This window comes from Macaca mulatta, chromosome 6 (genome assembly GCF_049350105.2).
Source record: "Macaca mulatta isolate MMU2019108-1 chromosome 6, T2T-MMU8v2.0, whole genome shotgun sequence".
Classification (NCBI taxonomy): Eukaryota; Metazoa; Chordata; class Mammalia; order Primates; family Cercopithecidae; genus Macaca; species Macaca mulatta.
In genome coordinates, this window is record NC_133411.1 from 83,156,264 (window position 1) to 83,227,982 (window position 71,719).

General features: G+C 45.4%; 1 protein-coding gene across 1 annotated transcript; it reads left to right on the forward strand.

Annotated features, from left to right (window-relative positions):
* The first annotated feature begins 28,859 nt into the window (after nucleotides 1-28,859).
* On the forward strand, nucleotides 28,860-44,972 carry F2RL1 (F2R like trypsin receptor 1). The gene is made up of 2 exons (XM_001106263.5): nucleotides 28,860-29,259; nucleotides 42,367-44,972. Exons 1-2 carry the CDS (start codon nucleotides 29,178-29,180, stop codon nucleotides 43,476-43,478), a joined length of 1,194 nt encoding a protein of 397 aa, XP_001106263.2. The 5' UTR covers nucleotides 28,860-29,177; the 3' UTR covers nucleotides 43,479-44,972.
* Nucleotides 44,973-71,719: the final 26,747 nt, after the last annotated feature.

Sequence of the window (71,719 nt, forward strand, 5' to 3'; positions counted from 1 at the left end):
ATCTGGTATCTGGTGAGCGCTCACTTTGTCATAGATAGCATCTTCTATGTGTCCTCGAATGGCAAAAGGGGCAAGCAGGCTCCCTCACACTTCTTTTTTTTTTTTTTGAGATGGAGTCTCACTCAGTTGCCCAGGATGGCCTGCAATGGCGCAATGGCACGATCTTGGCTCACTGCAACCTCCACCTCCCAGGTTCAAGCGATTCTCCCACCTCAGCCTCCTGAGTAGCTGGGATTACAGGCACCCACCATCATGCCCAACAAATTTTTGTATTTTTGTAGAGGCGGAATTTCACCATGTTGGCCAGGCTAATCTTGAACTCCTGACCTCAGGTGATCCGCCCGCCTCAGCCTTCCAAAGTGCTGGAATTACAGGCATGACTCACCATGCCCAGCCACACTTCTTTTATAAGGGCACTAATATCCATCACAAGGGCATAGTCCTCATGATCTAATCACCTCCCAAAAGACCCCACCTTCCAATAGCATTGCATTGGGGGTTTGATTTTAACAGATGAATTTTGTGGGGACATAACCATTCAGATCATAGCAATGCCCATGCTATAAAATTGGAGATCACAACACTAATAAACACCAAATTAGCCCGGCACAGAGGCTCACACCTATAGTCCCACATATAGATCACACCACTGCACTCCAGCTGGGTGACAGAGCAAGACCCCATCTCTAATAATAATAATAATAATAGTGACCTAAAGTGTAATAGGGACTCTAATGTGAGCTTGATATACATTGTTATTTATTTCTCCTAACATGCCGTATGCAGTAAATATATGTTATCCTCATTTTATAGATAAGGAAACAAAAACTCAGAGAATATTTAGTAAGTCATAGAGTAGGAATTTAAATCCACTGCCATTTTCAAAACATGCATTTTGGTGAGCAAATAATTATTCTATTTAGCTTTGTAGTCAATTAATGTCACTTGAATAGACCAAAGAATGAAGGTCCTCCAGGCATTTGGCTTGCAGAGATCACATTGCAAGTGAATTACAATCAGACAGCCCTAGATGATGGGGGCAGGACCACTTGGATGCTTGGCTATTTGGACACGGCTGCCAGCTCCATAGATAAGGATTTCTGCCCTATGGGTAGTAGTAGTATTAATACAAACAACAGTGTGATGCTATACATAAGGCAGCGCCATGGCCTCAGGATAACACACCTGACAGGTGACTTTGCTCAGGATCACACAGCCACTAATTGCCAAACTCATCTGAATGGCCTCAATGGAAGCAAACAATGCATTTTCCTCCCTGGAGCTGCCGTCTTCATCATTAAACCTGCCCAACCCTGCCCTTCTTCACTTTTTCTCACCTGACTACTTACCACATGCTTGTCACACACAATGCTAATCCAATCATTTTCCTTCCTCCCTTTCACGGTTTTATGACAAAAGGAATGCACTGATTTTATTAAAGATGCAGATTGGGCCAGGCACAGTGGCTCGTGCCTCTAATCCCAGCAATTTGGGAGGCTGAAGTGAGAGGATTGTTTGAGGCCAGGAGTTCAAGATGAGCTCAGGCAACATAGTGAGATCCCATCTCTACAAAAAAATACATAAATAAAAATTAGCCAGTGTGGTGGCATGTGCTTGTAGTCCCAGTTTTGTGGGAGGCTGAGGCAAGAGGATCACTTGAGGCTGAGAGTTTGAGGCTATGGTGAACTATAATGCCACTGCACCCCAGCCTGGGTGATAGACCCTGTCTCTAAAAGTAAAAATAAAAAATGCAAAGGATGCAAAAAGACAGAGCAAAATGTGAAAGTCCCTCTTTCCTCTTCACAACTTCCAGCCACTTCCTTCCTCAGAGGTAACCTTGGCCAGCATGTTACGGAGCATTCTTCTAGTTTCCTGTTCTGTGCATGCATCTACGAGTAGGTATATATGCATCTGTGTCTTTCATTTGTCAGAGGCCTTTAATCCAAACTTTATGACTGGTGTGTGACCTGTGTTTCCATTCAGTAAGGCATGGTCAGGCCCTGCTGTAAATTTGTGGGGTCCTCTAATGTAGTCACACGCATGCATTTACATGTCGGAGTACACATTTTTATATAAATATTATTTCCTTTAATTATGTATAGTATTATTTTATATACAAATAGTTATTTTATACAAATGTTTTCCTTTAATTTTCTCTTTATATTAGTTGACCTTTCAAAATTACATAAATAGCCAGGTGCGATGGCTCACGCCTGTAATCCCAGCACTTTGGGAGGCTGAGGCGGGTGGGTCACTTGAGGTCAGAAGACCAGCCTGGCCAATATGATGAAACTTCGTCTCCACTAAAAATACAAAAATTAGCTGGGCATGGTGGCAAGCACCTGTAATCTCAGCTACTCAGGAGGCTGAGGCAGCAGAATCGCTTACACCCAGGAGGTGGAGGCCGCAGTGAGCCAAGATCGCACCACTGCACTCCAGCCTGGGCAACAGAGCGAGACTCTGTCTCAAAAATAAATAAATAAATAAAGCCTTTCAAATAAATAAGTAAAAATAGAGCCTTTCCACTGGTAGTTTCTAAGTCAGGGGAGTTCCTGGTTACAAACACCAGGGGCCAAATTGGGGGCTAACTTAAACAGAAAAGGAATGTCCTGGCTGGGTATTCAGCAGTTCACTGAATATGCAGGAATGTGGGAGAACCAGGGTAGGGGAGTGAGCAGGAACCTGGGGAGACCAAAAAGCAGAGAAAGAACTCGGACAGACCTTGCCACTGCAACAGTCAGAGTGGGAGGCAAGTGCCACTGCCATAGCCGCCAGACACGGGCCGTTGCTGCTCCTGGACTCTTGACCCTGCCATCTTAGAAACAATCTGTCATTCTCTTGACACGCAGGTACTAAAGCCCTCAAAAGTCAAAAATCCTGGGTAGGAATGTCTGATTGGTGTAGCCAGTATCATATGCCAGTGCCCTGACTACCAAGGAGAAGGGGAAATGAATGTCTGTGCTTCCTTTGGCTGCCAGAGTAGGGTACCTCCTGCAAGCTCATATTTCCCCAGGAAGCAGGAAGCGGGAGCCCATGCCAGGAAGACCACTCTATTGCTAAAAGGAAATCACAGCCAAAAAAAAACGAACAAACAAACAAACAAAAAAACCCTCTTTTTTTCTTTGTTTTTTTGAGACGGAGTCTCTGTCCCCCAAGCTGGAGTGCAGTGGCAAGACCTCGGCTCCCTGCAAGCTCCGCCTGCCGGTTTACTCCATTCTCCTGCCTCAGCCTCCGGGGGAGCTGGGACTACAGGCGCCCGCCACCACACCCAGGTAATTTTTTTGTATTTTTAGTAGAGACGGGGTTTCACCGTGTTAGCCAGGATGGTCTCCATCTCCTGACCTCGTGTCCTGCCCGCCTCGGCCTCCCAAAGTGCTGGGATTACAGGCATGAGCCACCGCACCCGGCCTCTTTTTTTTTTTTTTTTTTTTCTGACAGAGTCTCGCTCTGTCACCCAGGCTGGTGTGTGTCACGCGCGTCCGTGTGAAGAGACCACTAAACAGGCTTTGTGTGATCAATAAACCTTTTTAATCCCCTGGGTGCAGGTGGGCTGAGTCCGAAAGAGAGTCAGCAAAGGGAGTTAGGGGTGGGGCAGTTTTATAGGATTTGGGTAGGAAGTAGAAAATTACCATCAAAGGGGGCTGTTCTCTTGCTGGCAGGGGTGGGGGTCACAAGATGCTTGGTGGGGAGCTCCAGAGACTTATTGTCCAGGAGAAGGAATGTCACAAGGTAATGGCATCAGTTAAGGCAGGAACCAGCCATTTTCACTTCTTTTGTGATTCTTCAGTTGCTTCAGGCCCCCTGGATGTATACCTGCAGGCTTGGGCTCAGAGACCTGACAGAGTGCAGTGGCACAATCTCGGCTCACTGCAACTTCTGCCTCCATTCTGCCTCAGCTTCCTGAGTAGCTGGGACTACAGACACACGCCGCCACACCCAGCTAATTTTTTGTCTTTTAGTAGAGACGAGGTTTCACCGTGTTGCCCAGGCTGGTCTCGAACTCCTGAGCTCAGGTAATCCGTCCACCTCGGCCTCCCAAAGTGCTAGGATTACAAAAAAATCCTCTTTGACTATCCTCTATTTCCTTTATTTTGTTCTTCCTTTCCTTATCTTCCTCACCAACTTTTTAAACTACATACAAAATACTGTGGGCATTGTGGAGAGCAGGGAATTGAAAGTGTGGTTGGCTGAATAATGGTCATCCAGAGATAGCAGTCCCTAATCCCTAGCACCTGTAAATGTTGCCGTATAAGGAAAAATGGGTTTTGTATATGTGACTAATTTAAGGATCTTGCCATGGGGAGATTATCACTGATTATCTGGGTGGACCATCACAAGTGTCCTTGCGCAAGCGAGGCAAACGGAGATTAGACGCACAGAAAGAGAGAAGGCAATGTGACCACCAAGGCAGAAATTAGAATAATACGGCCACATGTCAAGGAATGCCTGCAGCTGCAGGAGCTGGAAGGGACAAGAAGCAGATTTTCCCTAGAGCCTTCCAAAGGCCCACAGCCCTGCTGACAGCTCGCTTCCACCCAGTGATACAGATTTCAGACTTCTGGCTTCCAGAACAGTGAGGGAATATATTTCTGTTGTTTTAAACCATCTAGTTTATGGTAATTTGTTACTGCCGTCACAGGAAACGAATACAGAATATGAAGAAGATGTGAAAGTATTCATACCTTTAAAACAAGGCAGAAAGAAGGAAGCAAGGATGCTGAGCTCATGAATGCAATGTTAGTCACTCAGCACACAAAGGAGTGAAAGCCAAATAAACTAATCCAGAAAACCATGTGTCTTTTGAAAATAAATCTGGGATTAGAATAGGACAGATTGAGTAACACAGAGAAAAGTAATAACTCTGTTGATCCATCTAAATCAGATATATAATCTCCTGACAAATAGAGCAGGAGGTACGAATAGGACATTTTGGTTGTTTAACTGGTGAAATGTTGGTGGGTGGAAGGGGGAAAGAGTGGCACAGGCTAAATCAGCTACATGACTCAGGAAATGAATTTGTTTTCAGATAATTGCTTCCTAACCTAGCGATGATGCAGCTCTTAGTCATTGCAATAGCAAACAGCCATTCTGATAGCAATTCCACAGAGACAGCAAACCAGCTAGAACAAAAGACTGCTCCACCCACAACAAGGACTGTGGTGGGAAAAAGTTCCTAGTGAATGAATCCAACATAATTGACTCTGAGCTGCTCTTGTGTCAAAGATAGGCTATGAGACACTGGAATGGATGGCAACAGCTTCAGACATTTGCTTCCTGTTGTGTCTTTTTGCTGCTGTGAAATGAGGCTCTAAGATAAACAGGCAGAGGCACATCTGGAGAGGAAGGTTACCAGAAGGGTGATGTCACTAGCAGCAAATCAGAACCCCATCTTTCAGCCTAGCAGGGATTTGAAGGATTTGTACCATCGTATGCAAGGGGCCTCCAGCACTGCATGGCCTCTATGTTTAATCAAAGTCAGAAGCCCACAGGCAGAACTGGGCTGAGCTCTACCTGTGTGCTCACATTGTGCTGGTGAGCCACTGAAGGCTGGATAGAAGGAGAATAAGACTCAAAAACTCTGCTTAAAATCCAGATGTGTAAATGAGACATACTCTATTAAAGAGGATGAGAATCAAACACAGGAAAAGTATTATACCACTAACAAGTCACAAGGCTCAAGCCGAAGTGCTTAGACATTTCTGGATATGAATTAACATTTTTTTTTTCTTGAGTTAGTATGTGGTTCCTACTATTTGAGAAAGGCGGCTCTAGCCATGAGCTTGTACTGTTGGTGGGACTTGCTGTTTAATCAGTCAACAAATCACCTATGGGCACAGCTTTGTGCTAAACACCAATGGGAATATAAAAGCACAGGGTCCCTGATCTTAAAGGGTTTTTGCAGTTCTGCTGGGAACATTAAACGAGCAGGAAACATCAGCATGCCAATGCAGTAAAAGCATATTGTGTACTTTTGACTGTTGCTGCTACAGGAGTTTATTAATTCATCCACTCAACTAATAGTTATTGAATGTCTGCTTGGTGCCAAGCATGCTTCTGGGATACAGCAGTGAACAAACCAACACCAAATCTCTGCCTCACAGAGCTTCCATAGGGTTGGGGAAGGTCAGATGCATTGGAGATATCTACTAGACACCTAGATGGAGATCAGATTGATGAGGATGGAGCTCAGGGAAAGAGAGCTGGACCAGAGTTCAGAGCTCAGAAGAGATAAACACCAGACAGGGCTGGAGATGCTTCAGGGAGCAGGGAAGACTTGAATGGGCCCCGCTTCACAACAGCAACAAAAGCCTCTTTCACCAGTTCTCTAGACCAAGGCCCAAGCCCTCCTGGTTTATCTACTGCCTCTTTTCCCTTCTTCTCCTCATCAGTTTCCTCTTTCTGGCCCATTTTCTTCATTCCCATCTGTCTTCTTCCCCTTCCCCGTCTGCCTCCTTCATCCCTTCCTTGGATGGTTCCCTTCCTTCCTGCTTCCTTGATTTAATTCTCGCCCTACTATGTTTCATAATGAATAAGAAAAATCAATTAAGCAAAGAATTATTCTGACCAAAGATGATAGGAAAGCATTCTTAGAGGATCACCCCTTGAGAGAGACTTCTTTCACACTGAGTGAAGTCTTCCAGGCTCCTAAGCTTGCCTTTCGGTGTGATATTGTTACAGGAAAGGGGTCCCAATCCAGACCCCAAGAGAGGGTTCTTGGAGCTCATGCAAGAAAGAATTCAGAGCGAGTCCATAGAGTAAAGTGAAAGCAAGTTTATTAGGAAAGTAAAGGAATAAATAATGGCCACTCCATAGACAGAGCCGATTTTTATGGCTTTTTCTTTTTATCTTTTTTTTTTTTTTTTTTTTAAGATGGAGTTTCACTCTTGTTGCCCTGGCTAGAGTGCAATGGCCCAGTCTCGGCTCACTGCAACCTCCGCCTCCCAAGTTTAAGTGTTTCTCCTGCCTCAACCTCCGGAGTAGCTGGGATTACAGGCGCCCGTCACCATGTCCAGCTAATATTTGTATTTTTTTTAGTAGAGATGGGGTTTCACTATGTTGGCCAGGCTGGTCTTGAACTCCTGACCTCAGGTGATCTGCCCGTCTTGGCCTTCCAAAGTGCTGACATTACAGGTGTGAGCCACTGTACCCGGCCTGGTTATTTCTTGGTGATATGCTAAACAAGGGGTGGATTATTCATGTCTCCCCTTTTTAGACCATATAGGGTAACTTCCTGATGTTGGCATGGCATTTGTAAGCTGTCCTGGCACTGGTGGGAGCATAGCAGTGAGGATGACCAGAGGTCACTCTCGTGGCCATCTTGGTTTTGGGGGGTTTTGGCTTCTTTTTTTTTTTTTTTTTTTTTTGTGACGGAGTTTCGCTCTTGTTGCCCAGGCTGGAGTGCAATGGTGTGATCTCAGCTCACCACAGCCTCCGCCTCCTGGGTTCAAGCAATTCTCCTGCCTCGGCCTCCCGAGTAGCTGGGATTACAGGCATGTGCCACCACGCCCGGCTAATTTTGTATTTTCAGTAGAGACAGAGTTTCTCCATGTTGGCCAGGCTGGTCTCGAACTCCCAACCTCAAGTGATCTGCCCTCCTCGGCCTCCCAAAGTGCCGGGATTACAGTCATGCACCACTGCCCCCGGCCGGTTTCGGCTTCTTTACTGCAGCCTGTTTTATCAGCAAGGTCTTTATGACCTGTATCTTGTGCCGACCTCATATCTCATCCTGTGACTTAGAATGCCTCAACCATCTGGGAATGCAGCTCAGTTTTCAGCGTCATTTTACCCAGCCCTATTCAAGATGGAGTTGCTCTGGTTTAAACGCCTCTGACAATATATTATCAGATCCTAAAACACAATCTTGGAAATAGCTGCTCTTTCAAAACACTAGACATATATTCAAAGCCATAGAAATGTGAATGCTGACTTCATTGTTAACTGTGCAGAGAGAGGGAAACGAGAGAAAATGCATGTAAATTAGCATACTATGTCATCAAAGTTGTTTTTATTTTTATTTTTTTAATTTTTTTGAGATGGAGTCTCACTCTGTCACCCAGGCTGTAGTGAGCGCGATCTTGGCTAACTGCAACCTCTGCCTCCCGGATTCAAGTGATTCTCCTGTCTTAGCCTCCCGAGTAGCTGGGACTACAGGCACATGCCAGCATGCCTGGCTAATTTTTTGTATTTTTAGTTGAGACGGGGTTTCACCATGTTAGCCAGGATGGTCTCGATTTCCTGACCTCGTGATCCACCCGCCTTGGCCTCCCAAAGTGCTGGGATTACAAGCATGAACCACCATTCAAATTTGTTTTAACAATCTTATAAATTACATTTTTTTTTTTTTTCGAGACAGGGTCTCACTCTGTTGGCCAGGCTGGAGTGCAGTGGTACAACCATGACTCACTGCAACTTCAACTTCCTGGGTTCAAGCGATCCTCCCCCCTCAGCCTGCCAAGTAGCTGGGATTAATGTTTTCTATCTTTTGTAGAGATGGGGGTCTCAGTATGTTGATTGGGCTGGTCCCAAACTCCTGGGCTCAAGCGATCCTCCTACCTTGGTCTCCCAAAGTACTAGGATTATAACCATGAGCCATGGCACCCAGTCTTATATTCTTTTTGTAAGTTCAGGCGAGTTTAATCTTGTCTCATAATAGTGAAGGCCCTGCTTTTTTATTTATCGTTTTTCTTTTTTATTTATCTTTATTGCTCCCTTCCCCCTTCCCTTCCATCCCTTCCCCGCCCCTCCCCTCCCCCTCCCTTCCACGGAGTCTCTGTCACCCAGGTTGGAGTGCAGTGATGCAATCTCAGCTCACTGCAACCTGCACTTCCCAGGTTCAAATGATTCTCCTGCCTCAGCCTCCCAAGTAGCTGGGACTACAGGTGCCCGCCACCATGCCCGGCTAATTTTTGTATTTTTAGTAGAGACAGGGTTTCACTGTGTTAGTCAGGCTGATCTTGAACTCCCAACCACAAGCAATCTGCAGGCTTCAGCCTCCCAAAGTGCTGGGATTACAGCCATGAGCCACCACACCCGGCTTATCTTTTTTCTTTAAAATAATACAAACTCGGCGGGCGCAGTGGCTCAAGCCTGTAATCCCAGCACTTTGGGAGGCCGAGATGGGCGGATCACGAGGTCAGGAGATGGAGACCATCCTGGCTAACACAGTGAAACCCCATCTCTACTAAAAAAAAAAAAAAAAAAAAAAAAAAAAAACAAAAAAAAACTAGCTGGGCAAGGTGGCGGGCGCCTGTAGTCCCAGCTACTCGGGAGGCTGAGGCAGAAAAATGGCATAAACCCGGGAGGCGGAGCTTGCAGTGAGTAGAGATCAAGCCACTGCACTCCAGCCCGGGCGACAGAGCTAGACTGCGTCGCAAAAAGAAGGAAGGGCGGGAGGAGGAGGCAGAGGAGGCGGAGGCGGAGTCGGAGGCCCAGGCGGCGGAGGCCAAGGCGGAGGAGGAGGAGGAGGAACCACAATACCTCATAAAGTAGAATCTCATATCAAAGGATCAAAGGTCTAATCTGTGATGATAATAACAGCTAGCATTTGTTGGTCATAATTTATGTCCTTTTTTTTTTCTTCTTTTTAAACATTTTTTCATTAAAAAATTTTAACTTAAAGAGATAGGGTCTCGCTATGTTGGCCAGGTCGGTATTGTCTTCTCATGCTCCCCCACCTACCTGGCCTCCAGTGATCTTCCTACTTCGTCCTCCCAAAGTGCTGGGATTACAGGCACTGTCATAATCTATGTCCTTTGGACACATTATCTCATTTAATCTTCCCAATAACCTTATGAAGAAAGCTATTAGGAAAACTGGGTTTGAACGAGGCAGTCTGACTCCAGCCCTTACATACCACTGTCCTAACCACACACAGAGCTTTACTTCCTCTGCCTGAAACCAATCCTCCGTGCTGTGCACCCTCTGATGTGGGGAAGGTGTGCATTGTTTTGAGTTATAAAGAGAGGCCTAATGAAGAAATGGTAGCTGATGTACCTTGGACCAATAAATCAGGCACCAACTTATCTTTATCAACTGCTAGGTACAGTACCAGAACATTATAAATAGACAATAAATGCTTAGTGAGCCCAAATATCTTGTTTAATTAAGAGTTAGCTATTGAAGGTGGTCTTATGTGTGTAGAAATGAAAGGCAGGGCATGCTGGTTGGAGGCCATGTTGCAGCACATCTTTGCCAAGAATGAGCTCAGCCTGTCCTGGGGAGTCAGCTTGTCAACAATGGAGAGTTTATTCAGTCATTCAGCAAACAGGTTTTGAGCATCTACAATGTGCCAGGTACTGTATTACGGGTTAAGGATATAAAGATGAGTAAGATACAACCCCCAACTTCAAATACTTCATGGTCTGGTTTTGTTTTGTTTTGTTTTGAGACGGAGTTTCGCTCTTGTTGCCCAGGCTGGAGTGCAATGGCACGATCTCGGCTCACCACAACCTCTACCTCCCAGGTTCAAGCGATTCTCCTGCCTCAGCCTCCCTAGTAGCTGGGATTACAAGCATGTGCCACCACGCCGGGCTAATTTTGTATTTTTAGTAGCAACAAGGTTTCTCCGTGTTGGTCAGGCTGGTCTCAAACTCCTGATCTCAGGTGATCTGCCCGCCTCAGCCTCCCAAAGTGCTGGGATTATAGGCATGAGCCACCGTGCCCGGCCTGCTTCATGGTCTTAAGAGGTTTGGTGAGGAGGGGCACAAAGACATGTGGAAACAAAAACATGTGTCATGCAGGCTTATAAATGACTTTGAAAGGGTCTAGAGAAAGAGCTGAGAGTGAAGAGAGGAAAAGCTGATGGGGGAAGGGAGAGAGAAGTTGGGCACGGACCATCAGGACTCTATAAGCAGTGAGACTCAGAGGACAAGGAGGTCGGTGTGAGAGTGTTGGGGTAGGTAGGGGAGCATGAGAAAACCATGGGCAGAAGAGACCAGCTAGGGCATTGCAGACCCAGGTGAAGCGCCGCTGGACTCCTTGTACATGCACACTCAGGCCCCAAATAGATGCCTTTAGACATGATCCTGTGGTAAGATTAAAAAGGCAGCTGTTTTCTGTGTTTCAGGCAACAACTTCTAGGAAACACGCATTTGCCTTTCTTTTTTTTTTTTTTGAGATGGAATTTCATTCTTTTTGCCCAAGCTGGAGTGCAATGGTGCGATCTCGGCACACTGCAACCTCCACTTCCTGGGTTCAAGCGATTCTCCTGCCTCAGCTTCCCGAGTAGCTGGGATTAGAGGCACACCCCACAACGCCAGGCTAAATTTTTGTATTTTTAGTAGAAACGGGGTTTCACCATGTTAGCCAGGCTGGTCTCGAACTCTTGACCTCAGGTGATCCGCCTGCCTCGGCCTCCCAAAGTGCTGGGATTACAGGCGTGAGCCATCATGCCCAGCCATGTTTGCCTTTCTTTTTAACTCCTAGTGACCTAGTTATTCAAAGGAGCAGGAAAAATGGTCACACCCCTAACATTCCTGCATAAAGTATTTTTCAACATCAGAAGTCATCCAGTAAATCTTCATGGAGTGTCTACCATGTACCACGCAGGGGCCAAGGAGCTGAGGATACAGCTGTGAACAGAATCCCTGACTTCATGGAGTTTATATTCAAGTGGGGCCACAGACAGCCAAAAAACCCCAATAGATACACAGCATGTGAGGGAGTGACATACAATATAAGTAAAGGAAAGAAAGCAGGGTAAGGAGAGAGAATGATGCTGGGGAGGGGATATTCTGTACAGGTGGTACCTGTAATCCCAGCATTTTGAGAGGCCAAGGAAAAAGGATCACTTGAGTCCTGGAGTTCAAAACCAGCTTGGGCAACATAGTAAGACCCTGTCTGTACAAAAATTTAAAAATTAAAAAATAAATAAATGAAAAGACCACCCTGATGGAGTGACAGTGGAGCCAAGACCTGAAGAGGTGAGAGGTTAGCAGGTGGCTTGGAGAAGAAGAAATTAAAGTGCTTGATGTATTTTAGAAGTTACAAGGAGGCCTGTGTGGCTGGAGAGAGCATGGAAGGGAAGAGTGGTAGGAGAGGAGCACAGAGGACCAGAAATTAATCCTGCAGGGGGCCTTTGGCTTTTGCTCTGAGTTAGACGTGAGCCTTGGAGAGTTTGCACAGAAATGGGCCAAGGTCTGGTTTACCTTCTTAAGGATTACTCAGGCTTCTGTGTGAGGGCTGGAATGCAGGAGACAGGGGTGGGCAAAAGGAAACCAGTTGGGAGGCTATTGAGAACTGGGAGAGGGAGGCTGGTGTTTTGGGCGAGGGTGGGAGCAAGAGGAAACTGCAAAAGTTGATCTTGTTCTGGAAATATTTTGAAGGTAAAGCCAAAAGGATTTGCTGATGGGTTGGGTGGGAGAGAAAGTGAGTAGTCAGGAGAATTTGCATTCCAAGCCTTTTGGCCAGACAAGCTGGGAGGGCTGCCAGTTATTAAGACCGAGAAGACTTCTTGAGAAGAACCTCTTTGAGGTTGGAATTCAAAAACTTGGTTTTGGACACATTAGCTTGGGATGCCTATTAGGATATACAAGCCCTGAGTTCAGGAGAGAGGTCAGAGTTGGGGACTGTAGTTATCAGAGTAAAGATAGTAATTAAAGTCACAGGACTGGGTGAGATCACCTAGAGAGTGGTCACAGGTAGAAAAGATATCTGACCCTCAGGGCTCTCCAGTGTGTGGAGGAGGAAGCCCGGGAAATAGATTGACAAGGAGCAGTCAAGGAGGGAGGAGGAAAGTCCAGAGACAGCAGTATCCTGGAAGCCAACCGCTGCCAAGAGGGGAGCAAGATAGAGACTGAAGGTTAACTGTTGCATTTGGCAAGATAGATAGAGTAGTGGGGATGGAAGCCTGGTGTCCCTATCAGCATTTGATGGAAAAAAATGGGAGGGGATGAGGAGATAGCAAGAGCAGAAAGTGCAGTCAAGAAAGGCCGGGCGTGGTGGCTCATGCCTTTGTAATCCCAACTCGTTGGGAGGCTGAGGTGGGCGGATCACGAGGTCAGGAGTTCAAGATCAGCAGCCTGGCCAACATAGTGAAACCTCGTCTCTACTAAAAATACACAAAAAAATTAGCCAGGCGTGATGGCGTTCACCGGTAATCCCAGCTACTCAGGAGGCTGAGGCAGGAGAATCGCTTGAACCCAGGAGGCAGAGTTTGCAGTGAGCCAAGATTGCGCCACTGCACTCCAGCCTGGGCGACACAGTGAGACTGTCTCACACACACACAAAAAAGTGCAGTCAAGAAGTGGAATTGAAGGCTGGGCGTAGTGGCTCATGCCTGTAATCCCAGCACTTTGGGAGGCCGAGGCAGGTAAATCACTTGAGGTCAGGAGTTCGAGACCAGCCTGGCCAGCATGGTGAAACCCTGTCTCTCCTGAAAATACAAAAATTAGTTGGGTGTGGTGGTGCACACCTGTAATCCCAGCTACCTGGGAGGCTGAGGCAGGAGAATCGCTTGAACCAGGAGGCGGAGGTTGCTGTGAGCTGGGATCACGCCACTGCACTCTAGCCTGGGTGACAGAGCAAGACTCTGTCTCAAAAAAAAAAATTGAACTGGGGCTGGGTGTGGTGGCTCATGCCTGTAATCTCAGCACTTTAGAAGGCTAAGGCAGGAGGATTACTTCAGCCCAGGAGTTTGAGACCAGCCTAGGCAACATAGTGAGACCTCCAATCTCTACAAAAGATTAAAAATTAGACTGAGTGCAGCGGCTCACACCTGTATCTCAGTTCTTTGGGAGGCCAACGCAGGAGGATAGCTTGAGCCTAGGAGTTTGAGACCAGCCTGGGTAACATAGTGAGACCCTGTCTCTATTTAAAAAAATTTTTTTTAATTAATAAAAAATAAAATAAAAATTAGCTGGGCATGGTGGCACATGTCTGTAGTCCTAGCTACTCCAGAGGCTGAAGTAGGAGGATTCCTTGAGTCCAAGAAATCAAGACTGCAATGAGTTGTGATCACGCCACTGCACTCCACTCTGGGCGACATAGTGAGACCCTGTCTTTAAAAAAAAAAGAAAAAAGAAATGGGATTGGAGAGGGATCAAGAAGGAAGGCATTATTTCATAGTTTTAGGCAAGAGAAAATGGAAAACCAGTAGAGGGAGAAAATGACCATGCAGAGGAGACGAGTGGGGCTTGCTACAGTGATGTCCTGACGTCATTGGGAGTGGGTGGAAGTGGGTGCATATGTAGCATGAGGTGGGCTAGATGGGTGCACCGGCAGTTCACTCACTGTCAAAAGAGGGAGGGCAGGGTACATCGTGGGCACCTCTGTTGGGGGAACATATGGACATTCTCTTCTGACCGCTTCCCATTCCGTCCTGCTTTGTCTGTGTGTTGTCATGCTGCTGTTTTCATCAACTTTAAGATGCATCTTTTTCATATTTTAACATCAACATGGTGAAACTGGAGTAAATCTTAAAATCAATGGAATGTCAGGCTGGGTACAGTGGCTCACACCTGTAATCCCAGCACTTTGGGAGGCCGAGGCGGGTGTATCACGAGGTCAGGAGATCACGACCATCCTGGCTAACAGAAACCCCGTCTCTACTAAAAATACACAAAATTAGCCAGGCGTGGTGGCGGCGCCTGTGGTCCCAGCTACTCCAGAGGCTGAGGCAGGAGAATGGCGTAAAGCCGGGAGGCGGAGGTTGCAGTGAGCCGAGAGTGCACCACTGCACTCCAGTCTGGGCGACAGAGTGAGACTCTGTCTCAAAAAAAAAAAAAAAAAAAAAAAAAAAAAAAGGAATGTCTAAGTGTTGGTATTTATTTCTTCTAGGTGCTACATACAGTGCAGAAGACTTTTTGTCAAAGGTGACTTGGATACATTGAACTGTGGAACGTTGTTACTTTGGCTCCAACTAGATCCCTCTGTTGCAGAGGGCAAAGCGGGGCCCTGCAGATGCTGTTCACTTTGACAGTTGGGAAGAGAAGCCGACATCTTTATAATAGTAACAAACTTTGGGCTGGGCTGCTCTCTTTGTTACACATACATTCAGCCCAAGCCTCTGCAGATGGGACCCAGGTGTCCGGCGAGGCCAGAGAGGGGAGGCCGGCCCTCTGCCCACCAGCTCTCACAAGAGTGTGGGAGACCAAGGACAAGGCGATACTTGGCCCACACCTGAAACTGGACAGAAACTCCTGACTGAGAGGCCAAGCCTTCCGCCAAGTCAATAAGAGCTGGGCCCCTGTGTGGTGAACACATCCTGTGTGGTGACGACAAGGAGAAGTCCAAGGGTCTGAGAACGGGAACAGTGTCACGGCATTGCTGGTGGGGTTACTGCTCCAGCACTGTTGACTATTAACAGGTGTGACCTTTTTACTTCTTGGATGCGTGGGGACGGAACTCCCATCCTCCTTTTCTGTGGTCTGAGTCTGGGAATGGTTCGAGAGGTTCCGTTTGTCCATTTGTTCATAAGACAAATAGTTGGGTACTTACCACACGCTGTGCTAAGCACGGGATACACAATTCTGAGCAAACCCAGACGGAGCCTCTGCTCTCAGAGCTTATATCTAGTCATGGAGATGCATTAATGAAATAATAACAATAATAGGTTTTCTCTTTTTTTTTTTTTTGAGATGGAGTTTTGCTCTTATTGCCCAGTCTGGAATGCAATGGCCCGATCTTGGCTCACTGCAACCTCCACCTCCCGGATTCAAGCGATTCTCCTGCCTCAGCCTCCCGAGTAGCTGGGATTACAGGCATGTGCCACCACGACCGGCTAATTTTGTATTCTTAGTAGAGATGGGGTTTCTCTCTGTTGGTCAGGCTGGTCTCGAACTCCAGACCTCAGTTGATCTGCCCACCTCGGCCTCCCAAAGTACTGGGATTACAGGCGTGAGCCACCGCACCTGGCCACAATAGTAAGTTTTAAAAACCTACTTTAATGAAACTGTGTGCCAGCCCCTGTTTTAAGCACCCTACAAATATTAACTCCTGTATAATAATCTAAGAACTGCTAGATGCAGTGGCTCATGCCTGTAATCCCAGCACTTTGGGAGGCTGAGGCGGGTGGATTACCTGAGGTCAGGAGTTCAAGACCAGCCTGGGTAACACGGTGAAACCCTATCTCTACTAAAAATGCAAAAGTTAGCTGGGCGTGGTGACGTGTGCCTGTAATCCCTGCTACTTGGGAGGCTGAGGCAGGAGAATCACTTGAGCCTGGGGGATGGAGGTTGCAGTTAACCAAGATCGCGCCATTGCACGCCAGCCTGGGTGACAGAGCAATACTCTGTCTCAAAAAAAAAAAAAAAAGAAGAAGAAGAAGAAGAAGAAGAAGAAAAACAACCTAAGAACTAGGTATTATTAATATCAACCCTGATTTACAGACAAGAAAAACTGAGGCACAGAGAGGCGAATTTGCCCAAGGTCACACAGCTCATAAACAGTGGAGTTGAGATTCCAACCCAAGCAGTTTTGCCCAGGAGTCCCAGCTCTTAGCCAGTGTGGCTAAGTGGCCTTTGTTATTCTGTCCAACTCAGTTATTCTGATATAAAACTCCCTTTGAGGATGAAAATGACTGTCAATGAAAAAAAAAAAAAGCTTTTAAAGATTTAAAGATAGTTTTATTCAGAAGTCTTCCTGAGGGCTATAGACCAAGGCCGGTAGCCCAGGAGCAGTTCTGTGAGACTACTGGCTCAAGGATTTCAGCCCATGGCTCATATACAGGCAGTGAGGGTTCAGTATGTTCAAAGTCACATCAGACTCGCTCAGAGGTTGCATTAAAGCAGAATCACTTTGAGGTTTCAGTGTAAGAGCACAACTGGTTATAGATTACAGAGGCATCATCACTGACCTTGTCAGAGGTTATCTTATGTGTAGGCAAAGACAAACACTGAAGTCATTTATCTTTTAAGGAATACAGTGACTCAGGCAAGAGGTGTCTTGTTTTGTCTTCAAAGCTTCTTTCCAGAGAGCTGTGCGTAGAAGACAGAGTCAGGGGCTTCGTGAAATTAAGCAAGCAGAAATGAGCAAACACGACTTCTTACGTTTGCTACTTTGTCTCATATGACTCATCAAGGAAGAAGGGATTTTAGCATCTGACAAGCCAGCTGTAGCTTTGAGGACTGTTTGGGGAGCCTGCTGGGCACTGAGTAATAAGCAATTTGCATCTCACTTCTGTAGTATCTTGCATCTTGGTTTCTCTTCCCATCCTTCTCTTCATAACTCCCTCTTTTGGCTTATCCACCGCTAACTTAGTCTTTGATGCTTTTACTTTGACCTCCCAGACTTTCCTGTTGGAGTGAGCAGTTCTGTTTTCTTTGAGCTGTGCAGCAGCAGTCTCCTTGGCTAAACTCAATCCAGCACAGGACCACTCCCAAGAAAGGACCTGCTCAATATGGGCAGAGAGCAGGGGAGTGCTGGGGGGTAGAGACTGAAAAATCAGATTTTAAGAATAAAAGCATTAGCTGGGCGTTGCGGTGCATACCTCAAGGTTGAGGTAGGGGATTCACTTGAGTCCAGGATTTTGAGGCTGCAGTGGACTGTGACATGCCACTATACTCTATTGAAAATAAAAAGTAACAATTAAAAAAAAAAAAAAAGAATAGGAGTAGCTCTAGACCAAGATTGTCAATCCTGGCCAATGAAACAGTCTTTACACAACCTCATGTTTTCCATAGGCTAGTTCAATGGGCCCCGAGCTATTCAGGACTCAACACTTTTCCAATAAAAATAAAAGTTCCCTTAGTACCTTCCACGTTACCAAGCCCATTTAGAGTTCTGATCTCCTTTGGCTTCAACAACCACCAGAACACGGAGGTCTCCGAGTCTTCAAAGCTACACACTTCACTTGTCAGACACTAAAATTCCTCACTCCTTGGTGAGTCATTTGCATTTCTAAAGTGAGTTTCCTTTCAGAATAGCTGGGCTGAAATGTGCTTGTAAGAGCTGGCAGAACACAACAGAGACTCTCAGCACTTTCACCTCCAGACTCTTCTACGACCTCTTTCTACCTCTCAGACGAGGTGGGTGGGACAGTTTCATAGGCAGTGCCTGGCTACAATTTTTCAAGAACCGAAACTTGAATGACTGCCATCATTAGGCTCTAAAGCCAAAAATTGGCCTGAATTTCCCCCCCAAAGAAATAAGCACCTAATATTTTTCTTTGTATGCTGAAAATTCAGGGAAGCTTCTGATAACACAACCATTTAGTGTTACATGCAAGAAATTCTTCCACTTTAAGGTCAAGAGTTTGGCATGTGTTTCCTGAAGCCCCTTCTGAATCATGTGATTTCTAACAAGAAGATATGAATTGTCTATCTTTCATAAGGTATAGTGAAGATTAAGTGAGAGTTAGTCCATTCATAGTGTTCCCCATACCTGTTAAAATTTTTTTCCTTCCAAAATTATTATGCTCACTGTATTAGACCAATTATAGAAGCAGCTGAGGACTTGAGAAGTATTGTAAATAGAACCAATTTTGACTTTAACTGGGAAAGGATCAGAGATTCAGTCCCTTCTTACTGAGTCCAGAATTGGTGGTGGATCTGGATTCGGGAAATCAGGCTGATGTCAGAGCCATTTCATTCCCTGTCCCCACCCCCGGCCCAGCATACACAGCACAGCTCCAAAGACCCAGGGTGCGTTCTGCAGGCAGTTCCTTCATATGCTAATGAACAGTTACAAAAGCTGAACAGCAGGACCAAACTGGTTTCTGTGGCCCCAAGCAGCTGGGAATTACTGCCTTACCCTTCTTCCCAGAGATTTCGCAGACCCTCCTTCTTCCACATTCCCACCAGCTGTCCTTAAATTGCCAGGAACCCACCTGTTTTAACTCTTCTCTCTTGGCCTGTGTGGCCCTCAGTTACCTTTCTTATCAAATGCTGACACTCTGAGTTCTACAAGCCCCTCTGCCTCTTGCTTCCTCTCGTTACCATCCCTTCTCACAGGCCTTTGTCTTTCCTTCAGGTGCCCCAGGGATGCCAGGCAAACAACAGCTTCTGACCAGCCCCATCAGTACTAAGCACCCTTGAGGGGGTCCCAGTGGCAGAGCCCACAGCCCTTTAGCCTTTTGAATATTCACAATGTTCTTGTAAGGCAGGTAACATATCCCCATTTTATAAGATAAAACAGGGCCAGGCCTGGTGGTTCATGCCTGTAACCCTAGCACTTTGGGAGGCCGAGGCAGGTGGATTGCCTGAGCTCAGGAGTTCGAGACCAGCCTGGGCAATATGTTGAAACCTCATCTCTACTAAAAAAAAAACAAGAAAAAAAACATTATCCGGGAGTCGTGGTGGATGCCTGTAATCCTGGCTACTCAGGAGGCCGAGGCAGGAGAATCGCTTGAACCCAGGAGGCAGAGGTTGCAGTGAGCCAAGGTCATGCCATTGCACCCCAGCCTGGGTGACAGAGCAAGACCATGTCTCAAAAACAAAAAACAAAAAACAAAAAAAAAAAAAGAGAAGAAAAAGAAAACAGGCACCCAAAGAAATGAAGTAGCTTAACCAGGATCGTAAGTGACAAGAGCCAGCATTCAATCCAGTCGGACACTGCCCAAGCCCTGCCTCCTAATCAAAACGACTCCCTTCTAGAGGCAAGAGACATTTCTAATTGGAGGAGGGATGAGGCAACTCTGACGTCTGAAGGAAAACAGCGTCCATGACAGTACCAAGATGCAGAACCGCTTTGTGGTATCCACAGATCTGGCCCTGCTGGGTCACAGGTTCTCACCCTAGTTTCCCTCCCTGCCACAATCTTGCTGAGGCTTGTCCTTGATGCTAACTACATGTAGCTTTCACACGCAGAATTGAGAGCACACACTGGTCTCAATTCCTCCTTTGACATCTGTGACTGGTTTTTGTAGGTACATCTGTCTCACGTACCTGGAGTCACTGTGTTAAACTCTAAGATCCTGGGCTTTTAGGAAGTGGCTCTGATCTTTGTCTCTCTCACCCTGATGTTTTATGAGGATGATGGCCTAACAGGGTCCTGCCAGGTTGCAGAGGGAAGACCTTTAAACAAGATGACTTGTTTAAATACTCTATGGTTGGCTGGGCACAGTGGCTTACGCCTGTAATCCAGGCACTTTGGGAGGCCAAGGTGGGTGGATCACTTGAGGTCAGGAGTTCAAGACCAGCGTGGCCAACATGGTGAAACCGTCTCTACTAAAAATACAAAGAATTAGCCAGGTGTGATCATGCACACCTGTGGTCCCAGCTAGTTGGGAGGCGGAGGCACAAGAATTGCTTGAACCTGGGAGGTGGAGGTTGCAGTGAGCGGAAATCACACCACTGCACTCCAGCCTGAGCAACAGAGCAAGACCCTGTCTCAAAAAACTTAAAAATAAAAAATTACAATATGGTATATTTAAGATTGGCTATTATGATCTTCACTGTGGTTAGTAACAGCAATAATAATAATCACTTATGATGAATTGATGGGTGCAGCACACCAACATGGCACATGTATACATATGTAACAAACCTGCATGTTGTGCACATGTACCATAGAACATAAAGTATAATAATAAAAAATAATAATAATAATAATCACCTGCATTTGTGTTGTGCTTTTATGATTTCCAAAGAACTTTTTTTTTTTTTTTTTTTTTTTTTTTTCGAGACGGAGTCTCGCTCTGCCGCCCAGGCTGGAGTGCAGTGGCCGGATCTCAGCTCACTGCAAGCTCCGCCTCCTGGGTTCCCGCCATTCTCCTGCCTCAGCCTCCCGAGTAGTTGGGACTACAGGCGCCCGCCACCGCGCCCGGCTAGTTTTTTGTATTTTTTTGTAGAGACGGGGTTTCACCGTGTTAGCCAGGATGGTCTCGATCTCCTGACCTCGTGATCCGCCCATCTCGGCCTCCCAAAGTGCTGGGATTACAGGGTTGAGCCACCGCGCCCGGCCTCCAAAGAACTTTTATGCACATTTTATCTTTTTAATTTTCATTTTATTTTTAATTTTGTAATAGATACTAAGTCTCAGACTATTTCTTCTTCATTTAATTTAGCAATAACTTAATCAGACTAGGAAGAAATATTTCAAAGGATAGGTGGATTTGCTTAATAAAAAATTATGTTTATTTTAAAAGCTCTTAGTGATTATTATCAAACTGTACAGTAGTCTGAGACTGCAGAAACAAATGTATGCATCACAATATGTTTATCTCTGTGTTATCAAGACAATAAAAACATGAAATAATCTGAATATTTTACAAGATTAAATTAAAATCTATTGAGAAGATGAAATATTCTGTTGCAATTGAAAACAGTGCTATGGAAGAATAAGCATTTGGGGAAATGTTCACTATGTTGTTGAGTGGGAAAAACTCAGTAACAAAAGAGGTATGCAAATATCAATCTGATTTTTTATTATTATGTTGGGATACAGTCTCACTCTGTTGCCCAGGCTGGAGTAAAGTGGTGTGATCGCAGCTCACTACAGCCTTCAGCTCCCAGGCTCAAGGGATCTTCCCACCTCAACCTCCTGAATAGCCGGGATTACAGGTGCGCGCCACCACTTCTGGCTAATTTTTGTATTTTTAGTAAAGACAGGGTTTCATCATATTGGTCAGGCTGGCCTTGAACTCCTGACCTCGTGATCCATCCACCTTGGCCTCCCAAAGTGCTGGGATTACAGGCATGAGCTACTGCGTCTGGCCAAACCATTTGTTCTTAATTCTACCTGCATGTTACTGAGGTTGGTGGTTGGAAGGATGACCTTTCTATGATGACAAGAAAAGGAATCAATCAAGTAGAAGTTGTGTTGCAGGACTTTTCTTCTTTTTTTTTTTTTTTTGAGACGGAGTCTTGCTGTGTCGCCCAGGCTGCAGTGCAGTGGCACAATCTCGGCTCATTGCAAGCTCTGCCTCCTGGGTTCAGGCCATTCTCCTGCCTCAGCCTCCGGAGTAGCTGGGACTACAGGCGCCCACCACCACGCCCGGCTAATTTTTTGTATTTTTAGTAGAGACAAGGTTTCACTGTGTTAGCCAGGATGGTCTCGATCTCCTGACCTCGTGATCCGCCCACCCCAGCCTCCCAAAGTGCTGGGATTACAGGTGTGAGCCACCGCGCCCGGCCAGGACTTTTCTTTTCTTTTTTTTTTTTTTTTTTTTGAGACGGAGTCTTGCTCTGTTGCCCAGGCTGGAGTGCAGTGGCCAGATCTCAGCTCACTGCAAGCTCCGCCTCTCGGGTTCAGGCCATTCTCCCGCCTCAGCCTCCCGATTAGCTGGGACTACAGGCGCCCGCCGCCTCACCCGGCTAGTTTCTTGTATTTTTTAGTAGAGACGGGGTTTCACCGTTTTAGCCAGGATGGTCTCGAACTCCTGACCTCGTGATCCGCCCGTCTCGGCCTCCCAAAGTGCTGGGATTACAGGCTTGAGCTACCGCGCCCGGCTCAGGACTTTTCTTTAGTTCAGCTAAAGACAGGTTCTTTGTTCCAAGGCCACGAAAATTCGGGAGCTCAGACAATCTGAATGGTCGTAAGACAGGGTTTTATTGGGTGAAAAGAAAGGAAAGGGAGAAACAGTGATTCTTGCAAGGCCAGAGTCCCTGCTACAGCACTTCCCGCCTGGCCCTTTGAATCCCAGGTTCCACACAGGAAGAGGAGGGGCCAGGCTCCTCCCTGCTGCAAATTTCCCGAGGCTTCACCTCAGTGGGCAGGTTGGTTGGAGTTTCTCCAGGGACACCCTCCCACCTGGCTGTCTCAGTTGTAGGTGGAAGAAATGGAAAGAAGAAAATGGGAGAGTAGGAGGATGCAGTCCTACCACTAGAGCTACTTATGTGGGCATCTCAGCTCCTGCAGATCGACCTTTCCCATCTCTTTAATTAGCATGTGGCATAATGACTACTCTCCACACCTCAGCCCATCATGTACTTACTTCATTAAGTAATCGCTGGCACATGTGCTGTCGCCTGACTCTTCATGAGGGGCGAGGTGCCAGTTCTGCACCCTAGAGCAGTATCATTTTTCAGAAGGTAGGGTTACTATTGTGGCTGCATTTCCCATGATGTCATGACTAACTCTCTGTCTGCACATGTCCCAGTGACACATCACCCAGCCACAACTTCAGCCCCAGTTTGAAAGTCTTCATAACTCTTTTCCTTAAAAATATTTCTCAGCTGGGCGTGGTGGCTCCTGCCTGTAATTCCAGCACTTTGGCAGGCCGAGGCGGGCAGATCATGAGGTCAGGAGTTCGAGACCAGACTGTTCAACATGGTGAAACCCCATCTTTTCCAAAAATACAAAAATTAGCAGGGTGTGGTGGCACATGTCTGTAGTCCCAGCTACTTGGGCAGACAGCTGAGGCAGTAGAATCGCTTGAACCGGGAGGTGCAGGTTGCAGTGGGCCGAGATTGTGCCACTGCACTCCAGCCTGGGTGACAGAGTGAGACTGTCTCAAAAAAAAAAAAAAAAAAAAAAAAAAATCCCAATTTTTGATCAAATGAAAAAAAAATCTAAAAAGTAGAAAACCCCACAGACCGCAACACTAGATAATAGTTGACCACTAATGCTTGAAATGATTATCATGAGAGATTATTTCTTTGGGTCTAGAAGGCCTTCGTGTAGAAGAGAGACCACTGTGACCAACTGAGTCCTTGCCTACCATCCAGACGCCTTAGCCTCACTACCAACAAGCTAAGAGATGCTGGCTGAGTAAGGGCCTACTCTGGCTTGTAAAGACCCCTCCAGCTCCAGTGGTTTATAATTCTAAGTAAACTAATACTTTAGAGAGATGAGTCAAGAGCTGCTTGATGGAACATCACTCCAGGCAAAGGATACCGAGTGCAAAGGAATGACAGGGGCATACATGGCTGGAGTAGGATGATAATATGAATCACAGGCGATAACATCAAGAATGTGGTGTGTGTGGATGGGGAAGAGGGAACAGGATGTGTAAACCTTTGATAGATTTTGGTTTTTACTCAGAGGGAAGTGGGAAACACTTCAGTTTTTTTTTTTTTTTTCTTTTCCTTTTTTGTTTTTGAGATAGACTTTTGCTCTTGTTGCCCAGGCTGGAGTGTAATGGTGCCATCTCGGCTCACCGCAATCTCCGCCTCTCAGGTTCAAGCGATTCTCCCGTCTCAACCTTCGAAGTAGCTAGGATTACAGGCATGCACCACCAAGCCCAGCTAATTTTGTAGTTTTAGTAGAGACAGGGTTTCACCATGTTGGTCAAGCTGGTCTCGAACTCCTGACCTCAGGTGATCCACCCGCCTCAGCCTCCCAAAGTGCTGGGATTATAGGCGTGAGCCACCGCGCTCAGCCTAATTTTCATTTTATAATTTTAACTTTTTTTTTGAGACCAAGTCTTGCTCTGTTGCCCAGGCAGGAGTGCAGTGGCACAATCTCTGCTCACTGCAACCTCCACCTCCAGGACTCAAGCGATTCTCCTGCCTCAGCCTCCCGAGTAGCTGGGATTACAGGCCTGTGCCACCAAATCCGGCTAATTTTTGGTAGAGATGGGGTTTCACCATGTTGGCCAGACTGGTCTTGAACTCCTGACCTCAAGTGATCTGCCTGCCTTGGCTTCCCAAAGTGCTGGGATTACAGGTGTGAGCCAGTGTGCCTGGCCAAATAATTTTAATTTTTTAGAGACAGGGTCTCACTTGGTTGTTCAGGCTGGAGTGCAGTGGCACACTCATGGCTCACTGCAGCCTGGAAGTCCTGGGCTTAAGTGATCCCTCTGCCCAGCCACCTGCATAGCTCGGACTACAGGTGCATACAACCACCCCTGGGTAATTTTCTGTAAAAATAGGGTCTCAATATATTGCTCAGGCTGGTCTCAAACTCCTAGGCTCAAGCAATCCTTCTGCCTTGGCCTCCCACATGTCTGGGATTATAGGCATGAGCCACTGTACCCAGCCTGACTCCAACACTTGATTTGAGCAATTGGAAGGATGGAGTTGTAATTTAAGGAGAGGGGGAAGACTGTGAAAAGGGTGGTGGAGGTGGAATGAATCAGGAATTTGGTTTTGGACTTATGTTTGATATGCCTGTAGAAACATCCAAGGGGGGATTTTGAATAGCTAGATGAATATGCTATATGTCTGGACTGGGGAAATCAGGAGTAGAAATAGAAATTTGGAAGCTGTCACCATATAGATGATATTTAAAACCATGGGACTGAATGAGGTCACCAAAGGAATAAGTGTATACACTGAGAAGAAAAGAAGTCTGCTGGGCGCAGTGGCTCATGCCTGTAATTCCAACACTTTGGGAAGCCAAGGTGGGAGGATTGCTTGAGCCCAAGTGTTCAAGACCAGCCTGGGCAACATAGTGAGACCCTGTCTCTACAAGAAATAAGAAAATATTAGCCAGGCCTGGTGGTGTGTGCCTATAGTCCCAGCTACTCAGGGCCTGAGGTGAGAGGATTGCTTAAGCCCGGGAGGTTGAGGCTGCAGTGAGCCATGATCATGCCATTGCACTCCAGTCCTGGGCAGCAGAGTAAAATCCTGTCTCCAAAAAAAAAAAAAAAGGAAAGAAGTCCAAAGACTAAGCTAGGGCACTCACTTCAGAATATAGTGGTCAGGAGGGTAGGTGGGAACTAGCGAAGAATCCACTTCTGAGTTGCTAATGGGGCAGATGGAGAATCAAGAGAAGAGCGGGCCTGGAGGCCAAGTGAATAGAGCATTCCAGAAAGAGGGAGAAATCAATTGTGTCCAATTCTACAGCTAGGCTGAGTAACTGAGAAAGGACTGAGAGAGGACCACAGGACTTACCACGTGGAGGTCATTGCTAAACTTGTCCAGAGTGAGTGCTCAATGAATCAGTGAATAAATGAGTGTAACTTTCTCCAACTATATTTGATCAGGACCCAATAACTTGGGGACTTTGTTTCTCCAGGAAGAGTTCGATGAATTATTTGAATGAAATACCTTTTCCCTCAGTGTCTAAACTCCTCTTTGGAATCGTAGGTGGCGGAAGATTGCATAGTTCCTAATCTCTGGAAGCCAGGCAGTCTGGAGTTGCCTGTGGTCAATTCTCTATACTGTTCCACACAGCCACACAATACTCCAATCCCTTCAGGGCAAAGGAGTCATCAACCCCTGAAAAACAAACACTATGCTCCCCAAATTACAGAAAAACACCTGCAAACTGACTCAAGTGAGGTAGTTCATTTAGTCAGGCTGTGGGAAGAAACCACATTTTTGAGATAATTAACTCATAGCATCGTTCAATAATGTCTTTTCTTGGAAACTGTGGTGAGTCAAGGCACATTCCCATAAAATACAGTGAAATTTTCTTTTTTTTTTTCTTTTTTTTTTTTTTTCTGTTGAGACGAAGTCTCGCTCTGTCGCCCAGGCTGGAGTGTAGTGGCGCGATCTTGGCTCACTTGCAAGCTCCACCTGTGTTCAAGCCATTCTCCTGCCTCAGCCTCCAGAGTAGTTGGGACTACAGGCCCCCGCCACCACGCCCGGCTAATTTTTTGTGTTTTGTTTAGTAGAGACGGGGTTTCACCGTGTTAGCCAGGATGGTCTCGATCTCCTGACCTCGTGATCCGCCCGTCTCGGCCTCCCAAAGTGCTGGGATTACAGGCGGGAGCCACCGTGCCCGGCCTACAGTGAAAATTTCAATCGAAAGCAGCTGAACCGGCCGGGCGTGGTGGCTCAAGCCTGTAATCCCAGCACTTTGGGAGGCCGAGACGGGCGGATCACGAGGTCAGGAGATCGAGACCATCCTGGCTAACACGGTGACACCCCCGTCTCTACTAAAAAAAATACAAAAAACTAGCCGGGCGAGGTGGCGGGCGCCTGTAGTCCCAGCTACTCCTCGAGAGGCTGAGGCAGGAGAATGGCTTGAATCCGGGAGGCGGAGCTTGCAGTGAGCTGAGATCCGGCCACTGCACTGCAGCCTGGGCGACAGAGCGAGACTCCGTCTCAAAAAAAAAAAAAAAAAACAAAGATAAAAAAACTCACCTGAACCCTGATGTATTGTTCTTTGAAAGAGGAAGATTCCACCTTAAAGGCAGTCATTCTATACCACTTCCCATTTCTTAGGTGCTTACTATATACCAGAAACTGTGCTAAGAAGTGCTTTATGGACATTTAGCAAAGTGAATCCTCACAACCACCCTACGAGAGAGGTACTAGTATCATTCCCAGATGATAGATGTAATACTAATAAGCTACAGGTGAGGAAATGGATGCTTGAATAGTTTGAAGGGACATCTTACCAATCAGTTATCTCCCCTGGGGAGGGACCTTCAGGAATGGCCTGATCCGTATCAGGAGAACTGTCCGCTGTTCAGGATGTCAAAGGTTCCTGTTCTGCTTCTAGAAGTCAGCTTTTCCTGGGAGGAAAAGTGGGCATGGGCTGAAGTGAGAGCTGGGGTGCAGGTGGAGTATGAAGACTCCTCAGAGAAAGGAAATAAAATATATTTATTGAGCTTCTACCATGTATCCAACCCAGTCACTGGTCACTATTTTATCCTCAAACACCTTTAAAACACACACGTGTGTGTGTGTGTATATATATAGTAACTTAAAGTTTAGAAAAGATAAGTAAACTTGGGATCACACAGATATGAACAAGGGGAGAAGCCTGTCCGGGTGTGATGGCTCATTCCTGTAATCCCAGCACTTTGGGAGGCTCAGTGGGGAGGATCACATGAAGCCAGGAGTTCCAGACCAGACTGGACAAGATAGGGAGACCCCATTTCTATTTTCTAATATAAATTAACATAAAAAAGAGAGAAAATTTCTTTGTACATTGAGCTGAAATTAAACCCCACTGTGGCTTCCACCTATTTTTGCTCTCTGGGGCTACTCAAAACACATCCAAATCCTCTTCTACAAGCGAATCCTTCAAATATTTGAAAACACCTATGTCTCCCTTCTGTGCTCTTCCGATACCAATGGTTTAAATTGGTAACAGTAGACTTTGTTTTAATAGATCTTCTAAAAAGCAAATAAAAAGTAAGACATGCTGGGTGCGGTGGCTCATGCCTGTAATCTCAGCACTTTGGGAGGTGCAAGTGGGCGGATCACAAGATCAGGAGTTCGAGACTAGCCTGACCAACATGGTGAAACCCGTCTCTACTAAAAATACAAAAATTAGCCAGATGTGGTGGTGCACGCCTGTAACCCCAGCTGCTTGGGAGGCTAAAGAATTGCTTGAACTCAGGAGGCGGAGGTTGCAGTGAGCCGAGATGGCGCCACTGCACTCCAGCCTGGGAAACAGAACGAGATTCTGACTCGAAGAAAAAAAAAAAAAGTAAGACATTACCAATATAATGCAAACCCTCAAGCACTCATGCACTTATCCCCAACCCCACACTTCTCCTCTCCCACCCCTTCTATCTGCTCATGTATTTATTTAGCCTATGGGATCCCAATACAGAGGAGCCCTGATGGACGCATTTATAGTGCAGCAATGAATAGAAGACAGTGGCAGTCTTAGACTAGAGTTGAAATGTGATAAACATTTATATACTGTGTTTATAAACCGTGTAACTCTAACCAATTTATCTAGTCTTTCTAAGCTCAATTTCCTCGTCCGTAAAATGGGAAGAATAATCATACTTATCGCGCTGGTTGTTATAGGGATTAAACAAGATAATTCTCTAAAGCTTTGGCACTTGGCGCTGAAAGGAGCCATTCCATGTCTTCTTTCCCGCCCCGCCCCTTGTGCTCCCCACCGCTTTCGTGGTGTCCGCAGCTGCAGCTGCCTCTACAATAAAAAACGCATCCCTCCTCCTGCAGTGTCCACCGCACCGGGAAGCCCTCTCTGTATCAGTTACCAACCACAATTGCAGTGAGTTCGGATCGTGGCTTTCCCATAGTCAGGAAAAGTGAGGGAGACGGACGACCCGGTTCTCTAGGAGTAAGTAAAGGTTAAAGGTAGTTCGCGGCATAACCCAGGCCGGGATTAACCCGAGGTCCCAGCGCTCCTGCTATTTGCATTCCAAAGCGGACACCTCATGCGCTCAACCCCGCCCGCAGGCGGCTCCAGCAGTCTAGAAGACCTGGCGCGCGTCCGGGGACCCGGGGGAGCAGCCGCGCAAGGCAGGTGACCGGGGGCGGGGCCAGGGCCCTCGTTCCGGTCCCGGGGCGTGGCCTCCCGCAGGTGAGTCCAGCGGCGCCTCGGGTTTCCCTGAAACCTAACCCGCCCTGGGGAGGAGCGCAGAGGCTGCGATTAGGGACAGACGAGAGGCTGACTTTCTCTCGGTGCGTCCAGTGGAGCTCTGAGTTTCGAATCGGTGGCGGCGGATTCCCAGCGCGCCCGGCGTCGGGGCTTCAGGGAGGATGTGGCGCCCCAGCGCGGCGTGGCTGCTGGGGGCCGCCATCCTGCTGGCAGCCTCTGTCTCCTGCAATGGCATCATCCAAGGTGAGAAACGTGGCCAAGGAGGGCTCTTATTGCTGAGGAGCTGGGGTCCTGGGCACGCTGGGCAGACGGTGATCCGGGCAGGTGCGCGAAAGGGGTTCTGCTGCCGGCACCCATCTCCACGAATCCCTTAGCCTCTCCTTGGTGGTCTCTGCGCCAAGGAGGCACCCAGGTGGGACATGCGGGAGCAGCTGAAGTTGGCAGAGCCCGGCAGAGGCAGAGACTTCCCCAAAGACCCTACTTCCCGTAGAGGCTGTCATGCTGGGCACCCCCAGGCGCCAGCGTGGGTTCGGGGAAAGGGAGTGAAGGAAGGAGTAGCTGTGTCTAAAGGGTACCCAGAGGACCCAGTCCCCTCCCCGGGCTTGGTTGCTTTATAAACACTAAGTCGTTAAGAGCTTTTCGCTTAGTTTCCTCTCGCTCCCGCGGGGCCGGTGGAGTTAGCGAGCTGATTGCGCAGGGCAAGGCGGAGTGGGTGGGAACCGGCGGAGTGGGTGGGAACCCGCGGCCCGGGAGCCTTCTAAATTGTTTTTTGCGCCCCCCTCCCCCAACTACTGGAAGCCTTTCTTCGGGTTCTGCCCCTGGCGTTCGAGATCCACCCGGGGCCCGCGGCTCCTGGCACCCACGGTGGAAGGCCCGGGGTATGAAATTCAGGGCTGGACTCTGCTGGGTTCTGGTGGTAATGAGCGCTCAGGCCCGTTGGGCGTCACGAGGATTTACGAGCGGAACTTTTTGGACGCTGCCTTATATTTGACCAGTTGACTCTCTGGGCCTTGGGTTCCGGGACTTGCCTAGTGTGCCACCCGGAGCGACCACTGGCTGCCACCCAGGTCTGCAGGCCGGAGGCTGGCCGCCCTGGGAACAGAGCAGCACTTGCGCCCGGCCGCCGCGTTCCTTGGGTGTGCTGCTCCGGGTTTGCTCGAACTTGTACTGCTCGGAATGTGTTCTTCCGGGCCCAGCAGGCCTCGCTGTAGCTGTGGGGGATGTTTGACTTGCGGTCGCGCCACTGTGATCCTAACCGAGGCCCCGCTGTTTGGGGCAGCCTGGGTAGCAAAGGGAGGTTTTAATTTCCCTCAGATGTTCAGACTTGCTGTAAAAGGCATTTCTCACTTTTATCCACCTCTTCATAAAGAGGAGGTAAAAGAGCAAGTCGCAGTGGGTTGGAATTAGATGGAAGAATGTGATTCTTTTCCCTCTTCACTTAGGGAAAAGGGTGTTGTGTAAGCTTGAAAACTGTGCACTGCTGATATATTTTTTATTAATCAGCATCAGAATAAAGGCATTTAGTTCCAGGAAGTATTGAAAACTGTAATAAACACCTCTCCTCTATGTCCTTTAAAGTTGGGAACTTAAAATTCAGGAGCAAAGGTTAGTATGTGCAAACTTTAAAAAAATACGTGTTGGTATAAATGATTCAACATCTTTATGATTCAGAGGTCCCCCTAGGAAGCATGCCCCGATTATTTGGCTTGTTCTTGTTTACCCCTCTTGATGGGGGATTGGGAGATCCCTGGAGTATAAGGCGAACTTGATTTGACAACAAGGAAAAATCAGGTTACTTGTTAACTAGAGCCACTTAATATTGCACCTTGTTCCTCATCCTCCCCCCACCATACTTTTATTCCCTTGCAGGGTAACTTTCCCAAAGGGTTCGCGAAGTAACACTGAGAATTGATTTAGGCAGATGGAGCTTTCCTCCCACCTTAAAACTAAACTGATTTTAGTAAATACCGTGTCAGCAAAGCTTTTCTGCCCTCAGGGTAGATCTTTGCTCACTGCCTTTTAACCAGTCCTTCTGCGTGCCCCTCAGGTGGCTGCAAGGCCGATTTGGGGTTTGATTTTCTTCCCGAAGCCTCACTCCGAAAGACTGCCTCATAGAAAGGAACTCAGCCTAGATCACAGCCTTCTCAGGGTACAGGTGAGGGACACTGAATTGGGGAGGAGGCAAGGCAAGGAAAACACTTGGAAGTCGCGGCCCCTCTTTCCCCTCACAATAGTAATTGGTAATTATTTGGGTAAATATGTTTAATACATGTCCTCACTGCATCGTTAACTCCTGGAGGCAGGGGACCCTACCATCCTTTCCATCATGTCTAGCATAGTCTCATCACCTATGGGACCTCAGTAAATAGCAGATGAATGAAGTGAGGAGTCTTGCCCAGAGTACCCTGGCTGGTCCATGTGGTGTTCATTTCAGTCAGCTTCTCTCTGCCACTTACTTATTTTTTTCCACCATTTTACAGGCCTAGGTCATTCCATTTATCTTTTTGAGACTGGAACTTCTGTTTTCTTTATAATTGGTTTGGTGTTTTTTTTGTTGTTGTTGTTTTGTTTTTTGAGTCTCATTCTGTTGCCCAGGCTGGAGTGCAGTGGTGCGATTTTGGCTCATTGCAACCTCCATCTCTCCCTGGCTCAAGGAAATCTCCTGCCTCAGCCTCCCAAGTAGCTGGGACTACAGGCATGCACTGCCACCCCCAGGTAATTTTTTTTTTAGAGGGAGTCTCTCTCTGTCGCCCAGGCTGGAGTGCAGTGGCATGATTTCAGCTCACTGCAACCTCCGCCTCCCGGGTTCAAGCAATTCTCCTGTCTCAGCCTCCTGAGTAGCTGGGGCTACAGGCACCCGCCACCACGCCCGGCTAAGTTTTGTATTTTTAGTAGAGGTAGGGTTTCACTATATTGGTCAGTCTGATCTCAAACTCCTGACCTCAGGTGATCTACCCGCCTTCAGCCTCCCGAAGTGCTGGGATTACTATAGCCCTAGCTATAATTGTTTTTTAAATTATAAAAACAATATGTGATCACTAGGGAAAAATGAGCCAAAACAAAAAAAGGAAAAATTTAATTAAATCACCCTGAAATTCAGTACCAAAGTAGCCAGTGGTAACATTTCAGCTTATGTCTTTTCCCACTTTTTATTACATCCATGCAAAAAATATGTATTCACAAATACAGAAAATATGTTTGTGCAAGTATGGGATTATATAAGCAGATCAGTATCATGTCAATACATACAAAACATTTTTAACGACTCCAAAATGTTATAGAAGGATGTATCAATTTTAAAAATTAGTCCTCTGTTGATAGACATGTGGTATTTCCAGTTTTTCTTTTTTTTCTTTCCCCTGAGATGGAATCTCGCTCTGTCACCCAAGCTGTAGTGCAGTGGCACAATCTTGGCTCACTGCAACCTCTACCTACCAGGTTCGAGTGATTCTCATGCCTCAGCCTCCAGAGTACCTGGGACTACAGGCGCACACCACCACACCCAACTAATTTTGCATTTTTGGTATAAATGGGGTTTTGCCATGTTGGCCAGGCTGGTCTGGAACTCCTGTCCTCAAGTGATCCACCTGCCTCAGCCTCCCAAAGTGCTGGGATTATAGGCATGAGCCACCGTCCCTGGCCAAAGTTTTGTAAAATGACAGAACACTGCAATGAACTGGAAGATAGGACTTTAAATTTGATCCTTTTGCTTGCCTTGTAGTTACTAAGTAACCTTGATAGATGATGTTTTAGTAAATCTGTATTTGACATTCTTATGGTTTCATTAGCTTGGCAAGTGTTGGGGAAAACAGTTCATTCTGAAAGAACACTTGTGAAAATGTACTAAAAGTTTAGGGAGGGGCACCCCACAATTGAAACCTTTGTTTTTTCAGTCTGTGCTCCCAAAGATTGGGAGCAGAAAAGAACATTTGGGGTGAGGGGATCATAGAGAACAGGGTGAAAGGAAGAGAGTTAATGCAAATAAAGTACTTGTTTTACACTTGGTTTGATGGGGAGGTTGGGCCACAAGAGGAGTATACTTAAAGTAAAAATTAAATTAAAAATTTTAGACTGGGCGCAGTGGCTCACGCCTGTAATCCTAGCACTTTGGAAGTCGAGGTGGGCAGATCACGAGGTCAGGAGATCGAGACCATCCTGGCTAACACGGTGAAACCCAGTCTCTACAAAAAATACAAAAAATTAGCCAGGCGTGGTGGCGGGCGCTTGTAGTCCAAACTACTCGGAGGCTGAGGCAGGAGAATGGCGTGAACCCAGGAGGTGGAGCTTGCAGTGAGCCGAGGTGGTGCAGCTGCACTCCAGCCTGGGCAACAGAGCGAGACTCTGTGTCAAAAAAAAAAAAAAAAAAGTTTTACATGTAGATTTTCCCAAAAATTGTGTAAATTAGAAGGGTCTAAAAAAAAAAGTGAAACTCATACTTTCTGTTCTCCAATTTCGGCACAACTTCTCAGGTTTTGTTTGTTTGGTTGGTTGGTTGGCTGGTTTGTTGGTTGGTTGGTTTTTTTTTTTTGAGATGGAGTCTCGCTCTGTTGCCCAGGCTGGAGTGCAGTGGTGTGATCTCAGCTCACTGCAACCTGTGCCTCCCAGGTTGAAGTGATTCTCCTGCCTCAGCCTCTCAAGTAGCTGGGATTACAGATGTGCACCAACACCTCCGGCTAATTTTTGTACTTTTAGTAAAGCCAGAATTTTGCCATGTTGGCCAGGCTGGTCTTGAACTCCTGACCTCAAGTGATCCGCCTACCTTGGCCTCCCAAAGTGCTGAGATTACAGGGGTGCCTGGCCATCAGCTCAACTTCTCTATGCATAAATGATTTATAGGAATAGACAGAGCGTACTGTACTGTACATACTGTGCTATGATTTATCTTTTTTTTTTTTTTTTTTGAGACGGAGTCTGGCTCTGTTGCCCAGGCTGGAGTGCAGTGGCGGGATCTCAGCTCACTGCAAGCCCCGCCTCCCGGGTTCACGCCATTCTCCTGCCTCAGCCTCCCGAGTAGCTGGGAGTACAGGCGCCCGCCACCTCGCCCGGCTAATTTTTTTTTTTTGTATTTTAGTAGAGACGGGGTTTCACCGTGTTAGCCAGGATGGTCTCGATCTCCTGAACTCGTGATTCACCCGTCTCGGCCTCCCAAAGTGCTGGGATTACAGGCTTGAGCCACCGCGCCCGGCCGATTTATCTTTTTTTATCTAATCTATTCAGTCAGTGTATAGAAATTTGTACAAACTTTTTTTTTTTTTTGAGACGGTGCCTTGCTCTGTTGCCCAGGCTGGAGTGCAGTGGTGCGATCTCGGCTCACTGCACGCTCCGCCTCCCGGGTTTACGCCATTATCCTGCGGCTAATTTTTTGTATTTTTAGTAGAGACGGCGTTTCACCGTGTTAGCCAGGATGGTCTCGATCTCCTGACCTTGTGATCCACCCACCTCAGCCTCCCAAAGTGTTGGGATTACAGGCGTGAGCCACTGCGCCCGGCCCTGTACAAACTTTTGTAGGAGGGGTAATTGAATTAGTCCTCCCCACCGCACTACTGCCCCCTCGACCCCTGCAACCCCGCTTTTTTTTTTTTTTTTTTTTTTTTTTTTTTTTGAGACGGAGTCTCGCTGTGTCTCCCAGGCTGGAGTGCAGTGGCGTGATCTCGGCTCACTGCAAGCTCCGCCTCCCGGGTTTACGCCATTCTCCCGCCTCAGCCTCCCAAGTAGCTGAGACTACAGGCGCCCGCCACCACGCCCGGCTAATTTTTTGTATTTTTAGTAGAGACGGGGTTTCACCATGTTAGCCAGGATAGTCTCGATATCCTGACCTCGTGATCCACCCGCCTCGGCCTCCCAAAGTTCTGGGATTACAGGCTTGAGCCACCGCGCCCGGCCAACCCCGCTTTTTTTTTTTAAAAGAGACTGGTTCTGGCTGTCACCCAGGCTGGAGTGCAGTGGCAGGATCATAGCTCACTGTAACCATCTCAGCTCCCAAGTAGCTGGGGCTATGGCTAGGTTGCCATTATGCCTGACCTGAACTACTCCCCCTCTTCCCGCCCACCCCCAAACCCCAGATGGAGTCTTGCTCTGTCACCCAGGTTGGAGTGCAGTGGTGTGATCTCAGCTCACAGCAACCTCCGCCTCCCAGGTTCAAGCCATTCTCCTGCTTCAGCCTCCCAAGTAGCTGGGATTACAGGTGCCCGCCACCACACCCAGCTAATTTTTGTATTTTTAGTAGAGATGGGGTTTCACCACGTTGGCCAGGCTGATCTCAAACTCCTGATCTCATGATCCTCCCGCCTTAGCTTCCCAAAATGCTTGAATTATAGGTGTGAGCCACTGCGCCAGGCCCTGAACTACTCCCCTTTTTGATAGATGTTGAAATTAATACCCTTGTTTCACCGTGCTAGACAACGTTCCAGTAAATATTCTTGTACATAGAATAACTTTGTGCACTTTAGCTGGTAGGTGCAGGGCAAATTCCTAGAAGTAAATTGCTAGGCCATATGGCAAATACATTTAAAATTTTGATATGTTTTGCCAAATTACCCACCAAAAATATTATACCAATTTATACTCCTTTGAGATACAAAATTCAAATAATATAGAGAGGTGTAAAATAAAAGAAAAGTTCTCTTGTCCCCAGCTATTCTACTTCACAGAGCCAGCCACTTTTTATTGTTTGGTGGATATCCTTCTAGACTTCAGATTTTGCAAATTGTACATTATAATTTTCTTTCTTTCTTTTTTTTTTTGAGACAGAGTCTTGCTCTGTCGCCAGGCTGAAGTGCAGTGGCGTGATCTCGGCTCACTGCAACCTCCGCCTGCTGGGTTCAAGTAATTCTCCTGCCTCAGCCTCCCGAGTAGCTGGGAGTACAAGCACACGCCACTACGCCCAGCTAATTTTTATATTTTTTAGTAGGGATGGGGTTTCACCATGTTGGCCAGGATGGTCTCGATCTCTTGATCTCGTGATATGCCCGCCTTGGCCTCCCAAAGGGCTGGGATTACAGGCGTGAGCCACCGTGCCCAGCCAGTTTCTTTTTTCAATTGACTGTTTATTGTGGCTGTCTTTCCATTTCAATATTATTGGCTAGTACAATGTCTACCCTTAGTGATAGGGACGATGCCAGGGACATGCTAAGTTAGGAATAGGAATAAGGAGCTGTTTGTAACTGAGTAGGGGATGCTGCCTTGAGCATCTGTGAGTGTGTATTTTTGCACACTTGGGCAATAATTGTTTATTACAGCCCTAGAAATGGGAATATAATTGTAGCCAGACACTTTATATGTGTTTAAACTTCATTTGTGCAGTTAGTATCTCCTCAACTCTGTGAAATAGAAATGATTTTACCTGGTTGACAATTGGGAGCTGGGATAGTATCGGTTCTCTAGACAAGCTCTGTGAGTTTTGGTGAGTGGTAAGGACACTGTACAGAGTCAGAGCCCATGCACTGGGCTGAAAGGGCTTCAGAGACCTTCAAGTAGCGTCTTGACATTTACCAGTGTTATAGAACAGTTAATACCAACAATAGTTTTGATGGAGACCATTAAAGGTTATATGTTGAAATATTCTAAGAAAAAAAATCCATTTTAAAAAAAATTGTTATATTGCCTTTCCTTGTTCCTTTTTTGGTCTTTATTTTAGTGTTCTTATTTAAAATAGATTTTGAGCACTCTTTATGTGAGCTTTCCTGACTTGGTACATGCTTATTTTTATGGAGAATTTTAATCTTATAGCAGTATACTATTATAGTGAATTCCGTGTACTTACCACTCAACTTCAATAATTATTAACTGTTGGCTAATCTTGTTTCATCTATTCCCCAACCCACCTCCCACTCCTCTTCCCTGTTATTTCTTTTCTGTTTTTTTCCCTTTCCTATGATACTGAGCCTGTGTTTTTTTTTTAACAGCTTTACCAATAATTCCATATCAGATAATTTACACACCATACAATTCACCCCTTTAAACTGTACAATTTAGTGGCTTTTAGTGTATTCATAGAATTATTCAACCATTACCACAACACTTTCAGAACATTTTTATTACTCTGGAAGAAACACCTTAGCTGTCATTCACCAATCTTCCAGTCTTAGCCCTTGGCAAACGATTCTCCTGCCTCAGCCTCCCAAGTAGCTGGGACTATAGGCGTGTGCCACCACACCCAGCTAATTTTTGTATTTTTAGTAGAAATGGGGTTTCACCATGTTAGCCAGGCTGGTCTCAAACCCCTGACCTCGTGATCCGCCTGCCTCGGCCTCCCAAATTGCTGGGATTACAGGCATGAGTCACCGCATCCAGCCATATAGTAACTCTTTAACCATTTGAGGAACTGCCAGATAATTTCCCACAATAACTGTACGTTTTATTTTATTTTATTTATTTTAAATAGACATGGTTTCACTCTGTCGCCCAGGCTGGAGTGCAGTGGCGTGATCTTGGCTCACTGCAACCTATGCCTCCTGGTTCAAATGATTCTCCTGTCTCACCCTCCCAAGTTGCTGGGATTACAGGTGTATGCCACCATGCCTGGCTAATTTTTGTATTTTTAGTACAGGTGGGGTTTCACCATGTTGGCCAGGCTGGTCTCGAACTCCTGACCTCAGGTGATCTACCCACCTCGGCCTCCCATAGTGCTGGAATTAGAAGTGTGAGCCACTCTGCCCAGCCGTGCACCATTTTGTATTCCTACCAGCAGTGTCTGAGGGTTTCAATTCCTGTGGTTGTGAAATAAATCTCAGATATCATTTCATCCTAAAATATTTTAGAATGTATTAATAAAGTATGAGGGATTTCTTTTTCAAATATAAACATAATGCCATTATAGTATCTACTAACATTAATTTTTAATATAATCAAATATTCAGTCAGTATTCAAATTTCTTTTTTTCTTTTTTTTTAAGAGACAAGGGCCTTACTCTGTCACTCAGAGTGGAGTGCAGTGGCGCAATCTCACTGAATCATTGAACTCCTGGTCTCAAGTGATCCTCCCATTTCAGCTTTCCAAGTAGCCAGGACTACAGGTGTGCGCCACCATGCCTGGCTAATTTTTTTTTTTTTAATGTTTTGTAGAGACAGGGTCTTGCTATGTTGGCCAGGCTGGTCTCAAACTCTTGGCCTCAAGCAATCCTTCCACCTCAGCCTCAAAAAGCACTGGGATTATAGGCATGAACAACCATGCCCGGCTCTGCGTTCAAATTTCTAATTGTCTCATAAATGTCATTTTAGGCCGGGTGCAGTGGCTCATGCCTGTAATTCCAGCACTTTGGGAGGCTGAGGTGGGCAGATCACTTGAGATCAGGAGTTCGAGACCAGCCTGACCAACATGGTGATACCCCATCTCTACTAAAAATACAAAAATTAGCTGGGTATAGTGGTGCGCACCTGTAATCCCAGCTACTTGGGAGACTGAGGCAGGAGAATTGCTTGAACCTGGGAGATGGAGGTTGCAGTGAACCAAGATTGTACCACTGCACTCCAGCCTGGCTGACAGAGTGAGACTCCATCTCAAAAAAAAAAAAAAAAAAAAGGTATTTTTATGGTTTGTTTGAATCAGGATTCAAACAAGGTACATACATATGACTGATATGTCTTTTAGATCTTCTACTCTATAAATTTCACCTCCACACCTTTCTTTTCCTTTTTTCTTCTTCTTCTTTTTTTCTTTTTTAAGAGCTGGGGTCTTGCTATGTTGCCCAGGCTGGTCTTAAATCCCTGGTCTCAATAAATCCTCCTGCTTTGGCCTCCCAAAGTGCTGGGTATTGAAGGTGTGAGGTACTGTGCCTGGCTCTCTTTCTTATTTTTTGCCTTATAATTTATATTTTGTGAAAAACAGGCCCTTATCCTGTAGCAGTTCCCAGAGTCTCGATTTTACTGACTACATTCGTAGTGTTTAACACTTTGCCGCCTTCATTTCCATTAATTTGGTGTTGGATACATCCCACAATAACTGCACCAGTTGCTCAGTCTATAATGCTGATCAAGCACTGAATCCAACACCAAATTAATTTCCAGTGTGTTACTTTCTAATTGTTACATTGTTGTCATTCTAAGTTAAGTGGCCTGTGAAATCAATGTTAAAGAATAATAACTGGCTTTTTATGATAATGGAATAGAATACAATAGAAAGTATCAGTGCACCCTGTATAATAAGAATAATTATTATTTTGTGAAACTTTTTTCCACCATGGATATGTGTATTGGGAACTGGGTTTCTATGTAGAATATGGTTCTTAGGCGTTATGGTCAAATATTTGAAGAACACTGTAATATGTAGGATTTTTTTTTAAATTTAAAAACAGGCCGGGTGAGGTGGCTCAAGCCTGTAATCCCAGCACTTTGGGAGGCCGAGACGGGTGGATCACGAGGTCAGGAGATCGAGACCATCCTGGATAACACGGTGAAACCCTGTCTCTACTAAGAAATACAAAAAACTAGCCGGGCGAGGTGGCGGGTGCCTGTAGTCCCAGCTACTCGGGAGGCTGAGGCCGGAGAATGGCGTGAACCCGGGAGGCGGAGCTTGCAGTGAGCTGAGATCCGGCCACTGCACTCCAGCCTGGGCTACAGAGCGAGACTCCGTCTCAAAAAAAAAAAAAAAAAAAAAAAATTTAAAAACAACATACGTTCTTTTTGAAGAATTATTGAAAAAAAAATAGAACCATTAGAAATAGGACTATCCTAGGCATATTAGTTTCTTGTGGCTACTGTAACAAATTGCCATATACTAAATAAATATGTAAAACAACACATTTATTCTGTCAGTTCTGGAGGCCAGAAGTCTGAAATCAAGGAATTGGGGCCACACGCCCTCCAAAAGCTCTAAGGGAGAGTCCGTTCCTCGCCTTTTCCAGCTTGCAGTGGCTGCCGGCATCTTGGCATTCTTGGCCTATTCCTTGACGTGACTCCAATCTCTGCCTCCATTCTCATGTCACTCACTCCTCTGGCTTCTCTTTTTCTGCGTGTTACAGATCTCTTTCTGCCTTTCTCTTTTTTTGTTGTGGTTTGATACAGACTTTAACTCTGTTGCCCAGGCTGGAGTGCAGTGGCACAACCTTGGCTCACTGCAACCTCTGCCTCCTGAGTTCAAGCGATTCTCCTGCTTCAGCCTCCCAAGTAGCTGGAACTACAGGCACACGCCACCACACCTGGCTAATTTTTGTATTTTCAGTAGAGACAGGATTTCACCATGTTGGCCATGCTTGTCTTGAACTCCTTACCTCAAGTGATCTGCCCACCTTAGCCTCCCAAAGTGCTGGGATTACAGGCGTGAGCCACCGCGCCAGGCCTCTGCCTTTATCTTAAAAAAGATACTTGTCGTTGGATTTGGGGCCCACCTAGATAACCCAGGGAGATTTTCTCATCTCAGGATCCTTAATTCTATCTGCAAAGACCTTTTTGCTAAATAATGTTCACGGAGTCTGGGGATTAGGACATAGACTTCTCTTTTGGGGATACCACCTTTCAACCCACTACACTAAGTGAAAAGTGAAATGTTGATCTCTACATCCCCCAACACTCCACCCAGGCTAGCATCCCAAATAGAAGCGTTAAGATGTGAAAAATTCTGCGGAACATTAGTGTAAAGCTTCTAGTGGAAAAATGATGACCAAGCATAACATTATGAGATCAGAGCATAAGTAGGTTTAATATCCTCCCTGGTAATCTGCAGTGCCAGTATTGCCCTGTCTTCTCTGCCTGGTGAGGCCTACTTTTCCCCAGAATTAGAGTAAAATTCTTCGCTATCCTTAAATTGTCCTTATTTACTCCTGCAGGTTCACGAATACTTAGGGGCAGAATGTAGGGAGGACATGCCATTCATTTCTTTGTGGTTTTTAAGATCAACTTCATAATATAAGAGAGGGAGAATAAGTTAGCTTGTCATGCTACATGCTTGGAAGTCAGAACACAAATCTGTCATCAGTACAGCCACCTGTCCAGGCCAGACAGTTTCCCTGCCAGCTGGCCTCCGTGGGACGTTCTCCAGGAAGCCAGCACATGAACAGGGGAAACCCCTGCCCACTGTTGAGGCTATCCTTGTGGGTGAAAAGGGAATGTCGCTTGTGGTCCTGGGAATCTCCCTGTGGCAAGGTCTGAGTAGGGTATGATGAATTGAATAGGCCAGGATGGATCCTGGCTCAAGACTAGAGTGGAATAGAAGGCCATTATGAAATGAGAAATTAGAAAACTGGTGTCAGGAGGGGGATCGCTATTTTACACACTTGAGAATTTGGAAAGGAATTACTGCACATTCCTAAACTGACACCTCTGTCACCCAGGCTGAAGTGCAGTGGCATGATCTTGGATCACTGCAACCTCCACCTTCCGGGTTCAAGCAATTCTCCTGCCTCAGCCTCCTAAGTAGCTGGTATTACAGGCGCGCCTGGCTAATTTTTGTGTTTTTAATAGAGTCGGGGTTTTGCCATGTTAGCCAGGCTGGTCTCAAATTCCTGACCTCAGGTGATCCGCCTGCCTCAGCCTCCCAAAGTGCTCAGATTATAGGTGTGAGCCACCATGCCCAGCCAAACCAAATTTTACTAATTGATAAATCAAAGGACTGTTGTTGGTCATGTGATAAGAATAGCTAGAGCTGGGTGTGATGTCTTATTCCTGTAATTCCAGCACTTTGGGAGGCTAAGATGGGAGGATCACTTGAAGCCAGGAGTTCAAGACCAGCTAAGTTAACATAGCAAGACCCCATCTCTAAAAAAATAAAAATAAGTAAAATAAAAAGAATAGCTGGGGACTAATGAATGTGGACAGTTTGTAAAAATAAATTGAAATATTGTTAGTCTTCTTTATATTCCTAGAAATCAATGTTCCACATGTATCCCACAACTCCTTACAACTCCCAGATACAAAAATACTCACTGTAAGAAAAAAACCCCATAAAACCAAACTAAACCAGACAATAGAAATCCCAATAATCTCATTACACAAAGAAAAGCCCCTATAAGCATTTTGTGTAATCCTCTAATAGTATATTTCTGTTTTCATCTAAGGTACTTTTATTTGAGGCTAGGCTCAGTGGCTCACACTTGTAATCTCACCACTTTAGGAGGCTGAAGTGGGAGAATCTTAAGGCCAGGAGTTTGAGAAGAGCCTGGGCAACATAGCGAGATCCTATCTCTACAAAAAGTAAAAAATTAGCCGGGTGTGGTGGTGCGTGCCTGTGGCCTGGCAGTTCAGGAGGATTGCTTGAGCCCAAAAGTTTGAGGCTGCGGTACATTATGATCGTTCCACTACGCTCCAGCCTGGGTAAATTAAAAAATGAATAAATGAATGTACTTTTATTTGAACAAATCAGTGTTACTGCTGAAACATTTATTTCTGTAATGACCCTTGTCTTCCTTTCTTGTGCAGGAACCAATAGATCTTCTAAAGGAAGAAGCCTTATTGGTAGGGTTGATGGCACATTCCACGTCACTGGAAAAGGAGTTACAGTTGAACAAGCCTTTTCTGTGGATGAGTCTTCTGCATCTGTCCTCACTGGAAAACTGACCACTGTCTTCCTTCCAATTGTCTACACAATTGTATTTGCGGTGGGTTTGCCAAGTAATGGCATGGCCCTGTGGGTCTTTCTTTTCCGAACTAAGAAGAAGCACCCTGCTGTGATTTACATGGCCAATCTGGCCTTGGCTGACCTCCTCTCTGTCATCTGGTTCCCCTTGAAGATTGCCTATCACATACATGGCAACAATTGGATTTACGGGGAAGCTCTTTGTAACATGCTTATTGGCTTTTTCTATGGCAACATGTACTGTTCCATTCTCTTCATGACCTGCCTCAGTGTGCAGAGGTATTGGGTCATTGTGAACCCCATGGGGCACTCCAGGAAGAAGGCAAACATTGCCATTGGCATCTCCCTGGCAATATGGCTGCTGATTCTGCTGGTCACCATCCCCTTGTATGTCGTGAAGCAGACCATCTTCATTCCAGCCCTGAACATCACGACCTGTCACGATGTTTTGCCTGAGCAGCTCTTGGTAGGAGACATGTTCAATTACTTCCTCTCTCTGGCCATTGGGGTTTTTCTGTTCCCAGCCTTCCTCACAGCCTCTGCCTACGTGCTGATGATCAGAATGCTGCGATTTTCTGCCATGGATGAAAACTCACAGAAGAAAAGGAAGAGGGCCATCAAACTCATTGTCACTGTCCTGGCCATGTACCTGATCTGCTTCACTCCTAGTAACCTTCTGCTCGTGGTGCATTATTTTCTGATTAAGAGCCGGGGTCAGAGCCATGTCTATGCCCTGTACCTTGTAGCCCTCTGCCTCTCTACCCTCAACAGCTGCATCGACCCCTTTGTCTATTACTTTGTTTCACATGATTTCAGGGATCATGCAAAGAACGCTCTCCTTTGCAGAAGTGTCCGCACTGTAAAGCAGATGCAAGTATCCCTCACCTCACAGAAACACTCCAGGAAGTCCAGCTCTTACTCTTCAAGTTCAGCCACCGTTAAGACCTCCTATTGAGTTTCCCGAGTCCTCAGATGGGAATTGCACCATAGGATGTGGAGCCTGTTTAATGTTATGGGGACATGTCTCTTATTTCCTAACCAAACGCATCTCACCGCATACCATGTGGATGCAGCACTTCTTAGGATTGCTAGGAGCTCCCCTGTTTGCATGAGAAAAGTAGTACCTCAAATTAACATCAGTGTCCGTTTCAGAATTCCTCTACTCAGATGTCCCCAGAAACTGAACCAACAGAAGCAGACTTTTCAGAAGATGGTAAAGACAGAAACCCAGTAACTTGCAAAAAGTAGACTTGGTGTGAAGACTCACTTCTCAGCTGAAATTATATATATATAACATCTGGGATCGTGATAGACTTGTTAGGGCTTCAAGGCCCTCAGAGATGATCAGTCCAATCGAATGACCTTACAAATGAGGAAATCAAGATAAATGAACTACCAGAATCAGGTTTCCAATCAACAGCAGTGAGTTGGGATTGGACAGTAGAATTTCAATGTCCAGTGAGTGAGGTTCTTGTACCACTTCATCAAAATCATTATGGATCTTGGCTGGGTGCGGTGCTTCATGCCTGTAATCCCAGCACTTTGGGAGGCCAAGGCAGGCAGATCACTTGAGGTCAGGAGTTTGAGACCAGCTTGGCCATCATGGCAAAACCTCGTCTCTACTAAAAATACAAAAGTTAACCAGGTGTGGTGGTGCACGTCTGTAATCGCAGTTACTCAGGGGGCTGAGGCACAAGAATCAAGTATCACTTTAACTCAGGAGGCAGAGGTTGCAGTGAGCTGAGATCGCACCACTGCATTCCAGCTTGGGTGATAAAATAAAATAGTCATGGATCTTGTTAAAATGCAGATTCCTCAGATTCAGTAATGAGAGCTCAGACTCTGGGAACAGGGCCCAGGAATCTGTGTGGTACAAACCTGCATGATGTTTATGCACATGAAGATTTGAGAACCATTGTTCTAAATGCTGCTTCCATTTGACAATGATAGTTTTCAAAAAGAGAAGCAAACAGTGGTGACTCTTTTATGTTCAGCTTATAATGAAATCTGTTTGTTGACTTATTAGGACTTTGAATTATTTCTTTATTAACCCTTTGAGCTTTTGTATATATTATTATTCAAGAAAAATACAATCAGGATTTTAAACGTGTAAATACAAATTTTGTATAACTTTTTATGACTTCAGTGAAATTTTCAGGTAGTCTGAGTAATAGATTGTTTTGCCACTTAGAATAGCATTTACCACTTAGTATTTTAAAAAATTATTGTTGGAGTATTTATTGTCAGTTTTGTTCACTTGTTATCTAATACGAAATTATAAAACTTTCAGAGAGTTTGGACCACATCTCTTTGGAAAATAGTTTGCAACATATTTAAAAGGTACTTGATGCCAAACTGACTTTATACAATGATTGTATTTGTGACTTTTAAAAATAATTATTTTATTGTGTAATTGATTTATAAATAACATAACTTTTTTTACAGCTTATTTCTGAGTTGTGTGTTTGTTTTGAGGGAAGGAGTGAGAGAAGGGAGGCAACAGCTTCACCCCTCTAAAAGGAAATGATGGACACTCACACCAAACTATCTGACAACTGTTTTTCATTTAAAAATGTTTTTAGAGGACTGGCGCTGTGGCTCATGCGTGTAGTCCCAGCACTTTGGGAGGCCGAGGTGGGTGGATCACCCGAGGTCAGGAGTTCAAGACCAGCCTGGCCAACATGGCAAGATCCTGTCTCTACTAAAAATACAAAAATTAGTTGGGCGTGGTGGCAAGTTCCTGTAATTCCCAGCTACTTGGGAGGCTGAGGCAGGAGAATCGCTTGAACCTGGGAGGCGGAGGTTGCAGTGAGCCGAGATCGTGCCATTGCACTCCAGCCTGGGCAACAAGAGTGAAACTCTATCTCAAAAAACAAAAAACAAAACAGTTTTAGAATTCTTTCCACACCTGTATCTGTAGGTTGACCGCTTTTCAAGGATAGAGGCTATTTAACATTTGGTGTACATTGTGATGTATGTAATTTTTTCCCTACCAACGGCTCCTTAGGTTGTCATCCCCCCACCCTTCTTTTTTTGACTATTAAAACTGCTGCATCCAGAAGTCCAGACCGGAGTCGCTGACAGCTCCTCTGTTGTCCAGGTGTTCTCTTCAAGATTCCATTTGGCCATGCAGCCTTGGAGACATAGGAATGGGATGGAATTTGCTGTGTTTATGTTTAATCTCTTACCTTATATGCGTAGTGTTTCTTTTGAGTTGCAAATAAATATTCCATTTTTGTTTTCTCAAAAAAAAAAAAATCACAGCTGTATGAAATATCTGTGTACAGACATCTGTGAGCATATTTTTTGAGGATAAGTTTCCAGAAGTAGAATGGGCAACTCAAAAGTTAGATGTCCATTTTAAGTTTTGATAAGTCTTGCCAAATTGTCTTCAGTAGTGTATACTTCTACCAAAATGGTATATTTTGCACCTGTTTCCTGAAATGCTCATCCACATTCCATGCTCTCAATCTTTGGTTTCCCAATCTGATTGGGGGGAAAAAAAAGTCATTGTTGTTTTATTGAAGAAGCAGCACAGCCTAGTGGCTAAGAATGCAGGTCCTGGGCTGGGCTGAATTCGGACTCCATCATTGCTTATATTAGGGACGTTTTTATTACCTCAAGCAGTAAGATAATAAAATGCGACTCATTGTCAAATGGGGATAGTAGTATCTCAGTTTCCTCACTTGTAAAATTAGGATAATAGTATCTTCCTCATAAAGTTATGAGAATAAAAATATTTGGCACATTTATGTGGTCATAAATTTTAAATAATATTATTACTATGCTCTGTGGACGAGACCTGTTTTCTGCTCTGCCCCCTTTCACTTCAGTGTCACTGCTTTCTTTGCCTTCTCTGCTTTGAGTCTCGTTGCAGGCCTGAGAAGTTGTCCCCATTTGTCAGGTGAGAAATGGGAAAATGGTGGGAACAGGATAAAAGGGAGCAGGAACAAATAGCTCACAGAGACCTGAAGGCCATCTGTAGCTGACTCAGTGGAGAACATTTTTCTAGTGTTGGTCATTTCTTTTTTTTTTTTTTTTTTTTTTTTTTTGAGACAGAGTGTCAGTCTGTTACCCAGGCTGGAGTGCAGTGGCTATTTCCACATGTGATGCCACTACTGATCACTCTGGGAGTTTTTCCTGCTGCATTTCCTGCCTGAGCTGGTTCACCCCTTCTTAGGCAACCTGGTGGTCCCCTTCTCCCTGGAGGTTACCTTATTGATGCTGAACTTAGTGCAGACAATGATCAGCATAGCCCACTACAGCCTCACCTTCCTGGATTCAAGCCGTCCTGCTTCAGCCTCCGTATTAGCTAGGGGCTACAGGAACATGCCAACACTCTTTTGTGGCTATACCCTCTTTTTGTGTGTGTGTGTAACTATGCAAATCTCACTACAATGTGGCTATACTTTAAGAATAAATATGTGGCAGGGCACGGTGGCTCATGCCTGTAATCCCAGCACTTCGGGAGGCCGAGGCGGGTGGATCACGAGGTCAAGAGATCGAGACCATCCTGGCCAACATGGTGAAACCTCGTCTCTACTAAAAATACAAAAAATTAGCTGGGCGTAGTGGCAGGTGCCTGTAGTCCCAGCTACTTGGGAGGCTGAGGCAGGAGAATCACCTGAACCCGGGAGACGGAGCTTGCAGTGAGCCGAGATTGTGCCACTGCACTCCAGCCTGGTGACAGAGTGAGACTCCGTCTCAAAAAAAAAAAAAAAAAAACAAGAATAAATATGTATGCAATATGTGTACATACATATATACTTTAACTCCTAAATCAGTTTATATAAATTGTCCTCATAATTTTTTTTAAACTCATTCACTGTTTCTCATTAATTTATTTTTATTTTATTTTTAGTGAGACAGGGTCTTGCTATGTTACCCAGGCTGGTCTCAAACTCTTGGCCTCCAGAGATCCTCCCACCTCAGCCTCCCAAAGTGCTGGGATTACAGGCATGAGTCACTGTGCCCTGACTATTTCTCATTATTTTTAATGACCAGGTAGTATTTCATGTATGAATGACCGACCCAACATTTAGTCAAAAGTACCTATTAAAGAGCAGATATTTTTCTTGGTTTATTTTCACCATGCCTTTGAATAAAGCAAAAGCTTTTTTTTTGTTTTTTTTTTTTGAGACCGAGTCTCGCTCTGTCATCTAGGCTGGGGTGCAGTGGTGTGATCTCAGCTCATCGCAGCCTCCACCTTCCAGGTTCAAGCGATTCTCCTGCCTCAGCCTCCTGAGTAGCTGGGATTACAGGCGTCTGCCACCACACCTGGCTAATTTTTTGTATTTTTGGTAGAAATGGGGTTTCACCGGGTTGGCCAGGCTGGTCTTGAACTCCTGACCTCAGGTGATCCACCCACCTTGGCCTCCCAAAGTGCTGGGATTACAGGTGTGAGCCACCACGCCCGGCCCAGCAAAACTTTTCAAATCGTTTTGTTTTGCCTTTGAAAAGTGGCTTAGAAAAGTCCCTGGTCTATCTGAATTAGGCCCCTGATTGGAAGTGTGAGGAACTCTGGCCCTAGCAGAGTAGTACCTTGGATGTGGTTGTCTTTGCTCTTGTGTTATATGTCATATTGTGGTTTAATTTCTCTAAACAGAGTCCTAAAATGTCTGAAAATGTAAATACTTTGAACTCCACAGGCTTATTTACTAACAGTGAGACCTCTTACGTTTAAAGTGAACAAAGATTAGCAGTCCTGATGCTCAGAACAAAGGCCAGTGCTAAACGGACTTGGCTGGAGTTGTTTTATGGGCTTTTTCCTAGTGTGTCACCTCAGTGGTTTGCAGCAGGAGTTTCAAACTTGTAATTAATTTCCTGGTTATCAAGATTTCATAAACTTTAGGGCTGTAATCTCATCAGTATGCATAGTTTAGTGATTACAACTTTGTTCCTGAAACATTAACCCTTTGGAGCCCCCTGAGAGGACTATAATTTATTGCAGAATCAAAGGTAATCCTTAGCGTCCTCCAGATCTTGATTAAAATGATGAGTTTTTGCTTTGGTGTTTAGATGTCTTCTCAAAGAGAAGTTTCTGATGTGTCCAGTCCTTTCCTGACCCCCAGTTTTGAAGACAAAAACCAAACCCTTAGCGATAAGGGATCTAGCCCCTACATTTTATTCAAGCCTTGGAACTTCACTGAGATGGTTGTCCTACTTAAATGTCAACAATTAGAGTGACTCAGACCAACCTTGGAAAGCCTCTCTGGAGGGACAGTTTGAAATATTCTATGATTTGAGTATGAGCTGCTCTTGCCTCTACCAGTGGGTCAATCTATGGACTGTTTCTCAGCCTCTGTCTTTATTGGTGAGAAATTAAGCCTGACCAGAGTTACAGACCACCTCCGGTAGAAACCACAGCCCATGCTTGTGGGCCCATCAAGAACCCAGCAGCAGTGTGGGTGGTTCATTCCTTCATCCTGTGAAAGGAAAATAAATCCTGGGGCCCCCAAATTACTAAGCTAAAGGGAAAAGTCAAGCTGGGAACTGCTTAGGGCAAACCTGCCTCTCCTATTCAAAGTTACCCCTCTGCTCACTGAGACAAATGCATGTCTGGGCCGGACACGGTGGCTCACGCCTGTAATCCCAGCATTTTGGGAGGCCGAGGTGGGAGGATCACAAGGTCAAGAGATCGAGACCATCCTGGTCAGGAGTTTGAGATCAGCCTGGCCAACATGGTGAAACCCCATTTCTACTAAAAATACAAAAAAATTTAGCTGGGTGTGGTGGTGGGCGCCTGTAGTCCCAGCTACTCTGGAGGCTGAGGCAGGAAAATCGCTTGAACCTGGGAGGCGGAGGTTGCAGTGAGCTGAGATTACACCACTGCACTCCAGCCTGGGCAACTGGGCAAGTGAGACTCCATCTCAAAAAAAAAAAAAAAAAATGCAATCTGATTGCCTCCTTTCGAGAGGCTAATCAGAAACTCGAAAGAATGCAAACGTTTGTCTCTTATCTACCCATGACATGAAAGCCCCCTCCCCGCGTCAAGTTGTCCTACCTTTCCAGACCGAATCTATGTTCATCTTACATACGTTGATTGATGTCTCATGTGTCCCTCAAATGTATAAAACCAAACTGCTGTGAGCACTGTGAACCTCAAACATTTGAGACAGTTCTCAGTTAATTTAGAAAGTTTACTTTGCCAAGGTTGAGGACGCATGCCTGTGACACAGTCTCAGGAAATTCTGACGACATGTGCCCAAGGTGGCCAGGGCACAGCTTGGTTTTATACATTTTAGGGGGACATTGAACATCAATTTATGTAAAATGTACATTGGTTTGGTCTGGAAAGGCGGGATAACTTGAAGCAAAGGCCGGAAAAGCGGGGAGGGGACTTCCAGGTCACAGATAGGTGAGACACAAACCCTCTTGCATTCTTTTGAGTTTCTTCCTTTCCAAAGAAGGCAATCAGATAACACATTTATCTCAGTGAGCAGAGGGGTGACTTTGAATAGAATGGGAGGCAGGTTTGCCCTGTGCAGTTTCCAGCTTGAGTTTTCCTTTTAGCACAATGATTTTGGGGGCCCAAGATATTTTCTTTTCACGCCACCTTGGGCACAAGTTGTCAGGACCTCCAGAGGCTGTGTCATGGGCACGCGTCCTCAACCTTAGCAAAATAAACTTTCTAAATTAACTGAGCCCTGTCTCAAATATTTGGGGTTCACAATCCCACAAACATTCACTGCAACATTACTGCATTATTAAATGCAAATAATTAAAATAGGATTTCTACTTTAGCAGCTGTCCAGTTGAGGGGTTGATGTTCTCAGTGGAATACATCAATATTTAAAAAAACAAACTGCAAAACGTAACCCTCCAGTATATGGGCTTCTCCAAAGCCTTTAAAGCATAGTCTATTTCAGAGCTAGATCTTGAGACTGGCAGAAAGTCAAAGTAAACGCGAAGGACAAGAAGGTTCCAGAAGGGCAGCTACTATGACTTACCCCTCTAACCACTGCTTTGTTTACACCATTGCTTGAGCCCAGCAGTTCAAGACTGCAGTGAGCCATGAAGCCATGATCATGCCCGTGAGTAGCTACTATACTCCATCCTGATCAACATAGCGAGACCTCATCTCTAAAAAATGAAAAATAAACAAAAAGCAGAACTGAATAGAATAGATGGCAAATAAGCATATTGAAGCATAAAAGACGCTTAGCATTAGTCATTAGAAAAATGCAAATTAAAAAACCCATACCTATTGAGTAGGTAAATTAAATAAGTAAATCTGAGAGTATAAGTATACAATGAGAAATGAACACCCTCCCTACCCCCCACATGGGAACCCGTTTATATGTCCTCTGTATATTCTTTGAGATGTTTTTATGCATGTACAAACATGTATACATGCTTTTTAAAAATAAACAGAGTTACAGCATGTATTGCTTAAATTATACATAAATTACCTCAAAATTTAGTGTCTTAAGACAGTCATAAACATTTACTAACTCGCACAGTTTCTGTGGGTTATGAATTCAGGAGCAGTTTAGCCCGATGGTTCTGGCTTAGGATCTCATGAGGCGCCAGGTAAGATACTGGCTGGAGCTGCTCCTAGCTGAAGATGTGACAGGGGCTGGAGGATCCTCCACAGGGCTGGCACGTTGGTGGCAGGAAGCTTCAGTTTCCCTCCATGTGGGCCTCTTCACAGGGCTGTTGGATTGACCTCATAACACAAAGATTGGTGTTCCCCAAAATGAGTGATCCACGAGTACAAGGGGAAAGCCACAATGCCTTTCATTACTTAGCTTCAGAAGTCACACACCATCACCTCCACCATGCTAGCTCCAATTGCTTGGTCAGACAAGCTAGCTCCAATTCAATCTGGGAGAAGACTACCTAAAAGCATAAATACCAGCAGGCAAGGATCACTCGGGACTACATAGGAGGCTGGCTACCGCATTATATACGTGAACACATCTTGGATGTGATTGCCATGTTAACATCTGCAGATTGACCCCAATATTTTAAATGGCTATCTCCATGTGCACATATAATACACCATAATTTATGGAATCCAGCTTATGCTATACTTGTATTGCTACAGAAATAATATTTGAGTGGAAATCTGTACATACTTGTTAATTCAATATTCTTCCACCATGCACTATGTGCCAAGTCATCTTCTAGACAATAAGGAATATTGTGGAGAACAAAATCGATAAGAACTCTGTTCTCATGGAGTTTACTTTCTGATTGGAGAAAGACTGAAAACAAAACAAAATATCCAATCGTAGTAAATGCTAAGAGTATTTTATATTGGGAGATCAGGGAAGGTTTCTAAGGAGGTGAAATTTAAGTGGCAATGTAAAGGTCAGGAAAACCAGCCAGGGAAGGATCTCAAGCAAGGGCTTTACGGGAATGAGTAAGGGAAGGAAGAGTATGAGTAAGTAGGCTGGAGAGAGAGGCAAGAGCTTGATAACTGAAGAGAACTGTAAGGGAGTAAGGAGGTTGATTTTCTTTCTACATAGGATGCCATAGGTTTGTTTTACTGGCCATTTAAAAAATCACTAGTGGCCAGGCATGGTGGCTCATGCCTTTAATCCCAGCATTTTGGGAGGCCAAGGCAGGTGGATGGATCACGAGGTCAGGAGTTCAAGACCTGCCTGACCAACATGGTGAAAGCCCATCTCTACTAAAAATACAAAAATTAGCCAGGCGTGGTGGCGTGTGCCTGTAATCCCAGCTACTCAGGAGGCTGAGGCAGGAGAATCGCGTGAACTCGGGAGGCGGAGGTTGCAGTAAGCTGAGATCGTGCCACTGCACTCTAGCCTGGGTGACAGAGCGAGACTCCCTCTCAAAAAAAGAAAAAAAAAATCACTAACTACTATGTGGAATAGGGATTATAGAAAGACAAGAAGAGAAAGCAAGAACAATTTGGAGTAATCCAAGCAAGAGGTGATGTTGGCTTGAATTAGGGTGGTGGTAACGGAGATGGAGAGAAGGAGCCTAAAGTCAATAGATGTGAAAAAAAGAGGAATCAAAGCTCATGCCTAGAGTTTCTGCTTGATGGATAATGGTGAAATAATTAGGAGTGAGCATGTTTGGAGGTTGAAAGTTAAGAGTTCTGTTTTGACCATGGCATCTTGAGATTGAGATGCCTGTTAGACATCCAAGTAGAACTGTTGAGTAGGAGGCTGGGTGCAGTGGCTCACACCTGTAATCCCAGTACTTTGGGAGGCTGAAGTGGGAGGATCATGTGAGCTCAAGAGTTTGAGATCAACCTGGGCTACATGGCAAAACCCTATCTCTATAAAAGATAAAAAAAATTAGCCCAGTGTTGTGGCACACACCTGTGGTCCCAGTGTTACTCAGGAGGCTGAGGTGGGAGGATTGTTTGAACCCAGGTGGCAGAGGTTTCAGTGAGCTGAGATCGTGCCACTGTACTCCAGCCTGGGAAACAGCATGAGACCCTGTCTCGGAAAAAAAAACAACTTGGTGAGGTTACCTATGTTACTGGAAAGGGGTCCAGATCCAGACCCCAAGAGAGGGTTCTTGGATCTCACTCAAGAAAGAATTCAGGGTGAGTTGATAAAGTGAAAGCAAGTTGATTAGGAAAGTGAAGGAATAAAAGAATGGCTGCTCCGTAGACAGAGCAGTCCCGAGACCTGCTAGTTGCCCATTTTTCTGGTTATTTCTTGATGATATGTTTAACAAGGGGTGGATTGTTCATGCCTCCCCTTTTTAGACCATATAGGGTAACTTCCTGACATTGGCAAGGCATTTGTAAACTGTCATGGCGCTGGTGGGAGTGTAGCAGTGAGGACGACCAGAGGTCACTCTTGTGGCCGTCTGGTTTTGGTGGGTTTTAGCTGGCTTCTTCGCTGCAAGCTGTTTTATCAGCAATGTCTTTATGACCTGTATCTTTTTTTTTTTTTCTTTTTTTGAGCTAGAGTTTCGCTCTTGTTGCCCAGGCTGGAGTGCAGTGGCACGATTTCGGCTCATTGCAACCTCTGTCTCCTGGTTCAAGCCAGTCTCCTGCCTCAGCCTCCCAAGTAGCTGGGATTACAGGCATGCATCACCACACCCAGAACATTTTTTGTATTTTCAGTAGAGATGGGGTTTTGCCATGTTGGTCAGGCTGGTCTCAAACTCCTGACCTCAGGTGATCCACCCACCTTGGCCTCCCAAAGTGTTGGGATTACAGGCGTGAGTCATCGCGCCCGGCCATGACCTGTATCTTGTGCTGACCACCTAAGTCATCTTGTGACTTAGAGTGGCTGTCTGGGAATGCAGCCCAGTAGGGTTCAACCTTCTTTTACCCAGCTCCTATTCAAAGGTTGCTCTGGTTCAAACGTCTCTGACACCTAGGGGAGAGAATATAGATGAAGAAAAGGGGGCACTGGACAGAGGCCTTTGGCATGTAGACTCTTTTGAGCAGAGGAAGGGCCAGTAAGAGACACTGAGAAGGACTGGCCACTATGGCAAGAAGAAAGTCCAGCAAATATGCTGTCAGGAAAGCCAATGGCGTAAAGGACGGAGTAACCAATCATGGTGAAAATTACTAAGAAGCCAAGTGAGATATGAACAGACGAATGACTACTGGAGCTTGCCGTTGGAGAACATTGGTGACCCTGACAAGACCACCATCTCAGTGCTGTGATGGGGAAAGGAAGCCAGAACGAGTGTGTTCAAGAAAGAAGGAGAAAGAAGGAAGTCCACACAAGGACGGTGACAATCCTTACAGCAAGTTTAACTGTGAAAGGGAGCAGGGGAGTGCAGAGGCAAGAAAGGCAATGAGAGTCAATCAGCAGAGAGGGAGAAAGTGTGTCTTTGCATGTATTGTATTTCTATAAGTGAAGGTGGAAGAATCTCTTGAGCCCGGGAGTTCGAGACCAGCCTGGGCAACATGGCAAGATCCCATTGCTACAATAACAACAACAAAAGTAGCCAGGGGAGGTGGTGTAAATGTATAGTCTCAGCTACTCGGGAGGCTGAGGCAGGGTGATCACTTGAACCCAGGAGTTCAAGGCTGTAGTGAGCTATGATTGCACCATGACATTCTGGCCTGGGCAACAGAGAGAGACTGTCCAACAACAACAAAAAAAGAAGTAGAATTTCTGGGTCAAAGAATACATGTAATTTTGATTGTGGTAAGTTTCCCTCCTAAGATGTTGTACCAATTACACACTTGCCAAAAATGTGTGTCTGTTTATCTACAGTGTTATACACACTAAATTTTCATGGTCTTTTATTTGCCAGTCTGAACCTCACAAATTTTGAGTGTAATGATAATGCAGGACCATAAGTATCTGGGAAGAAATAGAGTTCTGCTTTCTTCTTTTGTTTACTTTATATTTTAGGCATATTTTCCCCCTGCCATTCCTCACCACCAAGGCAGTGACCCTCGAAAGGTACGGCCTTGGGGGAAGTTGGTCCCGTTTTTCTTTGTATTAGCTCAGAGAGGAAACCTAAACTATTCTTCTACGTGGGCTACAAAAAACTTCTGTGCCATGTGGAGTATCCTTTGCTCTGATGAGTTTTCTATCATTCTTTTATGGAGAACATGAGGGCATGGCAGTAGCCGCTACAGCAGGAGCCTGGAGTCCCACCCTGGGCCCTAGCCAGCTCACCTGCAGATGAGGAATTAACTTTCAACACTGTTGGATCTGGCTCAGGTCCGAGTTCCTCACCTCAGCTCCACCATGTAGCCTGGGGTGAATGACAAGCCCATGCAAAGTGTTGAATTATAGCTTCTATGTACCATCGGGTAGACTAAATTACCTAATCCCGAGAAAGCACTTTTAGCCAAGCCTTATGTTCTGAGCTCTTTCAGAGGACATCTGGACTCCTGCAGGGGAGCTGTGTCGAGTTCTTACTGGTGAAAGACAGACTTTTTTATTTAACCAGAGATTTGTATAAATGAGAGACCTTGTTAAATATATAACAGATTTATCAGAATTTATGGCTTAAAAAATAGCAGCGCAGGGAGGGAAATGATGGTGTTTATTCCAGTGACAGTTTCTGTCCATTAAAACTGGAATTCTGTTTTTTAAATATTTAAAAAAATTTTTTTTTTTTTTTTTTTGAGACAGAATCTTGCTCTGTCACCCAGGCTGGAGTGCAGTGGCATGATCTCAGCTCACTGCACTCTCTGCCTTCCGGGTTCAAGCGATTCTCCTGCCTCAACTTCCCTAGTAGCTGGGATTACAGATGTGCACCACCATACCTGGCTAATTTTTGTATTTTTAGTAGAGACAGGATTTCACCATGTTGGCCAAGCTGGTCTCGAACTCCTGACCTCAAGTGATCCGCCCACCTCACTCACCCAAAGTGTGGGGATTATAGGCACAGGCCACCGTGCCCAGCCTAAAAATTTTATTGTTTGTTTATTTTGTTTTATTTTATTTTATTTTGAGACAATCTTGTTCTGTCGCCCAGGCTGGCATGCAGTGGCGAGATCTCGGCTTACTGCAACCTCTGCCTCCTGGGTTCAAGCGACTCTCCTGCCTCAGCCTCCCGAGTAGCTGGGATTACAGGCACCCTCCACCATGCCCAGCTAATTCTTGTATTTTTAGTAAAGACTGGGTTTCACCATGTTGGCCAGGCTGGTCTCGAATTCCTGAACTCAAGTGATCCTCCTGCCTTGGCCTCCCAAAATGCTGGGATTGCAGGTTTGAGCCACAGCACCCGGCCCTAAAAACTTTATTATGGAGAATTTTAAACCCATACAGAATTAGGATTGTATAGGAAACCTCTGTGTCTCTATCACTCAGGCCCAATAATCATCAACCTTTGGTCAATTCTACGCCATCCTCCTCCCCATCCCCTGTTTATTCTGAAGCAATCTCAGAAATCATATTATTTCACTTGTAAATGTTTCAGTGTCTAAGATAAGAAATTTAAAAATCATACCTCAAAAAATTTCTTAATATTAGATATCCTGTCAGTGTTCAAATTTCTACTTGTCTCAATTGTCATAAGTGGTTTTTTAGTTTTATTTAAAAAATCAGAATCTAAATAAAGCTCAGACATTGCAAATTATTTATGACTTTTAAGTCTCTTAATTTATCTCCACCCTCACCCCTTACAACTTACTTGTCGAAGAAACCAGGTTGTTTATAGATTTCCCCCGTCCTCTTCAGGATTTTGCTGATTGCATCTACAACTAGAAAGTATGAAGCATATTAGAGGAAATGAAAAGACTCTGCCAATCGAGAACTCTGGTTATACAACTGTTCACTTAGCACTTAGCAGGAACAACGAGGAATGCTAAAACTCTTATCACTGTGCTCTCTTACGTGGTGCCTGCCTCATGGGGATCTTAATGTTTTCCTAAAGATAGGGAAGAACAGGACCGTGGGCCACAGTCTTGTGCCTGGGAGTCACACTTGGACAGGAATCACCACCCAAAACTGGCAATGCAGACAGATTACACGTTCTCCTGCAGATTCGTTCTGATCTTCCCAGATGTCCTTCATTCTATAATCCTACAGTTTGGATCTTCTTAATTTTCACTTTCAGGTGGGAAAGACTAGTTTTTTTTTAAAAATTAATTAACTAATTAATGTAGTTATTGAGACAGGGTCTCACTCTGTCACCTAGGCTGGAGAGCAGTGGTACAATCACAGCTCACTGCAGCCTCAAACTCCCAACCTCAGCCTCCTGAGTAGCTGGAACCACAGGTGTGCAGCACCATGCCCAGCTAATTTAAAAAAAATGTTTGTAGTGATGGGGTCTCCCTATGTTGCCCAGGCTATCATGAACTCTTGGGCTCAAATAATCCTCCCACTTCTGCCTCCCAAAATGCTGGGATTATAGGCTTGAGCCACTGCACCCAGTCAAGAGGTTTTCTTTGTTTGTTTTTTTGTTTTGTTTTGAGACGGAGTCTCACTCTGTCTTCCAGGCTGGAGTGCAGTGGCACGATCTTGGCTCACTACAACCTCTACCTCGCGGGTTCAAGTGATTCTCCTGCCTCAGCATCCTGAGTAGGTGGGACTACAGGTGCGTACCACCATGCCTGGCCAAGAGTAGTTATTTTGAAAAGAGAGACATTTTAATCTTCAGAACATATCTTTGGCCTAGGGCATTGGCTGGTGCCTGTAATCCCTGCAACTCTGGGAAGCCAAGTTGGGAGGATCACTTGAGGCCAGAAGTTCAAGACCAGACTGGGCAGCATGGTGAAACCCCATCTCTACAAAAAAATAAAAAATTAGCCAGGTGTGGTGGCATGCCCTGTAGTCCTAGCTATTTGGGAGGCTGAGGTGGGAGGATCACTTGAGCCTGGGAGGTTGAGGTTGCAGAGAGCAGTGATTGTGTCTCTGCACTCTATCCTAGGCAACAGAGCAAGACTCTGTCTCCCAAAAAAAAAAAAAAAAAAAAAACAGAAAACTTATCTTTGAGTTCTTTCTTTCAATATATTGAATATATTGTTCTCTGTATTTCTGTATTGAGTGCTTCTTGACCTGTCTCTGCTCTTTTCTGTGTATTTATTTATTTATTTAATTGACAAGTAAAAATTGTATATGTTTATGGTATATAACATGATGTTTTTATTTATGTATACATTGTGGAATGACTAAGTCAAGCTATTTGACCTCATTGCCCCATATGCTTGTCATTTTTTTGGGGGGGTAAAAACGCTTAACACCTACTGTCTTAGCAATTTTCAGTATACAATATATTATTAGCTGTAGACATCATGTTGTACAATAGGATCTCTTAAACTTATTCGTCCTGGGCCAGGCATGGTGGCTCATGCCTGTAATCCCAGTACTTTGGGAGGCTGAGGCGGGTGGATCACTTGAGGTCAGGAGTTTGAGACCAGCCTGGCCAACATGGTGAAACCCTGTCTCTACTACAAATACAAAAATCAGTCAGGCATGGTGGCGTGTGCCTTTAATCCCAGCTACTTGGGAGGCTGAGGCATGAGAACCGCTTAAACCCCCGTGGGGCGGAAGTTGCAATGAGCTGAGATCACACCACTACACTCCAGCCTGGGTGACAGAGTGAAACTCCATCCCCAGAAATACCAAAAACAAACAAAAAAGCCTTATTCCTCCTGTCTAACCCAAATTTTGTGTCCTCTGACCAACTTCTCCCCAGCGCTTCTATCCCTCTTCCCTCTCTTCTTCTCTAGGCTGAGAGCAGCCATTAGGCCCAGGGCTGATTGTCCAGGCATGCCCAGCACTGGCCAGTGTGAGGAGGAGGAGCACAGATCGCTACGGTGACTTCCTGGGAGTGGGCTTACACTGGCATCTGAGCAGGGCTTCAGGAAAAGACGCGAAATCCCTGGAGTGGGTCTAAGGGGGCCAAGCCTCACCTTGAAGGTTCTTCTGGGTCTTTGGCCTGGACAGGAACATGAAACTTGAATTTCTCAAGGTGAGGTGAAGGCCAAGCAGGAAGCCAGGATGGTCACCAGGAAAGGAGCCAGAATGAACTAAGTGTTCTTTAGGGCAAGGAACTTACCAGAACCTCTAGGCTCTGAGCTATGATCAGGCTGTGCGCGCTCTCTCTCTCTCTCTCTCTCTCTCTCTCTCTCTTTCCCTCCTACCCCTTTGTGGCCAAGGTAAGGCCACATTTTAGAGTGGAAGCCCCAAGGCAACCCCCCACCTCACAACCTCCACCCTTGTTGCCCTCTCAAATCCAACGCCTGCCAGGCGCACACTTCAACCACTAGACTGAGAAACAAGAATCTTCCACAAAAATAATCTTTTACTTTACAGCTGCCTCCTGTGGAGATGAGGTAAGGAGAACGCTCTTGTCTGAATTTCTGGGCGTGGAGATTAGCACGCCTTTTTCCTCCCAGGAGCTGGAGCGAGCAAGAGGCCCTGCTGTGAGTAGTGCTGTTCTGAGGCTGCGTGGTCCAGACTCACCATGTTGCAGATATGTTTGTTCATCAGGTGGGAAAGCAGGAAGAGGTTTAATTTAGGACCTAAAGCTGGTATATCTCTGAGTAAAAGAAATGGGAAGGCATCAAGTCTCTAAAGTAATTGTGCTGGGTGCAGTGACTCATGCCTCTAATCCCAGCACTTTGAGAGGCTGAGGTGGGTGGATCACTTGAGGTCAGGAGTTTGAGCCCAGCTTGGTCAACATGGTGAAACCCCGTCTCTACTAAAAGTACAAAAATTAGCCAGGCGTGGTGGCAGGTGCCTGTAATTCCAGCTACTCACGAGGCTGAGGCAGGAGAACGCTTGAACCCAGGAGGCAGAGGTTGTAGTGAGCTGAGCTCGCCACTGCCCTCCAGATTAGGTGACAGAGTCGGATTCTGTCTCAAAAAAAAAGAAAAAGAAAAAGAAACTGCTTGTGATCCAACACTCCCCCACCGGTGCGTCCTCATGGTGAAGAGTAATTACTCTGGCACCAGAGTCTCGGGGTTCAAATCCTCACTTCGCCAGTATGTGACTGGAAAAGCTACCTAACCTGCCTGCTCAAGTTTCATGGCTAATCACGCCTCATGGTATTTCTTTCTTTTCTTTTCTTTTTTTTTTTTTTTTTGAGACAGAGTCTTGCTCTGTCACCCAGGCTGGAGTGCAGTGGCACCATCTCAGCTCACTGCAACCTCCACCTCCCTGGTTCAAGCTCCTGCCTCAGTCTCCAAGTAGCTGAGATTACAGGTGCTCACCACTGTGCCTGGCTAATTTTTGTATTTTCAGTAGAGATGGGATTTCATCTTGTTGGTCAGGCTGGTCTTGAATTCCTGACCTCAAGTGATCTGCCCGTCTCGGCCTCCCAACGTGCTGGGATTACAGGCATGAGCCACTACTCCCCAGCCTCCTCATGGGATTTTTGAGGATGAGATGAAGGAATACATTTAAACTGCCTAGAAGGGTGCTTGGCCCAGAATATGTGCTAATTAATGTTGGCTACTATTATTTTCCTTCGACCCAGTGCCTGTGCAGGTCTAGAGGAAAGCATGAGGTGATACAGGGGCACCCAGAGGCTGAGGGCTCCCAGGAGCTGAGGGGCATTGCAGGCTTTCCTGGAGGACTGGCCCTGAGTAGAGGAATGGGCGGCACAGTGGCAGTGTGCCACGTGTGCAGCACAGATGGTGCAGAGGGGATGGGTGGGTGCACTGCGGGGAGTTTAGATTTAACCAGGGGATGGCAGGGCCTGTCCAGGAGGTTAAAGTAGGGAGGAGCTCGGGTGTGCATCCCAGCAGGCAGTGGACGCTGATTTTGAAGAAGAGCAAAGTAGGTGCAGGAGGTGAGTCAGGATCTCGTACAATTAGTCCAGAAGTGACAAGGGCCTGAACTATGGCGCTAGGGTTGAGGAGGAAGGAACACAGACTAAGGAGATACAACCTGGCAACTCATTGCATGAGAGAGAGAGAGGGGCCAGGAATAGCATCACAGTCAGGTTTCTGGCCATGCAGTTGGGTGAATGAGGGTATTGTTGTTGATTGGAGCAGCAAAAACAGGAATCCCCTTTGGGGTAGAGGAAGGAGGGGGCAAGGGATTGGAAAATGCCAAAATCAGTTTGCTGTGGTTTGGAGCCTGAGACTCTGATGTGTTATCTAAGTGGAGATGTCCCGTGGTCAGTTTATTTATACTCTGCTGGGTCCTGGGTAGGATTTAAAGTGACATAGGATGATAACATAATGTAGAGTAAGATATTATAAATTAAGTAGGAGAGAAAGCACACAGAAAAGAACGAGACGTAAACTAGAGGAAGGAATGAGGTTAGATATAAAATACACAGCAGAAAGCAGAAGCCACCAGCTGGCCAGCATTCACTGAATTTACTATTTGAGTTGTCCTGCAGTCTTATGTTTTTGGGTTTTGGTGGGTTTTGTTTGCTTGTCTTGAGTTGCAGTCTTAAAATCCAGGAGTTCTCAAAAATTAAAATTTCTAACTTTTTCTTTAAAAAAAAAAAAGGTGAAGTTCTGGGAGCTCTGAGCCATATCCCATCTGTCAATGATTATCTGGGTCTGAGAAGCAGTCTCGCCTTCTTGGGAGGGCACGGGCTCTCTAATTTCCCACTGGCCTCCACTTCACTTGGCTCCCCAGCACTGAAGCAGTGTCGGTACTCTTATCAGCACCGACTATTTCTCTAAACTCACCCTTCTATCAAATGTAATAAAAAAAATTAGTTGAGAGTTTTTTTTTCTTATTCTCAATGTTGCCTGTTTACAGTAGCAGCCTGGCCACGGAAGCAGGCTGATGCTCCCTGTTCACAACTGCTTTTCATTCTGCTTAGTGCCTGTGTTGTACTTGTTGTTAAACAGTTTGGGCTGGGTGTAATGGCTTACACCTGTAATCCCAGCCACTTTGGGAAGCCGAGGTGGGTGGATTGCTTGAGGCCAAAGTTTGAGAACAGCCTGACTAACATGGCGAAAACCCATCTCTACTAAAATACAAAAAAATAGCCAGGCATGGTGGTGCACACCTGTAATCCCAGCTACTCAGGAGGCTGAGGCACAAGAATTGCTTGAACCCGGGAGGCGGAGGTTGCAGTGAGCCGAGATCCCACTACTGCAGTGCACTCCAGCCTGGGTGACAGAGCAAGACTCTGCCTCAAAAACAAACAAATAAACAAAAACAACAAAGTTTGAACACAACCCGGCTGTAGGTATTTGAGTTTGCAACGTGTGGTAAAATCATGCATTCGGCCTAGGTGGTTCAGGAACTTAACTCTAGGCTTTCTAGCAGCCAAAGAAAAAGAGGATACATTATCTTATCAGCTGGGCTATTCATAGTATCCATGGGATGATTGCTTAGGCAAGTCAGGACTCTTCTCAACACAAAAACCAGGGCAACATTTTTCCCTTGAGCGTCTTCATAGAGGGGGACTGGTAAGTTCAAACAACATTCATCCCAGAGTCAATTCAAGTCTAAGACTGATGATTCTAGCAGCTTCAAGCAGTTTTTCCCTTGAAGCACAGCTGCTTAAACAATTCTAGGAGGGGCCAATGTGATACAGTTCAGACACCTAATTTTCTACTGATCTGGCTATATTAATGTTAGAAACTTTAGAAAAATCTGAAGAAATGCCTAGACTCCCTCCAGATAATTCTCCATAGATGGTCTGAGGATGTGATGCCTGGAACTGCAGCAGTCATCTTGTGATTCTGCGGGGACAAGTCATAGGTGAGCGCTGGCACACAGAAGATAGGGAAGAAGAAAGGTAGATCTTGGGGCCTTGACAGTATTGACGAAACACTGAAACAACCAACCTTTATAGTAAGAGATAGCAAATTAGCTTATCAAGCTTGAACTACTTTTATTTGCTTATTCTATTACTTGCTAATATGGTTTGGATCTGTGTCCCCACCAAATCTCATGTCTAATTGTAATCCCCAGGCCAGATGTGGCTCATGCCTGTACTCCCAGCACTTTGGGAGGCCAAGGCGGGCAGATCATCTGAGGTCAGGAGTTCAAGATCAGCCTGGCCAACAAGGTGAAACCTTGTCTCTACTAAAAACACAAAAAATTAGCCAGATGTGGTGGTGCACACCTGTAGTCCCAGCTACTTGGGAGGCTGAGGCAGGATAATTGCTTGAGCCTGGGAGGCAGAGATAGTGCCACTGCACTCCAGCCTGGGTGACAGTGCAAGACCCCATCTTGAAAAAAAAAGAAATAAAGAAAGAAATTGTAATCCTCAGTGTTGGAGGTGGGGCCTGGTGGGAGGTGATTGGATTATGGAGGTGGAGTTCTCATGAATGGGTTAGCACCATCCCCTTGGTGCTGTTCTCATGATAGTGAGTAAGTGAGCTAGCGTTGGATCTGGTTGTTTGAAATTGTGTGGCACCTCTCCCCTTTCTTTCTTCCTCCTCCTCTGGCCATGCAAGATATGCCTGCTTCCCCTTTGCCTTCTGCCATGATTGAAAGTTTCCTGAGGTCTCCTCAGGAGCCAAGCAGATGCTGCTATGCTTCCTGTACAGCCTGTGGAACCATGAGCCCATTAAACCTCTTTTCTTTATAAATTACCTACTCGCGAGCATCTCTTTATAGTAGTATGAGAATGGACTAATACAGAAAAATGGTACCAAGGAGTGGGGCATTGCTGTAAAGAGATCCAAAAATGTGAAAGCAATTTTGGAACTGGGTAATGGGCATAAGTTGGAAGAGTTTGGGGGGCTCAGAAGACAGAAAGATGAGGGAAATTTTGGAACTTCCTGGAGACTTGTTGAATGGTAGTGACCAAATGCTGTTAGTAATATGGACAGGGAAGGCCAGGCTGATGAGGTCTCAGATGGAGATGAGGAACTTATTGGCAACTGGAGCAAAGGTCGTTTTTGTTGTGCATTTAACAAAATGTTGGAGGCATCGTACCCCTGCCCTAGAGATCTGTGGAGCTTTGAACTTGAGAGTGATGATTTAGGGTATCTGACAGAAGAAATTTCTAAGCAGCAAAGCATTCAAGATATGGACTGGCTGCTTCTAACAACCTATGCCCATCGCATGAGCAAAGAAATGACCAGAAACTGAAACTTAGGCTGAGACCAGCTTGGTCGGGGAGACCCTAACCCAGCAGTGCTAGAGGAATTAAAGACACACACAGAAATATAGAGGTATGAAGTGGGAAATCAGGGGTCTCACAGCCTTCAGAGCTGAGACCCCGGAACCGAGATTTGCCCACATATTTATTAACACCAAACCAGTCATTAGCATTGTTTCTATAGATATTAAATTAACTAAAAGTATCCTTTATGGGAAACGAAGGGATGGGAGGAATTAAAGGAAGAGGTTGGGCTAATTAACTGCAGCAGGAGCATGTCCTTAAGGCACAGATTGCTCATGCTATTGTTTGTGGCTTAAGAATGCCTTTAAGCGGTTTTCTGCCTTGGGGCGGGCCAGGTGTTCCTTGCCCTCATTCCCGTAAACCCACAACCTTCCAGCTTGGGCATTAGGGCCATTATGAACATGTTACAGTGCTGCAGAGATTTTGTTTATTGCCTGTTTTGGGGCCAGTTTATGGCCAGATTTTGGGGGGGGGGCCTGTTCCCAACATGTCCCCCTTCTTTGATTAGTAAATTGATAAAAGCAAAGGCAGCTTTGTCAGGGTGAGCTACTTCTCGCAGGAGTCAGGATCCACATCTGCAGACTATACAAAGACAACACAGATTAAAAGCACAATCATTATTGAAATCACAGAGCTTCCAAGTGTTTTTACCCATTTTAATGGGTTACTAGCTGCTAACTTGTCTGTGACTCCTTTAAGTGCTCCAGTTCCTAGCATTAAGGTCAGGTGTGCCTGGGATGCTTTAAATATTTGTTCTTTTAATTTTGCCATATCCAAAAACAAGTTTGTAGAGTGTCCTTCTAGATGCTTTTTTATTCTTTCCCAAATTTTGATCTTATTAAGAGCTATTAATAGTTTCCACAAATCCTCATGTTAAGCTCCTAGAGTGGGCCATATCATTTGAGGTTGAGGTGCCACTATACCACCATGGTTCCAGATAATAGGAACTTTTGTTGTACTTCATATCATTTCTACCCTCTGACCATTTTGTTCAGATCATCTGAACATAGTGTGGCCATGGCATGCAGACTGAGAACTGTGATGCAAGCTAAACATCCCCTTAGGGGACCAATCAATAATGATTCCATAGGAATCATTGTGCAGCACCTCTGCCTGTTCTGCAGTGCAATCTTCCTAAACAAGTACTTTCATTATTTCTGGCTGGGTACCGTTTTGTTTGCAAATAGGTTTTTGAAGGCGGTCAATTATAGGAGCAGATTTGTTATGGTAAATACTGAGATCAGAAAGCATGTGTAACTGTGTCAGAGTGATTGCATCCAGGCATTGCAAGCCAAGATTGATCAATATGCCCAATAAGTATAATTGTTCTCTGTGTCAGCCCTTTTTGAAGGAATACTCACAGCAATGGTGATCACTTGCTATCATAGCTACCATTAAATTACTCATTGTGACTGGTTGTCCTGCTTTCCTCAGGTTTTCTTCCACCATCTGTGACAGCTTCTTGATCTGTCTCCAGGTGGGTGGCTGTGTTTGACGGGTGTTGCTCATGACAGTTGGGGTCTTCCTCAGCGTCGGTCTCAACATGGCTGCAACCGGGGGGTCCTTGGGATCCTCCCAGGGTCTCTTCCTTAGCATCTGGCTCATGATAAGGTTTCAGGTGTCTTGATGGGATCCAAATCAGCTGTTGATTTTGGCCTGGAGAAGCACAAGCATAACCTCTATCCCAAGTTATTATTTTACCTATTTCCTAACTTTTTGCTATCAGATCTCTCAACCAAACTAATTGTTCTGCTTTTGTCTTTGCAGCTGGTTTCTGTAGATGCTCTTCAGCTGCTGATAACATCTGGCCTTTGGGCAGGCTCAAAAAATTTAAAGTTAATAATGCTAGATTCAGTGGTATCTGCAGTGTTCCATATTCTCTATTTTCCCCTTTCTGTTTTTGCAACTGCTGTTTTAGGGAAAGATTCATTCTTTCCGCTGTGGCTTGTCCTTGAGAATTGTATGGGATACCAGTAATGTGTTTAATATTCCACAAAGAGAAAAATGTAGCTAGAGCTTGGCTAGTAAAACCTGGAACATTATCTGTTTTAATAGAAGCTGGAATGCCCATCACTGCAAAACACTGCAAAAGATGACATTTAACACAGGCAGAAGACTCTCCTGATTGGCATGTAGCTCAGACAAAGTGAGAAAAGGTGTCCACACATACATGTACATAAGCTAGTCTCCCAAATGAGGGAACACGTGTAGCATCCATTTGCCAAAGAGAGTTAAGTTCCAATCCTCGAGGATTAACTTCTCCTATAAAAGATGAGGAATATACCATTTGGCAAGTTGGGCATTGCTGGATAATAGCTGTAGCTTCTTTTCAGGTAATGCTGTATCTGCATTTGAGACCAGAGGCATTAACATGGGTTAAATTGTGAAAGTGTCTAGCATTAGATGTTGCATTAGCAACTAGGCGATCAGCCATTTGAGTCCCTTCAGTCAAAGGTCCTGGAAGAGGTGTACGAGCCCTAATGTGAGTGACGTAAAAAGGGCGCATTCTACTTCTAACTGCTGTTTGCAGTTGGGTAAATAAAGTCATCAGTTGTTTATCTGTATGAAATCATAACTGAGCATTTTCAATTAACTGTGTGGAATGAATCATGTATGAAGAATCAGAAATCACATTATCAAAAGCAGTCAATACCTCAATTACCGCTACAAGCTCCGCTTTTTGACCTCAAGTATAGGACGTCTGGAAAACTTTACTTTCTGAGCCAAAATAAAAAGCTTTACTATTACTAGTCCCATTTGTAAAACAATGAAAATGCTTAGCAGGCTGCAGGTTGTTTACTGCAGGAATTGTAAATGCAAATGATTCATAGTCTTGCTCAGCTAAGGGGATAGTAAAATGATATCCTACTCTTTGGTGGGAATTTTGTCTTTCCACTTGAAGCGGTTTTTTTCAAACCTTGCAATTTTTTTTCTAGTCCCATACCAGGGACATACCCCATTTCATGCATCGTATGTTGATTTTGAGGGCTATATAATTGTTCTGGAATTAGAACTTGTGCTCCCCATTGAAATGTCCGCTCCTGTATCTCCCAAACTTTTAAATTTCTTTCCCTGAATAGTTATTTCACAGGTAGGACGTTTATCGGTAATTTGATTTACCCAATAAGCTGCTTTGCCTTGTTTATTTGTGCTTCCAAATCCTCCTGTTCGTTTAATTTCACTTTTTCTCACTCCCACTACGGCACAATCAGGAGCTGTGTTATGCGCTCTGCTGGCTCTGCTTTCCAGGGAACAGAAGTAGATATAACAATTTGAATTTCCCCATTGTAGTCTGAATCAATGACTCCTGTATATATTTGTATCCCTTTTAAACTTAAACTAGACTTTCCTAAAAGTAATCCTATCATATCTGCTGGCAAGGGTCCACAGACTCTTGTTGGGACCTTTCGCGGGGATTCCCCAGGCAGCAGGCTCACAGTTTTTGTGCAGCATAAATCTACTGCGGCACTACCAGCTGTGGTGGGGGACGGACATTGTACAGGGGTGAGGGAATGGCCTCAGCTGGAAATGCCCCGGTTTAGAACAGGGTCCGGGACATGGCGTTTCCCAAAATCGGGTTCCCATCTTTATCAAACTTAGAGGGACACTGACTAGCCCAATGTTTTCCTTTTTTATATTTTGGACATATTTCAGGCTCAACAGTTTTCTTTTTTCCCCCATCTGGTGGCCTGACTCGCTGATTTTTTCTACATTCTTTTTTAGTATGACCATGCTTCCCACAGTTAAAACAAGCTCCGGGAAATGGAGTATTTCCTTTATTCACTCTCAGTCCTGCCATTGCCTGTGCCAACAAAGTAGCTTTATGCAGATTACCTCCAATACCATCACAGGCCTTGATATAATCAACTAAATGTGCTTTCCCTCTAATAGGTCGCAGAGCAGCCTGGCAATCGGGATTAGCATTGTCGAAAGCTAATAACTGCAACACTATATCCTAAGCAGCCAAATCTGCAATCATCTTTTTAAGAGGCTGCTGTAACCAAGCTATAAAATCAATGTGTGGTTCTCTTGGTCCCTGTTTTATATCACTAAAGGAAGGGTATTGTTCCCCACCTGAAGTGATTTTTTCGCAAGCTCTAATGCACACTCCTCTAAGCTGTTCTATGGCATCATCCTGCATGACTAGTTGTGCCTCTAAACCAGCCCAGCTGCCAACCCCCAAAAGTTGGTCTGCAGTTATATTAATTTGAGGTTGGGCCTGGGCATTGCAAGCAGCCTCAATGGAAGCTTCATCTGCCCACCAAGTTTTAAATTGTAAGAAATGAGCAGGAGTTAGACAAGCTTGAGTAAGAGTGTCCCAGTCAGTAGGAATCATCCGGCTGGAAACAGCAACATTCTTTAACAGTCCCGTTACAAAAGGAGAACATGGTTCATACTGATTTATAGCTTGTTTAAATTCTTTGAGTAATTTAAAAGGAAAAGGCTCAAATGTAGCTGTAATATTTCCCTGTTGATCTGGGGGGTGTATTCTAACAGGGAACTGTCAAGCCTCTAAATCACCCTCTTGTCTAGCTTGCTGAATTCCTGCCTGAATAGAACTAAGAGTGGTCACTCGAGGCACTGCTCGATCAGTCACTGGGGCAACTACTTTTCACCCAGTGTCCTCCGGAAAAGAAAGATCTGGAGGGTCATTTTCTTCAAAATAATAATAAGGGGGTGCAGAAGGGTAGGGATGAACCTCTCCTTCCTTTGCCACTTTAGCTTTAGCTGGTAAATAAACATGTTCTGTAACCTCTTCTGTTACTTCGCTATACCCTCCTTCCTCCTCATCATCAGTGTGAAAAGGTTCCAAGGTGGAACGAACCAGACCCCACACTTGTCCCATCATTACCCTGACACCTCCGAGCTCCCCTTTTTACTCACCACGGGGATTGCTTTAAGAGTACTCGGGTGTCCTCCAGCTAGTTTTCTGTTCCAACTGTCGCTCTGGCGACCCTTTGACCTGGATTCGAGCCTCCATGAATGGGCGCCCCTTGCCGAGACCTGCTCAGTCAGGGAGACCCTAACCCAGCGGCGCTAGAGGAATTAAAGACACACACACAGAAATATAGAGGTATGAAGTGGGAAATCAGGGGTCTCACAGTCTTCAGAGCTGAGATCTCGGAACTGAGATTTACCTACATATTTATTAACAGCAAACCAGTCATAAGCATTGTTTCTATAGATATTAAATTAACTAAAAGTATCCCTGATGGGAAATGAAGGAATGGGTTGAATTAATGGAATAGGTTGGGTTAGTTAACTGCAGCAGGAGCATGTCCTTAAGGCACAGATGGCTCATGGTATTGTTTGTGGCTTAAGCGGTTTTCTGCCCTGGCGGGCCAGGTGTTCCTTACCCTCACTCCCGTAAACCCACAACCTTCCAGCTTGGGCGTTAGGGCCATTATGAACATGTCACAGTGCTGCAGAGATTTTGTTTATTGCCAGTTTTGGGGCCAGTTTATGGCCAGATTTTGGGGGGCTTGCTCTCAACAAACTTATATTTAAAAGGGACACAGAATGTAAAAGTTTGGAAAATTTGCAGCCTAGCCATGTGTTAAAAAAGAAAAGCCCTTTTTCGGGGGAAGGATTCAAGCAGGCTGCAGAAATTTGCGTAACTGAAAGGAAGGCAAATGCTGATAGCCAAGACAATGGGAAAAAGGCCTCAAAAGTATTTCAGAGACCTTCCAGGCAGCCCCTCCAATCACAGGCCCAAAGGCCTAGTAGGGAAGAATGGTTTCGTGGGCCAGGCCCAGGGCCCCATCACCCTTCCCTGTGTAAGTAGGCTTGGGACACTGCTTCCTGCATCTCAGCCATTCCAGCTGCACCTCCAGTTCCAGCCATGGCTCAAAGGTCCTGCCACTTCAAAGGTTGCAAGCTGTAAGCCTTGGTGGTTTCCATATGGTATGAAGCCTGTGAGTGCACAGAATGCAAAAGTTGAGGCTTGGAAGCCTCTGCACAGATTTCAGAGGATGTATGGCAAAGCCTGCATGTCCAGGCAGAAGACTGCCCCAGGAATGGAGCCTTCATAGAGAACATCTACAAGGGCAGTGTGGAGGGGAAATGTGGGGCTGTAGCCCCTACACAGAGTCCCCATTGGGGCATTGTCTAGTAGAGTTATGAGAAGAGGGCCATTGTCCTCCAGACCCCAGAATGGTAGATACATGGACAGCTTGTACCCTGTGCTTGGAAAAGCTGCAGGCACTCAATGCCAGCCTGTGAAAACAGATGCTGTACCCTGCAAAGCCTCAGAGGCCGAGCTGCCCAAGATCTTCAGAGTCCACCCCTTGCAGCAGTGTGTCCTGGATGTGAGACATGAAGTTGAAAGAGATTATTTTGGAGCTTTAAAATTTAATGGCTGCCCTGCTGGGTTTCAGACTTGTGTGGGATCTGTAGCCTCTTTTTGGGGGCCGATTTCTCCCTTTTGGAACAGGAATATTTATCTAATGCCTATACCCCCAATTTTATCTTGGAAGTAACTAACTTGTTTTGATTTTACAGCCTTATTGGTGGAAGGGAGTTGCCTTTTCTCAGATGAGACTTTGGACTTTGGACTTTTGACTTAATGCTGGAATGAGTTAAGACTTTGGGGGACTGTTGAGAAGGGATGATTGTATTTTGCAATGTGAGAAGGACATGAGATTTGGAGTAGCCAGAATAATATGGTTTGGATCTGTCTCCCCATCAAATCTCATGCTGAATTGTAATCCCCACTGTTGGAGGTGGGATCTGGTGGGAGGTGATTGGATCATGGGGGTGGAGTTCTCATGAATGGGTTAACATCATCCCTAAGGTGCTGTTGTCATGAAAGTGAGTGAATGAGCTAGCATGAGATCTGGTTGTTTAAAAGTGTGTGGCACCTCTCCCCTCTCTCTCTTCCTCCTTCTTCCTCCTTCGGCCACGTAAGATGTGTCTGTTTCCCCTTTGCCTTCTGCCATGACTGAATGTTCCTGAGGCCTTCCGAGAAGCAGAAGCTGCTATGCTTCCTGTACAGCCTGCAGGAAGTATTGTGAGCCAATTAACTGTGAGCCAATTAACCTTCTTTACTTTTTTCTTTTTTGAGATGGAGTATTGCTCTGTCACCCAGGCTGGAGTGCTGTGGCATGATCTCGGCTCACCGCAACCTCTGCACCCCCGACTTCCGAGTTCAAGCGATTCTCCTGTGTCCACCTGTTGAGTGGCTGAGACTACAGGTGCACGGCACCACGCCTGGCCAATTTTCGTATTTTTTAGTAGAGATGGGATTTCGCCATGTTGGCCAGGCTGGTCTCAAACTCCTGACCTCAGGTGAACCACCTGCCTCAGCCTCCCAAAGTGCTGGGATTAAAGGCATGAGTCACCGCACCCAGTCTAACCTTCTTTTCTTACAAATTACCCAGTCTCAGGTATTTCTTTATAGTGGTGTAAGAACAGACTAATAACGCTTGCTGACAAAAGCATTGTAACCAGTATAGCCATAACCAATTAAAGTCCAAAGAAAGAGAACCAGAAGCCACAAACAATTTAAGTTTTTCGGAAGAGTTTAAGTATAAAAGCAAGATAGGCAATAGCTGGCTATGAAAAACGCTGGTATGTTGCAAGAAAATGTAAGTCTATATTCCAGGTGAGTGGAAATAAAATGGTACTGACATGACTCTCAGGGGCCTTGGGTTAGGATTGGGGAAGTAGAGTTGAGAATTGAAATAATTTAATTTATAGGTAAAACCATCATCGTAGATGAAATTGCCTAGGTTGACCATGTAGAGCCCTGGAGAATGCTCACATCCAAAGGGCAGTTCTTAAAAGATAAGG

Excerpts from the sequence above, each read along its gene's own strand:
- F2RL1 (XM_001106263.5), top strand. The coding sequence starts at position 29,178 with ATGTGGCGCCCCAGCGCGGCGTGGCTGCTGGGGGCCGCCATCCTGCTG. Across the intron at positions 29,260-42,366 it reads CTGCAATGGCATCATCCAAG|GAACCAATAGATCTTCTAAA; the intron begins GTGAGAAACGTG and ends TTTCTTGTGCAG.